At 33.9% G+C, this 72,089-nt stretch overlaps 3 protein-coding genes and 1 long non-coding RNA gene across 5 annotated transcripts; 3 read left to right on the forward strand and 1 right to left on the reverse strand.

The window, feature by feature from the left end:
* Positions 1-16,049: 16,049 nt before the first annotated feature.
* LOC134257371 (uncharacterized) lies at positions 16,050-19,654 on the reverse strand. 2 transcript variants are annotated; one of them, XM_062739997.1, is made up of 2 exons: positions 19,548-19,654; positions 16,050-18,214 (listed from the first exon to the last, which is right to left on the reverse strand). In XM_062739997.1, exon 2 carries the CDS (start codon positions 18,199-18,201, stop codon positions 16,168-16,170), a length of 2,034 nt encoding a protein of 677 aa, XP_062595981.1. In that variant the 5' UTR covers positions 18,202-18,214; positions 19,548-19,654; the 3' UTR covers positions 16,050-16,167. The 2 variants fall into 2 exon arrangements, with proteins under 2 accessions (XP_062595981.1, XP_062595982.1); XM_062739998.1 differs by lacking the exon at positions 19,548-19,654 and adding an exon at positions 18,356-19,523.
* Positions 19,655-21,022: 1,368 nt separating this feature from the next.
* On the forward strand, positions 21,023-23,931 carry LOC134257373 (uncharacterized). Its single transcript, XM_062739999.1, has 3 exons — positions 21,023-22,421; positions 22,704-22,919; positions 23,205-23,931. The coding sequence occupies exons 1-3, from the start codon at positions 22,005-22,007 to the stop codon at positions 23,463-23,465; spliced, it is 894 nt and encodes a 297-aa protein (XP_062595983.1). The 5' UTR covers positions 21,023-22,004; the 3' UTR covers positions 23,466-23,931.
* A 2,396-nt stretch (positions 23,932-26,327) lies between these two features.
* LOC134257372 (uncharacterized) lies at positions 26,328-36,409 on the forward strand. The gene is made up of 4 exons (XR_009989907.1): positions 26,328-26,457; positions 33,662-33,881; positions 34,143-34,341; positions 35,113-36,409. It is a non-coding gene; the product is annotated as an uncharacterized LOC134257372 (long non-coding RNA).
* A 1,032-nt stretch (positions 36,410-37,441) lies between these two features.
* Positions 37,442-52,586, forward strand: LOC134257374 (uncharacterized). Its single transcript, XM_062740000.1, has 5 exons — positions 37,442-37,957; positions 49,907-49,962; positions 50,560-50,649; positions 50,797-50,871; positions 52,150-52,586. Exons 1-5 carry the CDS (start codon positions 37,555-37,557, stop codon positions 52,342-52,344), a joined length of 819 nt encoding a protein of 272 aa, XP_062595984.1. The 5' UTR covers positions 37,442-37,554; the 3' UTR covers positions 52,345-52,586.
* Positions 52,587-72,089: the final 19,503 nt, after the last annotated feature.

Genomic DNA, 72,089 nt, shown 5'->3' on the forward strand with positions numbered 1-72,089 from the left:
TATAATCGATTATTGCCATGGAAACCAGGTGAAAGTTAAAATTCTTTAATTTCGATTTTCTCAATAACTACTCAGGCAATCGTTTTGAAACTTTCAATGTTTATTCCTTGCAATGTGTCAAAGTGATTTCTACTTTCAAAATAATTGTAATGAGTCGCTCACGGTTGCCATAGAAACGAAACAGAAAAAAAGATTCAGATGTACACATGTGTTCTCCAAGGTCTAGGTCAAAGGGTCAAAGTTCGTCGTATCCAATAAAAGTTCTTTTCACAAGGATTACATATTTGAAATACGAAAGCCCTAGTACTTACCGTTCAAACGTTATGGCTATTTACTATGTTCAAGACGCCCCCCCCCCCCCTCTTTTTATGAAGCACACAGCCAAGTAGAATACACAGATATAACATATACAACTTACAAGTAACTTTTTAAAATCTTCATTCATAAAATTCAGTTCCCGTCATGTGATATTTTGCCATCATTCATTCTCCTTCTGTTTTGTCTCTTGAATTTATAAATATTTTATTTTATCTATATAAAAAAAAATAACGATTGTCAGCTGCATTTATTATCATTTCGCGTTTTCTTGTATATCTATCACTTGTATATTATTCATTTCATTAGATAGTGCAAGTATAAATTAAAAAATTGGTACGTCATTTCCATAGTTTTTATTCATTCATAAATTCTTTGATCCGCTCCTGATGGTTCGCAAAGCCTTGATCACCACTGTATACAAAACATTCATCTCGCCGAAAATGTTCATGATTCCGCTAAACTGAGAAAGTTCACACATGATTTATTATCTCATAACACACATCAGCTCTCTGCAATGCAGAAATGCTCGAATTGATGGTGGCATGTCAGATTCGTTTTTCGGTAGAACCTCTAAAATGAAAGTGAAAGAGGGAAATTTCAGAGTTCTCACTGGCGTTAGAATACACAAAATAATTCGGCTGATCTTCTTCATAAATTACATTTCCCAAGCTTTTATCATAGGAAAGATACTGCCAATTAACAAGTATGAGGCTCAGTTCAGTACATCTGCCAGATTTCTTTTATGCAAGTCTGCAAATGGAGGAACTTGTAATTTTCCTGCACTACTTTCTTCTCCTACCGATTCTAAAAATAATGAGTGGGATGTACCAAATTAAGGTCTTCCGTTTCCAATGGAAAGGACTGATATAACTCAATGGTTGTTCAAACTTAGCTTATGGACTTTTGTTTTAGTGATGATAAAAATGAAAGTCTTGTCTAATACGGGGCGACATATGCTATTGCTTGCAATAGCAGACTTTCTAGTTATTATTATTTTTCTTCTTCTTCTTCTTCTTCCTGGGTACTTTTTTGTCCGGGAGTGATCTTGTAAACTGTTGATCCGATGTAGGTAAAACCTTTTTAGGGTTAGTAGACATGTTATGTAGATTTGCGGAATCAAGGTCATTTTGCGCGCACGTGCTTGCAAGAGCGTGCACGTGCAACACGTGAAATGACCAATATAATAGATATAGCCACAACTGTTCTATTTTTAAATGAAATGCTTTGAAACTCATAATGTGAGGATATATTAGTAGTATAGACATGACGACATGGTGAAAATAGCAAGATCTCACGCGCATGCACGTGCACTTCGCTCTGATTGGCTGCAACTAAAGTCTCAATATCTTTCTTGTTTTTTGACGAAATCCTTTGAAATTTTGAACATAGCCATGCATTAGGATATCCTACAACATAAAATAAAGCAATTATCATGAAAACACGTGCATGCACGTGCGCTGCAATCTGATTGGCTGAAACTTTAAACAGCTATAACTCCCTTGGTTTTCAACCAAACAGGATGGGATTTGGAACATAGATAGATATAATGGACTTCTACAAGTAGGTATGGTCATCATGCACATGCATACACATGCGTGTACATGTGCTGCAATCTGATTGGCTGAAACTTTAAACAGCTATAACTCCCTTAGTTTTCACCCAAACGGGGTGGAATTTAGAACATAGATAGATGTAATGGACCTTTACAAGAAGATATGGTCACCATGCTCATATATGCATGTGCGTGCACGTCAAATGAGTTGAATAAAAATACACTTGAATGAACGTATTTTTAATACTTTTCGATTAAATACTTTAATATTTATTAAAGACTCAAATGCATAGATTCTGTCCTATATAAGGAAGCTTACAGGGAATATGGCACCAAAAGGGAGTTGGGGAGCGTTTGGGGAACATCTGTAACGGTCCCCGTTACAATTAGCACTAGTTTCTTCTTATTTCTTCTCCGGTACTTTTTTGTCCGGAAGTGTTCTCAGAAACTGTTCACCAAACTAAGTTAAAACCTTTTTAGGGTTAATGGGTGTGTAGTGTAGGTGTGCGGAACGAAGGTCATTTTGCGCGCATACGCCTGCACGTGCGGGCGCGTGAAGTGAGTTAAATGACTGATATACTTATTATGGCCATAACTTTTACATTTTTTGATGAAATGCTTTGAAACTCATTACATAAAGATATATTGATAGTGTGAATATCATGACACTGTCAAATTAGCACGAACTCACGCGCGTGCACGTGAGCTTCGCTCTGATTGGCTGAAACAAAAATCTCAATATCTCTTGTTTTTTTGACGAAATGCTTTGAAATTTTAAACATAGTAATGAACTAGTATCTTTTACAGTATGATATCAAAAAAATTTCAAGAAATCACGCGCATGCACGTGTGCTGCAATCTGATTGGCTGAAACTTCAAAAGGCTATATCTCCTTTGTTTTTTGATGAAATGCTTTGAAATTTAAAACATAGCCATACTTCAGAATACCCTGCAATATGGTATACAGAAAAATTAAAGAAATCACGTGCATGCACGTGTGCTGCATTCTGATTGGCTGAAACTTTAAATGGCTACATCCCCTTTGTTTTTTGACGAAATGCTTTGAAATTTAAAACATAGTTTTACATTAAGATATTCTGCAATATGATATACAAAAAAAAAAATCATGAAATCACGAGCATGCACGTGTGCTGCAATCTGATTGGCTGAAACTTGAAATGGCTATAACTCTCTTGTTTTTCAACCAAACAGGATGGGATTCAGAACATAGATAAATATAAGGAACTCCTACAAGAAGGTATGGTCATCATGCACGTGCACGCACATGCGTGCATTTGGAACGATTGAAATTAAAAATACACTTAAATGAGTGATTTTTAATACTTTTAGACTGAATGCTTTGATATATAGTATATTTTAATATATGGATAGTGTAGACAAGATGATATGGTCATAACTCACATGCATTCACATGCAATGCTAAAATTTGAATATAATTGGTATCCTTCTGGGTAAATTTTGTTAAAGTCTAAATTACCAGAATTTGTCTTATTTAATGAAGCTTACAGGGAATATGGCACCAAAAGGGAGTTGGGGAGCGTTTGGGGAACATCTGTAACGGTTCCCGTTACAATTAGCACTAGTTAATTTCTGTAGTTAAAAATCTCTATCCTAACATCACAAATTTTCAATGTAGGATGGGAATTTGAAAAATAAGCAACAAAAAATATCAATGTATTCTGCAGCAGAGAGAAAAGATAAGGGCATGTTAAGGAAATAATATACTACATTTGTAAATGTGACATGCATCAAGCAGGGGCATAGTGAATCATGCACAAAAGTTTAAATTGCTGACCTTAGGTATCTTAAACACTGATATATTGAATAATATGAATATGTCAAAGTCTGCATCCCTTATCCTTGAAGTTTTTCATGCTTGGTATCTGAGATCCTGAATTAATAGTCCCAACATGTTGGAGATAATATGGTCTGACTGTATTTGAACTTGTTACAATTCGTACTTTCAGAGTGGACTTAAATTAAAAGAGTAAGAATTGACAAGTCTATAGTTTTACCTGAGGGTGAGTACTTGTAACCCTCCTCCAGTGTGTTGGGGTAGAAGAAAGTCTTAAGGATATGCTCTCAAGGCATCTCTGATCAATGGCATCTGTCACACGACCTCCATAGGTGATCTGAAGTAACAGAAAATGTCATGTACAGTATAGCTTCTTGTAGGGGGATTACTGTTCATGGAAAACTGTTTGATTATAAATAATTATAAATGAAGGGGATCTCAAACTAAAATAAAAGGACAAAATTTACTGTGTTTACAACAACCTTCCATGCAGCATGATTACTTTGACAATAAATCAATGTGGAATCCATGCATCACTACATTAAATTTTTTTAATGAAGTACCTGATTCAAAATGAATATTTATTAGCAAGGAATAAAAAATACAGTGTATAAAATCTTAGATAAAGACTTTTTATTACATTTTTACCCTTGAAATACTGTAATTTATTCATTGAATAAAAATGATATCCTGTCACAGTGTGAAAGGATATCAAAATGATATCCTGTCACAGTGTGACGAATATCAGAAATGCGGGAAAACTCTCGATTTCCCCTCCCATAACGAAGATTGCTGTAAAAAAAATCTTCCTCGACCTGATATAAGATAGATGGAAATAAATAAACCTTCCTGATAGCGAATAAAACAGTCAAAATAACCAAAAATATGTTGCTAAATCCATGTTTACACAGTGTTTTCATCTCACATAGCTATGACGTCTAAACCGCTCAACTATGACGTCACGAGCCTATGACTGCATGAATTACAAAAAGACAGAGGCAAAGGAAAAATCAATTTTTAAAAAAATGTAATAAACAGAAAATTCAATGTTTTGTAGTTAAATATGGAATTTATTTCACGAGTGGGACAGGATTTTTGATATTTTCACGAGTGCGAAGCACGAGTGAAAATATCAAAAAATCCTGTCTCACGAGTGAAATAAATTCCATATTCAACTACAAAACATTGAATATCCTCTATACCTATACCTGCCAATTTATTGCCAATAAATGTTCATCCTTCAAAACTGTAAGTTTAGATTTTTACCAATTTTGTAAATACATGCATTATTACCACTGAAACATACCATGCCTGTGATGTAGATAAGGGCGTCCCATGGAATGATTCTTTCTGTACAGAACATCTGACAGTTCAACTGAGCACACTTGAAATCCCTGTCACTGAACATTACTGAAATCGAAATAATTAGAGACTCATAACATCTGACAATCCAACTGAGCATACTCACAATAACTAAACTGATCATACTGATATTAAACAGGTTATCAAAAGATTTGCATTTGACAGTTAAATGATACCAAGTAATGAACCCAACCAAATTAAACTAGTGTTAAAATAAATATTATACAATTATGGACTCTTTTGGTGTTGAATATGGTTTGTTATTCATCAGAAAAATATTCATATTGACCGAGGCGAACCCCAGGTCAATATGGATATTTTTCTGGTGAATAACAAACCATATTCAACACCAAAAGAGTCCATAATTGTTTTATTATATAGTCGGGATTTGAATACATAAGACATTGAAGGCTGTATGGCGACACCATTTTCATTTGCGATCTTCCATTGTTGGAAATAAAAAAAAATCTCCAGATTACTGTTTGTAACCTCCGTGTTTTCCTTTCCAAGTTTCGCTATGTGCAAGACATCCAGATGTTAAAAAATAATCCTGAAACAGGTTCGAATAATTGTTTTCCTGCTCAGATACGTACATGTAGCTCGCTGCGGCCGTTGCAACCATTGTTTACAACGTTGTTTGATGTTTTGATTGTGACGTCACAATGCCGTTGCACGCGCATTGACCCTCCGGTGAATACGGCCTAAAATCCGGTGAATATGTAGTGTTATGAACTGTTTGCGTTTGTATAGATTATATAGGGACTATAAATAGACTATATAATAATATTAATTATGTATGTCACAAGCATACTTATTGTCGGTTTGTTTTTACTCCCATTTTGCTATTTTAAAAATATTTCTGGAAAAACTGCACATTTGTTGTGGCAAAAATATATAAAAATTACCTGGTCCATAAACCTTATTTACTGATTTCATAAATTAACTAAAAGCAAAAGTTCTTTATAGAGGAGACATCTTTTTGTAAAATATAAATATATGATGTTCCAGCCCAGTGGACCAAACTTCTTCCTCTCCAGAATGACAGCGTAGAAGAAACAGACACCAAAGATCATCCTCTTCCACTTGGACGCAAGCACTGAAAAAATCTAATGAATATGATAAAACCAGTTTTTATACCTTTGAAGAATCAGAGGCCAGTAGTAACACAGTATGTACATCAATTAAAGTTATCTTAAATCACTTTGTAGGATGGAAAGTACATGTATTCTGATTGTCGTATCAAGATAGCGTATCAACTTAAATGTTAATCAAATTACAGAAAAATTAATGTTTCTTGATACGTTTTAATCAGATTCTTTCTCAGATATCTTTTTCTATCTGTGTCAGATCTATTATATTCCACACTTATTATTACTAGCTGACATAACTTCTAAACATTATTACAAATGTAACCTTCAACATATGTTTTAATTGAAATATATGCCAACAATTAATAAAAGCACATTTAAGGATTTTGACCCAAACACATCCTTATCTAAGCTAATAAACAAAATGCATGCCAAGTAATCAAAAATTCATCCTACCATGCTCCTCAAAGAACTGGGGTGTAATTTCAGCAAAAGCTCTCCTCATGTTGGCACGGATGCCCTTGGGTGGTTCATTAGTGACCTTGACACTGTTCTGAAGGAAACTGACACGGAAATCCATAAGAAAGATATGGACCGGACACAAATTATGAATTTTACCTCCAGTGACCTTGAACTTCCCCAAATGACCTTAGATCAAGGTCAGGACACACCCTTAGGACATGGGCAATCTTTGTTTCAAATGAGAACCAACCAAGTTAATCCATAAGAAAGATATGGATCGGACATTAATTATGAAATTTTTATTTCAGTGACCTTTAACTGCCCCAAATGACCTTGGGTCAAGGTCATGACACACCCTTGGGTCATGGGCAATCTTTTTGTGAAATGAGAACCTACGAAGTTTATTCATAAGAAAGATATGGACCGGACACGAATTATGAAATTTTTCTTCCAGTGACCTTGAAGTTCTTCAAATGACATTGGGTCAAAGTCATGACACATCCCTAGGTCATGGGCAATCTTTGTGCGGAGTAGTAGATTCTAATGTTCCTCTTTAAGAAAGATATGGACCGGACACGATTACACTGACAGACAGACAGCTAGACGGACGGACGGACGGACGGACAGAAAGACGGACAAGTGATTCCTATATACCCCCCCCCCAAAAAAAAAACTTCGTTTGCGGGGGGGTATAAATATTGCTTGGATTTTATTCCGTTGTCTATGGATAAAATTCTCTCTCGTTACATATGCCAATTTCCGGGGATGAATGATGTGATGATATTAGCCCAAAAATACTCTGTAAAAAATTCATATTCCTCTGTATTTAATCAATTTCCCATGCTATGTTTTTTAAGCTTTAACTTTATTATCGTTTTCGATAAAATGTGCATAGGACCTAAGTGTCAATCGCCGTCTTATTTTTAGAGTTACTTCCCGTTGTTATGAGACGTCGCGTGGCGCTATTTTTAGCACTGGGGCACGTGGAGAAGTAAACAAAACTTGGTGAAAAACGCATTGTCTAGAAAAATAGAATGCTTAGAAAAAAAGGACACTTATCCAATTGTTCCTTTGTATGTTTACTTAAAACAATACTACCCATTCATCAGTTTTGGTCATATTTAAACAAAACATTTCATACAACAGGCTACAACAATTCTTACAATTATTAATATCTGAATAATATTGCCCTGGTTTATCAACAATTTTTTGTAATTCCTTCGAAAGATTATAAAGTTACTACAGTTTTGGGCAAATTCTGGTACATTTGTGAGGTAAAATACAGGATAAATCCTTTTCAATTTTAATTCTTATTTTTTTAAAACTTTAAACAGAGTATAGTTATTCCATTGTTTTGTGTTGCAATGGTAAAGTTTACAAATTGTAAAACCAGTCATTGATTAATGAAGATTAGGAAGTCTAACGCGCATTCGTGTTTTCGGTCACATTTTGTCTTCACGCAGTTTCCTCCATGGTTAAATTTTCAAATGTGGAGAACCCTGATGGTCATTTGCCCCCACCCTACCTCTGGGGGTCATGTTGTGAACTTGAATCAACACTACCTGGAGATGATTCCACAGGAATTTCATTTTTCCTGTCTCAATGATTCTTGAGAAGAAGATTTTTCCTATATATTCCTATGTAAAACTTTGATCGACCATTGTGGCCCCACCCAACCCCGGGGGTCATAATTTGAACAAACTTGAATCTACACTACCTGAGGATGATTCAACATGAGTTTCATCTTTCCTGGCACAGTGGTTATTGAGAAAAAGATTTTTAAAGATTTTTCCTATATTTTCCTATATAAAACTTTGATCGGCCATTTTGACCCCACCCTACCCCCGGGGGTCATGATTTGAACAAACTTAAATCTACACTACCTGAGGATGATTCCACATGAGTTTCATCTTTCCTGGCCCAGTGGTTCTTGAGAGGAAGATTTTTTCTTTTAAAATGCCATTAATTTTTCTATTATTCATAAGTATCTCCCCTTGGAAAAGGGCGTGGCCCTTCATTTGAACAAACTTGAATCCCCTTTACACAAGGATACTTTGTAGCAAGTTTGATTGAAATTGGCCCAGTGGTTCTTGAGAACCAAACTTTATGATAAAACTTAATCGTCAAATTCACTCACTTATGCAGCATATAATAGTACCTTCAACACCTGCATACGGGGTTTATATCTTTCAGTTGATTCGATACGCAAGAGCATGCTCGAAGTATGTATGTACACAGTTTCTAAAACGAGGTTAATTATTGACAAACAAGTTTATGAAAAAAGAATATCAGCAGTCTCGTTTAAAGTTATCATTATGTAAGTTCTGGGTTCGATACAATGCATGACCTTGTCAGCAAATACAATTTACCATTGAGTCAAATGCTGACTGACGCTGTTAGGCCATTATTTATAGACTGAATTTTCGAATGATTTTCCCGTTATTTCTCGATTATGATAAGGACACACGGGGGTGTGACAGGTTGACAGGGGATGTTTACTCCCCTCCATGGAACCTGATCCCACATCTGATGTTGACGAGTGTTTGCTCTGAGCCTAATTTTAACGGACTTTTGAGCTTGAAAACTGTTCGTTCTCCTTATATTCCAGTAAGCTCATCAAACTAAATCAATATACGAGGAGTTTAGGTAGCGAAATCAGTCAATAAAAAAAAATTGGACACCCTTGATGTTTTCATGTATATATGTTTGTTGTTTTGCGTCCCACTGAGCTTTTCTGATTACCCATTGCCCTTCGTCCCATTTTTGTGATAACTTGTGATATAATTTTTAAATACTGTTTGTTGTTTGTTACATATGATTGTTGTATTTTATGTAACATTATTATGTAGGCGGAAAATAGCACTTCAGAGTTAATGTTTTTTGTTGATGTACCCGACTTTAAATAAATAAAAATAACCTTATATTATCTTTGTTTCAATATTATTATTATTTTATGAAATTTGCAAAAACATTACTTGGTTAAAATTTACGCAAAAACAAACAGGAAACAGGAAACAGCATGACCCACGGGGTTAGGGTTGGGCCCCAAGAAACTCAATTGAGCTTTTAACTCGGGGTCTCAAGAAACTTAATTGAGCTTTTAACTCGGGAACCCAAGAAACTCAATTGAGCTTTTAGAAAAAATAAATTCAATAAATAAAGTAATATCTTTATCTGTGAATAAATACCGGTACATGAATTTTCAGAAACTGGGTAATCGCGGCAAATCTTGAAGTCTCAGTATTTCTTCTTTTTTGATTTTTTCAAGTCAAATACATAAACATTCATTTCCATGTTTATTATCCTCAGGCTGATAGTGTGTTTATTCTTAACATCGTGTCAACATTGTTTTTCCTGTCTGCTGCTACTGTACAACTATTCCCTCTCGTGTTTAGAATTCAAAAACGCATATTGTAGGACATGAATAGGGGTTTTGAAGCATTTATTAGATATAAACGACTGCTCTTTTCATTGATACAAGAGCATCTTAAAGATATCTTAAAAGGAGTATTTATACACAGGCAAACAAAATATAACAAAGTATATACAAAATATTACTTGAATGACTAAAAAAAATACTATTAGTCTTGTTGTAAAGATAAATAAAATCATGCATTGTAGTTTGATCGTTTGATGATGACAAAATCGAAATATATATATATATATATATATATATATATATATATATATATATATATATATATATATATATATATATATATATATATATATATATATATATATATATATTTATTTATTTATTTATTTATTTATTTATTTATGTATCAGTGTGTTCCACAGTTGCTCGTTTCAAGTAAAGCATGAAAAAAATATGCATAATCTTATTCTCCAGCTATATTTTCTCTCTTGCATTTCATTTCTTGTATTTTCAGCAAAGCAAACCACGTAATTACTGGTGTTTCTTTGACACTATAATCGTTATGGTCATCTCATGATTAATTAAAAGGAATTATAAAATTATTATTAAAATGAATATTATTGTGTTGTTTTGTAGGTTGAAATATTTTGGAAATAATGAACAGTATTCAAGCTCAAAGTCCACTTAATATTACAAAATAATACAGTATAGTAATAATACAGTATTATCTGCATACATTTAGACTTATATTCTACATAAATATTAAACTTTACCTGCCAAATACCTCAGCAGTATAATCTAACAACCAAGCTATATGATAAACGTGATAACCTTAACTTTTCTATCGTTAAATTCCCTTACTTATGCAGCAATATACCTCCATCACCTGCATATGGAGTATATCTATCTCAGTTGATTCGATACGCAAGAGCATGCTCTACGTATGACCAAGTTCTAAAACGAGGTGAATTATTGACAAGCAAGTTGACGAAACAAGAATATCAACAATCTCGTTTAAAGTCATCATTTCGTAAGTTCTATGGTCGATACAATGACCTTGTCAGCAAATACAATTTATAATTGAATCAAATGATTACTGACCTTTTTCATACTAATTGAGGGTCTATTTATACACTGAATTGACGACAGATTTTTCCGTTATTTCACGATCATGACAAGGAACACATGGCGGGTGGAACGGTCAGCAGGGGTACTCTAGGCTCCATGGCACCCGATCCCACCGTGGATGATTCGGAGGTCTGTGTTTGCCCTGCTTTTATTTTGTATTGTTTTATGGACTTTGAGTTTGAATACTGTTCGTTATCTCCATATCCTTCTCCATACAGCAACAGTAAAAAGATCGTATATCGAAGTGCAAGGTAGGGCGACTTTGCTTAGTTTTAAACATAATTCGTTATATGCGTTCAATTAGCAGTTTGTATAAACCCATTGAGAATAGAAATTTTTTATTATAAGCGTAATTCTTTGAAAGTGATTTTACTAAAACAAAGCTTTACTGTATGTTTTTTTTTTCTTCTCTCAGCAAAATGATATGAACAAATGAGAAGAACATTATTGACCAAGCCAAAAAGGCGATTAAATAATAATTTTCATTGATAAAAGCAACATTTATTTTATCATATGATGGCACTATTACGGGATTCGATTGCATGGAAAAGGAAGCCATGGGAAAAAATTGTATGCCAGTTAACTGTTCCAGACAACACATATACCGAAAAAAGACTTGACCCACATCTCTTCCGACTCCGAAGCGGTCAAAATCTACTCCCCCATATGATGAAAATGACTCCCCCATACTTTTTAGCGACTCCCCCGCGTTACCCGTTGCTTACTTTTAACAAATCAATATTTCCTCGTATAACTTCTATACTTCTTAACACAAGGAACTTTATTTTTTTATTTCTTTTAGTTAAATGGTATTTTGTTCATTATTTGGAATACTTCAGGGTACCTGTAGGTGTATATTACATATAATAATTAGCCTTGTTTAGCAATGTTTTGAACTAGAATTATTCAACAATTTTATTACACGCTCTCCGGAAATTCGAATCAGTTTTATGGTAAACAACTTTAGAATACGTGTTCCGGTACTTGACTATCACATAACTCAAAAATATACCGGTATATTGTCGACATTCATTGCTTCGTAAAATATAATTTTTAATAGATTTTTGATCCTTAGAAAATAGAAGGGACAATATTTTAGAAAAAAATCATATAATTAACATGATTGTTGCATGTATTCTCCCAAGGCACTATAGTTTATTTTGAATAAGGTTCTCCAAAACTCTATCCTTTTATATCAGTCCGAATGAAAACAGACAAAAACATAAGCTCTCTTTATTTCTCACAATGGAATCAAAATCAGATTTATGTACATATTGAGTCTGATTTGACGATAATACGCCATACGAATTAAATTTTAAATGTATAAGATGGATAATTATTTGTAGTATGTATTTAAAATATAAAGAACCCTACATGCAGGGTCCATCTTTATCTCAGTTTAATTAATCAATCAACTAATTTATGTTTCTTAAACTTTTTTGAGAAATTCCTCTCTCTAATCCTTGCCAAGGGATCACGAAACCGACTTAGACATGAGTCAAAATTCCAATAATAAAATGTGTTAAATGATTTTTTTTAATTTAATTTGTCGATTGCAGCTGATGCATAATACAAAATTCGAAAACATTTTCATTTAAAAGGCAAACCTTATTACTAATTTCAGCGCCATTTACATTATTTGATAAAGATGCTTCACGATCCCGGGGTCTTATATATATGCCCGAAAGAAAACAGAAAACGGCACAGATCTTTTTTTTTATTTCTTACAATGAGACTGTTATTTGAAGCAAAAAAAAAATGCAGGGATATTTTTAGTTTGTAAATTTGCCCATAAGCAAACAATGCTTTCGTCAAGGTATATAACAATTATAAACAAAGAAAATGATCGACAATGAGACAAATAGACACATTATACTTCCTTTTTGCCAACATTTCCAATCTTCGTTTAAAAAAGAAAATAAAAACAGAATTTCTTTATCCTTGAATATTGAAACGTCACTTTATAACACAGGGAATAATTATAACCGCGTAGTTTGGGTCTTAAAGATGTACCGTTGATCGGACAAGAGGGAATGTTGTGAGGGGAAGTGAGTGGTGACATTGACCGGAAGTAGAAAAGGACTCTTCCTGATGATACATATTTAAAGTCAAAAGTAACGAGGAATATGGTTTCCGAATTTATTAATAAAAAGTCCCAAATATGGAAAAAAAACTAACTTGGAACAACGATAAACAATAACCAGTTGGATATGACCATAGCCTCCGAACTATTAAAAGAACTGTTAAAAGAAGAAATGGTTAAAGCTGTCTGATCTGTCTGAATTCTTCACAGGTACTCCCACTTTTCATAATATCAAATCCACACATGATGTTCACAGGTCTATCCACAACCTCCACAATGTCCATAACTTCTCTCCTGATCCTCACTTCTGAAAGACTCCCTATTTTACGACACAGTCCTACATACATAGCATCTGACAGGTGAGGTATGTGATCCATTCCAGTGTATATTACAAATTTTTCAGAAAGAAATCTTAAGAATAAAAATTAACTTTAACTTATTACAATATCATTTCAGTTATATCCTGTTATTTGCGACGCGTTGCATTTAAGTTTATACCACAGAAAATAATAAAAGTAACATACCCGATCCTTTTGATATGAAATTCATTCAGGTATATTTGAGGAAAATAATGCAAATAATAAAGAAATATTTTAAGGCGTCTAAGACTAATTAAAAATACAAGTATGAAAGATATATCATATTAATTCTCTGATTCTGGAAAACGTTGCATGCAACGCTCCTTAGTAAAATGATCGATCTCTCCATAGAGCGTTTCCAATAACAGGAGTATATATAGGGCGACGATTTTTTTCCCTGTTATAAAACTATATATACGTGTACATACATAAAGGGGAAGTTTCCCCGGAAAGAGGGTTTTCTTGGGGGGTTAATATAAGAAAATTGGGGCTTGGCTTTTTTTGGGGGTGGGGGGGGGGTCAAGGAAAAAATAAAGACATTTGACGGAATAAAGCGCTATTTTATTTTGCATGCGTTGCACGCAGCGCTCCATAGCAAAATGACCGATTTCTCCATAGAGCGTTGCAAATAACAGGAGTATATATAGGGCGACAAATTTTATTTTCCTGTTATAGAAACTATATGAGTGTACATAAAGGGGAAGTTTCCCCGGGAAGAGGGTTTTCTTGGGGGGTTAATATCAGAAAAAATGGGGCTTGGCTTTTTTTTGGGGGGGATCAAGATAAACAAAAGACATTTGACAGAATTAGGCGTTGCAAATAACAGGAGTATATGTAGGGAGACGAATTTTATTATCATGTTATTGAAACTATATAAGTGTACATAAAGGGGAAGTTTCCCCAGGAAGAGTGTTTTCTTGGGGGGTTAAAATCAGAAAAAATGGGGTTTGGCTTTTGGGGGGGATCAAGATAGAGCTTTACAATAGAGATAGCGTCTACCAATTAGCCGCGCTTCACTGACCACATGCACCTGTGGCGGTACCCTAACAAAAAAATACTACAGTTAACTATAGTTACACTTTGAAAAACTTTATTGAAAACTTTGACACTTTGAAAAACTTTGGCGAAAACTTTGACACTTTGAAAAACTTTGGCAAAAACTTTAATACTTTGAAAAACTTTGGCAAAAACTTTGACACTTTGAAAAACTTTGGCGAAAACTTTGACAGTTTGAAAAACTTTGGCGAAAACTTTGACACTTTGAAAAAAATTATCGAAAACTTTGACACTTTGAAAAACTTTGGCGAAAACTTTGACACTTTGATTTACTATAGTTAACTAAAGTAAACTATAGTTAACTATAGTAAACTATAGTTAACTATAGTTAACTATAATTAACTATAGTTAACTATAGTTTTTTTTTGTTAGGGTATTATCGAGATAATTGACACTTAAAAATGGACGTTTGTTTTCAAAACAGGGTGGCGGATGGTGATATGCGAATTTGGCGTTATAAATAGAATTTTATATAGCAGGAAAAACGTTCTTGGGAAATCATGGCGGTATTGCGTAAATGGCGATGAATCGAATGGCGATAATTCGAGAATTGACTGTATATAGAGCGTCGATTTTTATTTTTTTTTCTGATATTGAAACTATATAAGTGTATATAAAGGGAAAGTTTCCCCGAGAAGAGGGTTTTCTTGGGGGGTTAACTATAAAAAAAATGGGGCTAGGTTATATGGGGGGGGGGATCAAGCTAAAATGAATACATTTGACGGAATAAAAATGAAAAGTAAATCGAAATTCAATCGTTTTCACATTAAAAGACAAGAAAACGCAAAGCCTTAGATCTATTGCCATTTAAATATTGTTGATAAGTTTTCTTAAATATCTCATTCAACATAAAGGGGGGGGGGGATAAAATGACACATTTAAGACTGATAACCTTCTGTTAGGAAAACTAATCTCGAGAAAAGACACATACAATACCAAAGACAGTTAAAAGACATTTTCCGATCTATACATCATTTGATACCTTTGTGTTTAAGAAATGTGAGGGGAACATATATATTTTTTTTTTATAATTAGAGTTTCTCTTTATTCGTAGCATCAATATAATTATTTATATTTGTGTAAAACTACTTAAACCTCTAAATAATCAATCAAAAATATCTTATTAAATGTTACTCAATTCTTAATACCTGTCTTTTATATATTTTACTTTTCACTACACATCCGTTCTTTAAATAAAATATATGTATATCAACACAAAAATAAAGAATTTGCTTTTATTTTCATTTCATGCATTGATACTGAAATCAAAGATTAACATTGCTTATCAAGTGAAGTTTTCACAACACATGTACGTAGATTCAAATTTATTATGTTCAACACATTAATAGTGAAAAATAATAGTAGAAAGTTACGAGCAATTAAAAATACAATTGAAAACTATGGGAGAACTATATAGAGATAACGAACATCATTCAATATAAAAAAAATAATAAGTAATTTGTTAAACATTAAAACAAATCTTTCAATTAATATTTATATGACTGTAAAAGCTGGCGCCACAAAAACCACTTCGATATAAGTTATATAGAGGTTTTTTAATGCATCAATCTTCATAAAGTGTGTTAATTCTATATAGTGTTGCTTCCTGAATCTTGTTAAAAGGATCTTCTTGTAACGAATGTTGATAAGATTCTAGAGCTCCCTGGAAATCTCCACAGATTTGTTGACAAATTCCTAGTATTTGCCACGATATATCTCTGACAAGAGGAAGTACATAAACCCCGTCTTCATAGAGCAGCAGATTCTGTAGATCCTGTAGAGATTGTTGTGACCTCATTCTGTCACCAAGTCTGTGATGATTCAATGTAAACATCATATGTAACATCACTAAGGGTGGGATATATAATGATAGTTCACCATTCTCGTTATTGGTCCTCTGCTCTAGAATAAGTTCATCAATGTATGTGTACTCACTGTGTAACACAATATCTGTCACTAAAGCAATCTTCATTTTACGAGACAGAGACATTTCAATCATGCAACGTCTATATATATCTAAATAAACATGACCGTGGTATATAATGTATGGCTTTGTCATTCTGTTCTGTGCTTTCTGTAAACAACTAAGTGACTCTTCATATCTACACGTTTTGTAGTAATACATAGCAAGATATAGAATATCTGAGGCACAACCTAATGTGCATGACAGTTTTAACAATCGGGATACGTTACTAGCTTTGTAATAAACCTTATTACGAGTTTTAAGTTGATATACATCACACAGTTTCAGCATTGCAGTGCTACGTAATATCTTTGATGTCATTAATTGTAATGTAGCCTCCTGGTATGACGTCAACCTTTTTCTTATCTCTATTTCAATTTTCTTTATGAGAGCTGCAAATTCTACAACACTTAAAACCATATGGTTATATACATAGAATTCCTTAAATAAATTAATTTCAAGTTCAGCGTTAGTAATAATACTGCTCTCGTCAGTACAGACTCTCAATGCTCTGTATAAAATGGCTTGACTGAGGAACGGTCTTAACGTTTCACTCAGTAGTAGACTTGATATACCCTTGCAATACAATTCATTCAACTTATTGAACAGTAATGTTTGTATGGATCCAGTTAATTTCAATCGGAACATGTTGTTTTGTGGAATAAAAAAGTTTGGACATTCTCCAGTAAATACCCAAAATATCAATAATTTAAAGCATTGCCAGAAACACAGCAATAAGTTTTCAGGAGTCCAATTTAAGGAATTGTTAGTCTGAATTAACCAAAATAAAGCAGTTTTTAAGAAATATGAACATAATACGGGTGAACTTCCATTAACATTAATTACTTCCTTAAGAAAGATTTTTAAAAGACCGTAAGATAAAAACTGAGTGTGATTCATTGAATAAACTAATTTTTGTTCCGCCAAGGAGAATGAAATTCTCCACTCTTGTATGCTGTCAGGTGTGCTGCCGATAGGAACAACATGGAATCCTGAGCTTAAAATATCTGATAAAACTAGCTCGGATGGCCAACCCTGTTGACGACATCTTTGTATCCAAGGTAGAGCAATTGCCGGCCAGTGATAGGATCGGAAACAGAATGCATAATCCGATTCCAATTCTAACAAAATTTGATGGTAAAATGTAGCACAGGGTCCGTGAGACCAGGGAGACGAAGGTAAATTATAGGTCTGTAAAAACTCTAAATAATTATTACGGAATAATGTACTAGATATATACACGTTATTATTGATCTCTACACAGGAGGATCTGACTTTTTCTCTATTTGATGGACTCATCAGATTAAGTCTGGTAAACCCCGGTGATAGATCATCACACTCCATCAGAATCACTGTGTGTTGTGGAATACGGTAGAGACTGATCTGGGAGAGATCACATATCACCTTGTGGTCTGGAGGCCAGAACATCCAGTCAGCATCTGAAGTACTCTGTCTATATCCCTCACGTGTACTCCCACTTCTCATTTTGTCAAATCCTTTCATGATGTTCACAGGTTTCTTCACCGCCTCCATAGTGTCCATCACTTCTCTCCTGATCCTCACTTCTGTAGGACTCCCTACTTCACGACACAGTCCAACATACACAGACTCTGACAGGCGAGGTAAATGATCCATTTCTATCTATATTCTAAAATTATAAGGTAATGTGTACATGAAAGTAGAAAAGACGTCTTCATGATCTTTGTATTGTCGTATTTCTCATTCATGTATGTACATTCATTTTACCAGTAACGAATCGGTTTCTAGTTACGTCTTAAACTCAACTCACATCTTTGAATTTCCAAATTTTCTTTGTTGTTGTTTTAAATTTGTATTTCCAAGCTTTTCAAATAGGTGGTACCAAAATTTCCAAAATATGAATGGTACAGGTACAGAGCTGTCAAAAATAACACCCCCTCCTCCATTTTTCTAGTTTCGAATCGATTTTTCAGTATCGAATCAAGTGCCCTCTATTGTTGCTGACTTAATAAATAAAACCGGTTGGTCGAAAATATTGTAGAAATATACCTCAAGGAAGATTCTACATAAAGTATATAAGCATTACTTGCTGATTTAAATGATTTTTTCTAAAACTAAACAATATGAAAAATGTATCATTTTATGAGAGACTTTAAGCGACATGAGTTGTAAAAATAAAATCAACTATTTCATGTATTTGTCACACGTAATTTTCATGTAATATATTTTTGCTTGTAAATTATTATAACGGTATATTCACTTTTGTCAGCTTTTCCTGTTCTTGCATCTCGTAAAACGGCGTTGTTGTTTTTTAAAAACCGTGATTCGTAACAAAAACAACACGTTGTTAGTTTGGATGTTAAAATTTCATTCAAAAGTCAATTGTTGTTTAACTTAATATTCTATCTTGTTATATATATACACTAAATATTGATTACATACTCAATCTGGATTGATAACATAACGGAAAAATTTATTTCGACAAAATTCTTTAATACGCACTTTCGTTTTCTTTGACATGTACTTCCGCGTGTTAAAATCTAGGTCATTGTTTCAAATTGTAAAAACTGTGGGACATAATGATGCAGATATTACAAAAACACAACAAGGGGTAGAATATTCATCCTTTTAATGTATTTACCTAGTAAGATTTTTAAAACCCGTCACTACGATTTTGTAGAAAATTTAACATGTTTAAATAAAAAAATATTCCGCGGCAATACTGGCAAATATTCGTTACCGGTAAAACGACTATATTAAAAAAAAAACAAAACTGTAAAACACAGTGATTCATGTATATATCTTTCTGTTGTTCAATATTCAAACAATGACCAGTTTACATATATTAATCTGTGTAAATATTGCTCTTTTGTATAAAACGGGTTCTTAATATCCTACCATATTTCAGTATACACGTTTAATAATATTTTCAAGTGTATAACAATAATAAAGTACGAACATTATGTCAATCAAATAAATTTAACTGTATAGAACATACATACGTTGAATGTCACCGGCCGGGAGAATCTTCAACTGCAGGAAATCACCAAGACCAGTCCCTACTTTCGGTTTGTAAAATAAATAGATAACCCCATTACTTGTAGTTTATTTTTAATATATTCGATCAGTGCTTATGTGGTAGTTGTACTTTTTAGACGGAGGCTTAGCCTCCGCTCTATTGGTACCGCACATCTGCGGCGGAAGGGAAAATGCGATCGCCATCTAGCGGCAAATCACGTTGACTTTGGTAAACTGGCTTGCCTGTGCGCTGTATACAGACAGGTGATCAGTAATGTTAAGAGTGCGCTGTTGGAGGCGCTCATTGGCTGATAAAAATTATCGCTGACGTAGATTTTCAATATGCGCATCATACAGAGTACAGACAGGTGATCAGTAATGTAAAGAACCCTACAGGCAGCGCTCATTCGCTGATAAAAACTCTCTCGCTGACGTAAATTTTCAATTAAAATGTAGAATTAAATGTGTCTCGGGGAAACCAAAACAGATTACTGAGTGCAGTTCTCGGTGCGATATCCAAGCTTGATAAGATCACGTCTAATTATAGAACAATGATAGAAGTCCTTACTGCATCCGATCGCCATGTGTGTATTGTTTACATAAATGAACTCTTGTACGTACATGTAGGCCAACCATTCGCATTGAAATTATGTGAATATTGCATTATTTTTATCTTATTGAATTGAAAGAATAAAAGAAAAAATTATGAAAGACATCAACAAATGAAGTGATATAGATAATATTGATTGTAAACTGTCAGTAAATGGGGCAATAAAAGAGCTGAGTAAATGTGGAACATTCTAAACAGAGGTCAAATTTACGACTGTTCTTGCGGGCGTACCTTGATTTTTGACGGTTTAATCATATAGAAGTCTCGACAGATTAATCTGATATCAAACATTGTGCTGCTAGGAGGAAGATCGTGTCTCAATTTGCTACCTTTTTTATGTTCAAACAATTTTTTTTTTTTTTTTAAAAAGGGTCGTTTGTATTTCTTTGTTCCATGTTATTTTGCAATTCTTGGTAATTAACATTTCAGCTTTAAAATAGTCAACAATACTATAATAGCTTTCTAAACAAAATATGTAATCTAATTGATGAACAGATATTAGTATATGAACACATTATTTTTTGAGTGTATTTTTTTTTTTTTTTTTTTTTTGTTATTAATAATCGGGAAAATTTGAAATTGAAGACTATTTCTCCTTTACCAGTCCATTGTATATTTTTCAGCTAAATAATATTTTATTAAATCTGTTAAGACTTTAAGTTTAAAGATTAGCATTGCAGAGTCGCTGATAAATCTGACCTTAGTTTGTTACTGAATTTCATTCATCATCTGTTTTCTAACAGATTTATCAAGCTATTCATTTGTTGACATCTTCGCAGTCATAAAATATTTCTGCCAATTAACCCCTCTCTCTCTCCAGCGCTTTCCGTTCTCTAGATTGTCGGAGGTCACAAGAGGTGGAGATTTTTATGTCAATTTTAACATGAAATATTTACAATCTGTCATTTTAATTTCCAGTTTCAAGACTCAGAATCTAAATTTGTTGTTAAAAGATTGGAAATGGCTAGCATAATTATTATACAGAACCCTCTCTATCTGTACCTCTGTCAGAATCAATTATCGATTGTTCTTTGAATAACAAACCTAGCCAATTTTGTCGGAAATTGAAATGACAGATTTAATAGACTAGTGTTGAAATTTATAAAAAGTTCCACAACTTGCATTCTCTGGCCTCAGAGTCTCCACCCTCTTGCAACTTTTGACACTTCGTTAATTGGCGTCTCCATTGTGATCATTTTACACCAAGCGTTGGAGAAGTAGAAAGCTAGCATGGTATGTATGTTTTTAATTCCAATCTAAATATTAAAGTAATTTTTATCACTTTACATACCGGTAATCTTGCCAACTTTGAATCATTAGACATATTAGGGTGTACATGTTTTGCACATAGGTGTAAATTGTTTTCGCAGTCATCCTCTAGAAATTCAATAGGCTTATTTTGAGCTTGTTGAAAAAAATTAATTGGTAAAGTATATGCATCTTTTCAGCATATTTATACCTGTTATCTGATGACAGTTTAAAAACAAGACTTATAAATAAGTGTAATAAGAGGCAGATTTTGTAAATTAAAAGAGTTTAAAAGCGGGTATGGTTTGCAAACTTTGAATAGACATATTAGGGTGTACATTGTTTTGCACATATACTAGTATAATTCTAGAAAGATTTGTTAAGTATACTTTTATTGGAAATTTGTTTTAAAAAATAATAATAAATTGGGAGATGGAATTGTGAATAATGACTTGGAGAATGTAGGATAATTGATCTTTAAAAAGTGATAAATAAGAAACACCAAATCTACCTTCAATTACATTATAAATAACACTTGAAAACAACTGTTTTTTAGGCAACCACAATTTCCTTAGAGGATCTGATGACTCAAAGTGGACAGGTTCCTTATACCAAAAGTTTAAAGATTCAAGTTGTTGCCATCACCGATGTAGTGAACTATAGAAACGACAAAAATGAAAGCAAAAGTCTAATGAATGCTGCTGTTGTGGATCACTCAAAAGCAGTAAAGTGCACGATCTATGACTCAACAAAGTTTCCTAGATTTAAAGAAGGACAGTACCTCATTTTACGAAATGTCATCAAGAAAACGGATGGAGTAGTTGTAACATCAAACACGAAAGTATTTACTTGTGCACCTTTTGCATTTGAAATCCCAGCAGCCATACAGCAACGTGGGAGAGAAATATTAAATCCTCCTCCAGCACCAGTGGTAAATGTGAAAGAGGCACTTGACTCTCCACCTAAAGCAAGGGTTACAGTCAGAGGCAAAGTGGTTCAGGTAAGGTGTGTTTTATATATGTTTGACATAATAATTCTTTTAGTTGCTTTAATTTATATTGAGAGTGCTTTGTAAGAATTAAAATAAAAAGAAGTATTTCTAAAAATACAAAGTGATGTCCGTTAAAAGAGGCGTACAAGTAATATATCAACTCAAGATCATTAATAATTTTTCCTTAAGATTTTACATACAAGTAGATGACATTGGAAAAAAGTTATTGTTTATTACCATATTGAAATTATTATTTTAAAATATTGTATATTTTGAATTTAACAATTACAGGAAGAAGCAACGAGAGAAGTGTTATTCAAAGAAGAGAAGACAAAAGTAAAGAACATCTACATTGAAGATACATCTTCCAGATGTAAAGTTGCTCTCTGGAGAGAAAATACAGAAGAAAATGTTCGACCTGGGGATTATGTTCAAATAACTGACGTAGTGACAAATTCTTATCGGAATGAAGTGTCACTTTCAACAACCTTCAGGACAAAGATTAGCGTATGTACATGTATTAATGCTGAATTGAAATTTGTGGAAAATTTATTTAATCAAAGTATAAGAAAGGAAATCCATTTTAAACTTATCATTATTTAACACTTTTCTACACACGGAAATCATTAAAAAGTATCACTTATTAATATTTTGCACCTCATATACATATTATTTTTAATTCTGATTTTGAATACAGTATAGTAAATTTTAACCTGAATGGCTATTAGATGTCTTTGTGTAAATATAAATATTGACAACAAATACATGTTTCGGATATTTCTTTTATTGCAGAAAATAGAGTGCCCCGCAGAAACCACCACACATGAGTGCATGTCAGCATGCATTGAAGACAATACAGCAACTTTCCTGCTATGTGACGACACAATCATAACATTGCCAAAACAACTTGTACAAGTGGCACTTCCAGATGTAAAAGTCAACGACTTGGAGTCTCATTTAATGGCTATGTTTACACCAACTCTAAAAATAAAATGCACATCACGTGGAGACAGAGTTTCCTCTTTGGAAATTATGCCCACAAAAGCCGAATAGTAGGCTACAGATACATGTGAATATATGTGCCTGTATTTCATTAACGATCAGTTTATGCATTTTATGCTTTTGGTTTTGATTTCCTGACTTCATGGTTTTTTAAGGGTGTCAATGAAATTCATCATTCTTCATTTTTTGAAACCTTTGCATTTGATAGAGATTAAAATATCTCAGGTATGGTTTGTGTGTCTTAGTGAAAATGTTCATTTTTAAAAATTCAACATATAATGTACATAAACTTTTTTTATAATCTTTTGTATGAATTAGACTATTCAGTTCATAGGCTAGTATTATATATTCTCCACCTCTTCTTAGTTCTTAATATTATATATTCTCCACCTTTTCTTAGTTCTTAGTATTATATATTCTCCACCTTTTCTTAGTTCTTAGTATTATATATTCTCCACCTTTTCTTAGTTCTTAGTATTATATATTCTCCACCTTTTCTTAGTTTCTTAAAGCTACCTTATTTTGTCATATGTCCAGCTGTTTAAGTTAAATTTAGGTTATGTACATGTAACATTTCCTATTTTTATGTAAATATGTCTTACAGTTCTCTAGTTCTATTTTTTAAAGCTTTAATAAAAATGTTAATATGTTTTCCTCTTGAAATTAAACATGTTAAAGTTAGTCAATTTTACTTCTTTATGCATTTCAGTTTTTGCAAAGGCAACATAAAAAGGTTATATTATCTTCCACCCTTTACTTCAATTTCCATCGCGGTATTTCAATGCTTATGAATTTTTTTTATTAATACATTGTATAATCTTAAATGTAACTTCTTGTTTACCCAAAGACCATGTACTGTGATCACTGAGCTGCTAAATGATACCCCACCTCCCATATGCAGTGTTTTCCTTTTTCTTCAAAGTAAAGGGTTAGAGATCACTTGTAAAAGTCTGGGGTATGAGGTTTATGAACAAAATGTCTGTGGACCTTACAACAAATTGTTATTTCAAAGCTGCATCTTTGTCCATTGATATGGTCGATTTGGCCGGTTGCCGGTTCTTGGGGAACTCAATGATATGATTATTATAACAAAGTCCATGTTTCCCTCTCCATGCTCTGAGAAACCTGAAATATGTGCCAAATTAGCTGCAGATCTGTAGCAAAATGGTTTTATATATTTGTCTTTGACCATAAAGCCACTGATCCTGTAATGCAGGAAAGGACTGGTGCAATTTGCGGCGCAATATTTTTTGTGCACTTTTGGGGAGAATTTCACCACTTTCCAGCATCGGTCAATTAACTACATTCACACCCTAATTCTAGGCACATTATTTAACTAATCTGTATATTTTATCCATCTCCCAATCCTTTATAGTCGTCTCTACAAGTGATAAACTCACTTGATTAAAATTATTTTTTAGATAGCTGAAAATTCACTTCAAGAGTTTATTGCCTGTAGAGACAACAATTTAAATGGCTGGGAAGTGAACTGTAGATCTTGACCAAAGATTGTGTTTAAACTTGGGGTAGTTGATTTACCAATGCTAGAAAGTGGAGAAATTCTTCCCAAAAGTGCGCAAAAAATATTTCGCCGTAAATTGCAACTTTTTTGCATTACGAGATCTGTAGCGTTATGGTCAAACACAAATACTATATATAAAACCATAACGCTACAGGTCTGCAGCTAGTGCCAGATGAAAAAGTAAAACAGGAGGTTGACAACTGTAATATCTATCTAAGATTTTGTGAAAGTCTCATTAAATTTCATAAGCAGTATGAAAGGAGCTGTGGATAAAGACATATATAGGTATACCGGTCCGAGGACGGGAGTAGTATACCCTACAGTGTACCCTGCCACTTTTCTAGCGGGGTATAATAATATGTAACTTCTTAAATTTGTAAATTGTTAAAATAATTGGTATTCTGTGTCCAAATCTGCGGAGAATTAATTTTGCGATCGCCATCTAGCAGTAAACATGGTAAATCATTTTCAGTATAGCCTGATTATCTGTCCTACATTCCAGCCGCTTGCGCACCAATTAATTACTCTCCATTCTTGACAGCATATAGGATGCGGTGTCTTACCTATAAGGATAGAAACAGGACGGTATAAGGGGGAGGCTTTATCAGACAGACTCTGTACTCTATGTTTATCAAATAGTGTAGAAGATGAAAGTCACTTTTTGCTTCATTGTACATCATATTCAAATCTAAGAGCAAGCTTTTTTACCAGTATCGAATTTAATCCAACTTCATTTGATAATAATATGTCAGATTTAGACAAAATTAAGTTTCTTTTATTAAATTTCCCAAGGCATATTGGAAAATTCATATATTCAGCATATACTTACAGACAATCTATTATTTATAGTAAACGCAATGCGTAATATCTTTATTATTGAATGTTATATTATTAAAGTGACATATAGGCCCGATGGGCCGGGTGTTTCAATTCTTAATATATGTATATTTGTTGACAACTGTTGTAATTGTACATAACACATGTCACTATAATAAACCATTTACTTACTTACTTACTTACTTACTTATAGGAAAATCAGCACGCCCTAAATTTTAATAAATCTGGTCAATACAGGAAGTTTACATGACATGCATTTCTTTGTCTTACCAAGTTTAAGAAGATGTAGCAGAACTATTTTGTTGGAAATCTTTATTAAATATTTTTTTAAATAAAGGTGTGTTCCAAAACTTAATTTACTTCAGAAAAATAATGATTCCAATTTTAAAATACCATGTAATAATTCATGTAACAGTAACATACGTTTATGTAAATTAGCATTTAAAAAACAATGTGTATGAATTGATTTCAGATTTGTGTGAGAGTGTACTTTTTGTGTACGAATCGCGGTATGTACGAATCGGTTTGTGTACGAGTTCACTTGACACCGACCCAGCTGAATGTAAACACAAAAGTGGTTGGAGATTAGCTTACGAAACAATATTGCCCCGGATACAAAGAGAAGTCTATTCTTGCATAAAGTGTACACATTATATCGAAGATCAAAGACGAATCCATGTCGAGGTAACTGTTTTACTGTTATTATTTACACACAAGTTGTCATTAACGATTAGTGGACATTGCACATGTAGAATAGACTCACGCTTTACAGCGGCCATGTTGGAATTCTGATATTGAATTTAAACAAAACAATGATCAATGTTTGTTGTGCTAAATTAAAGACACGCTCCTTTCTGCTTTAAGATAAGGTTATTTTATTGCTTTGATATGTCAGTTGTGACTCATTTTCAAAAAAAAATATCATGTTTGTGAGCAAACTTTGAGAATAGTTATCATGTTTATGACCATTATGACCATGAACAAACCTTGAGAATATTTTTGAAGAAATACAAGAATATTTTTGAAAACAGACATTGACAAAACTACGAGAAAGCATTGAGAATATATGAGAATTTGACAAATCTGAGAATATTTATAGGCATATACTTGGAGAACATGAGAAAACTTGGAGAATAAACTTGGAGAATATTTGTGAAAAAATAAACCTTGGAAAATTATTTATGAGAAGACTTGGAGAATACTTATGAGATATAAATGGCAAAAATTTTAAAAAGATTTTCATGAGAATTTGAATGAAATATTTTTGTAAAAGAAAACCCTGTAATAACGATGATACCTTGAGTATGAATTTTCATTGTTCAAGTTTTTGAAAAAAAAATTATATACATAGTTTATGATCTCTCTAATGATAAAAGCCCCTTTATTATAATATAGATCTGAGGAAAAATAAAATTTCTTTCCCCTCTTGATCTATGATTTTTTTTCACATATCTACTGGCAATATAATTAAAACATAATCATAAACAAAATTGTATAGATCTTTCAATACAAACTTAAAGTCAAGGTATTGATTTTTTCATTCTTTGTAAACCATGGATATTACAAGTTCAAGGCAATTTCTACCCCAGTTTGTTTTGCAAGCTGATTACAGTCAAAGTGCCCAGCATTTTTCAGTCATTTCAAGAGGGAGGCAATGTATGGCAAACAGTTTTGTGTTTCTTGTTTTCTGTCTTTTCAAAAGACTGCCATCCTTCATAAAGTATGATCTGCATGCAATTTTAGAGTATGGGGATGTTTTATACAACTTACTGGAGAAATCTAGCACATTTTTACTAGTTTCCGAACTGCCTAGATATATCGAAATTCAAAGGACATTTTTTTCTTCTGTTGTCAGGCAGACATATTTTGGAAACATGGATCAGAGTGAAAGTACTGAAATGGGGATGTCACTAGAATCTTCCTTTAATTTACTTTTTTCAAAATCTGATACTGGCATACTTATTTTCCACTCAGTCTCTATAGCTGTGAAACATATTAATGGGAGTTTTTATGTATTTGACTCACACAGTAGAGGTACAGATGGACTTTGTGATCCAGAGGGAAAATGCACTTTAACAAACCACAATTCTTTTCAAGCTATGTGTGATTTCTTAAGACGTCTTTGCTTGTCACTTTCTAGTATCCCCTTGTCAAATGTTCAATTTGAAGCAAATGCACTTCTTGTGAAAAAATTGTCAAACAGACCAAAAAAGGGATTACTAAAGCTTTATGACCCAGTTTTTGGGAACTCATCTAATATGAGCAAGAAAATCCACAATGCACGTAAAAGATGTCAAAGTTCAAGTGAAATTTTAGGAAACAATGAACATTCAATGCAGAAACATAGATGTGTGGACACAGATGTTGAACATGAAGAAAAAAATGCAAAGTCTATGCATTGCACACACAAACATAATGAACAAGAAAATAATTCATGTTCATCAGAAGACTTTAATCAGATTGCAATAAGCAATGAGGACCAGGTGAATGATATCTCAGACAGGTGTGATATTATATCAGAGTATAGAAATTCTATTAATTTTGCCATTGAAAACTTCAAAAAAATTGTTTGCACAGGTCCATCTTTCATTTGTTCTTGCTGCACACAAACATGGTTTAGGGATGGTGTCACAAGAATTGACTCCCTTAAGTCATCAGTAACAGCTCTGAAATGCCTACTTGGTATAAAAAGTGTACAACAAACTGAGTGGGTATGTCACACTTGTCATAAACACATTAAGATGGGGAAAGTGCCTGCTTTTGCTGTAGTGAATGGATTTGGATTTCCAAGAAAGCCACCTGAATTAGAAATAACTGAAATGGAGGAACGCCTTATCAGCCCCCGAATTCCTTTCATGCAGTTAATGGAAAAACCTAGAGGAGGACAGAAAAGTTTGCGTGGAAATGTTGTGAATGTTCCAACAGATGTTAACGATACTGTAAAGTCCTTACCACGTACAATGGCAGATACAGAAACAATTCAGGTGAAACTGAAAAGAAAATTGAATTTTAGTCACCATGTTTTATATGAAGCTATAAGACCAAACAAATGCTTGGGTGCATTAAGGTGGCTTTTGAAAAACAGTGAGTTATTTCAAAATGAGGGAATTACTATAAATGAGAACTGGGATATCATGGAAGAACAAAGAAGGTGGTATGATATAATTAATGAATCAGATGAGAATAATGCATCAAATTATGATAACAAAGAAGAGAATGAGGGAGTTAAGTACATGTATAATGACAAAGATGAATGGACAGAGGATCCCAACTTTGAGAATAGACTTACAGGAAACACAGATACTCTGCTTCACCCTACTGATGTGAGGTCTTTGAACAAGACATTTTCATTTGCTCCTGGTGAAAACCAAAAGCCACTTGGCTTGTACCAGGACCCTGATGCAGAATACCTAGCATTTCCTACTATTTATTGTGGACAAAGACGTGCTTCAAATAAAGATCGACAGGTATCAGTAACATACAGTTCCATATGCAAATGGGAGCTAAGATGTCATGACAGAAGAGCAGCATGTTCAATGCCAAACCTTTTTTTCAAATTAAAAAAATTACAGATAAAGCAAATTCAGGACAAAGTAGCACTTGCGATGAGAAAATGCAAAAACGATGGGAAAAAAATAACTGTTGGTCAGGTTTTGAACTCTAGTTCATTTGATAACATTGTCAGATTAAATGAAGGGTTTCGAGTTCTCAGGACATTAAGAGGGTCACCAGCATATTGGGAAAGTGCCAAAAGAGATGTCTTTGCTATGATTAGGCAGTTGGGTATACCAACATGGTTTTGTTCATTCTCTGCAGCAGAAACAAAATGGACAAGTTTAATTCAGATTTTGAGCAAAACATTAAATAATACAGATGTTAATGACAGAGACATTGAGGATCTTTCATGGATTGACAGATGTGAGCTCATTAAGAAAGATCCAGTCACTTGCTCTAGGTATTTCAACCACAGGTTTAAAATCTTCATGTCTAACATTCTGAAAGGCAATTGCCATCCCTTGGGTAAAATTGTGGACTTTTTCTATCGTGTTGAATTTCAACAGAGAGGATCACCCCACATACACATGCTTCTATGGATTGAACATGCGCCTGTTTATGGAAAAGCAACAAATGAGGAAATCCAACAGTTTGTAGACAACCACTCTACTTGTTGCAAAAACAAGAATATCCCTGAACTTGTCAACTATCAAACACATAGACATGCTCGAACTTGTAAAAAAGCAGGAAAGAATGTATGCCGTTTTAATTTCCCTTTGCCCCCAATGCCAGAAACTGTTATCCTAGAACCACTTGATGAAAAAGGTTTTGAAGAAAATCCCTCAGTGCAGCAGAACTTCATGAGAATTTGTGAAGTTTTAAGTAATATACCTTCAGATGCGAATGTCAGTTTTCAAGAGTTCCTAGATAGATTAAATTTGACAAAGGAAGACTATATAATGGCAGTGAGGTCTTCTATCAAGTCTCCCAAGGTTTTTCTTCGACGAGGTGTTTCTGAGGTGAGAATTAATGCATACAATGATATGTTACTGAGGTCATGGGAAGCTAATATTGATGTACAGTTTATCCTTGATGGATATGCTTGTGCAGCATACATTGTATCGTACATTTCAAAGTCGCAGAGAGGAATGTCTAATTTACTGTATGATGCCTGCGAGGAAGCAAAGAAAGGAAACTTATCCCTAAAACAGCAAGTAAGACAAATAGGAAACAAATTCCTTACACATGTGGAAATTTGTGCTCAAGAAGCAGCATATCTGGTCTTGCAAATGCCACTACGATCTAGCAGCAGAAGGGTTGTCTTCATAAACACTAGCGAACCACAAAATCGAACATTCTTGTTAAAATCAGTTGAAACCCTGCAAGAGCTCCCAGAAAACTCAACAAATATTGAATCGGACAACTGGATAAAGCGTTACCAGAGAAGACCAAAAATATTAAGGAATTACTGCTTAGCAGATTTTGTCGCAAAATTTGATGTTGTATTTCCTCCAAAAGCAAGACGACTTCTTGAAGAAGATGATGTTTTACCAGAAGATGACCTTGAAGAAATAAATGAAGATGACTTGGATATCTCAGATACAGATGAAATAAATCAAACTCCTGAAAATGAGTACCCCATGAAAGATGGTTCTGTATTGAGACTAAGAAAAACTCAAAAGATCATTAGGTTTGTTCGCTTTAGTAAAGATCAAGATTCAGAAAATTATTTTAGAGAACAACTTATGCTGTTTTACCCATGGAGAAAAGAAGAGGAAGACCTTAGAGGAGGTCATGAGAATTTTGAGGCCAACTTTTTACAGCATAAGGAAGTGATACAGAGGAACAAATTAGCATATGAGGCTGACAAAGGTATAATAAGTGATGTTGAAGACAACATGGAACATTTCTATGGAGCAGATTATGTTGTTACTTCAGAAATACAACACAACGAAGAAATAGACATTCAAGAAGAAGAAAACATAAGTACTGCTCATGGTTGTTTCAATCCAGAAGTGGTAGGATTAGATTATGATTTAGCTTTTGATCTAGGTATTACCAGAAAACAAGTTGAGAAAAATGATATCCCTGTAAACAGAATGGACGATTCAGAGTATAAGAGTCTTGCAAGGTCCCTGAATGAAAAACAGAAGACGTTTTTCTACCATGTTCTTCACAAAGTGAAAACAGGTGATTTGCCTCTACAATGTTTCTTAACAGGTGGTGCTGGTGTAGGGAAAAGTCTGTTGACCACATGCATTTTTCAAGCTGTTGTCCGTTTTTATGCAAAATGTTTAGCTGAAAACCCAGATGAAGTGAAAGCTGTATTATGTGCACCAACAGGAAAAGCAGCTTATAACATAGGAGGTCACACAATTCATTCACTGTTTTGCATACCAGCAAATCAAAATTTGAAATACAAACCTCTTGATGTTCAGCAGTTAGACTCTATGAGAGTTAAGTTCCGCAGTTTGAAATTAGTATTCATTGATGAGATTTCCATGGTAGGAAATAAAATGTTCAATTATATTAACCTTAGACTGCAGGAAATATTTGCAAAAAATTTGCCATTTGGCGGCATCAGCATTATAGCGATTGGGGATTTATTTCAGTTAAAACCTGTGTTTGACGGTTGGATATTTGAAGACCTGTGTGAAGGGTATGGACCGCTAGCAATGAATTTATGGACCAACTTCTTTGAACTTTTTGAGTTAACAGAAATTATGAGACAAAAGGATGATAGAGATTTTGCTGAGTTGCTAAATAGGCTCCGAGAAGGTTTACATACTGATTCAGATGTTGACAAATTAAAATCCCGAGTTTGCAGTCCTGAAGAAAAAAGCAAAATCATTGATATGCCACATTTATTTACTACAAACGCCAAAGTCAATTCCCACAACATGGAGGCCTTTGAAAAAGCAGCTTCTGACAGAAAATGTGTCATTTCAGCAATAGATACAGTAAGTGGAGACGTGTCTAAGGAAGTGAAAAGGACAGTTTTGCAGCAAGTTTCTGACGACCCATCCAGAACAATGGGATTGCATAAAGAATTGTACTTAGTGGAAGATCTTGCTTCAGAAATTTGCATCAACATCGATGTTCAAGATGGCTTAACAAATGGTAGCCCATGTGTAGTCAGAAAATTGGATTTCAGAGTTACTGGCTCAGAGAGATGCAGCATAGTGTGGGTAATGTTTCCTAATTCAACAATTGGATCTGTGGCTCGATCAAAATATTCTCATTTGTACTCTGAACACATACACAGGTCCTGGACACCAATTCTTGAAGTGTCAAAAAAATTTTCTGTAGGTAGACATAAATCTTGTCTTGTAACAAGAAGGCAGTTTCCTTTACGATTAGCATGTGCCAAAACTATTCATAAAGCACAAGGTTCCACATTAACTCAAACAGTGTTAGACTTGGGAACAAGGAAACACGAACACATGCATTATGTTGGGCTAAGCCGTGTACGTAAGTTGCAAGATCTTAATATATTGTCTTTAAATGAAAGAAAGATAGCTGTGTCTGCAAGTGTTGTTTTTGAAATGGATCGATTAAGAAATCAGGCATGTTTGCAGACATGTTTACCAAAACTTGAAAATATTGTGACAGATGTCAAAATCATATATCACAATAGCAGATCCTTACACTTGCATATGAATGATTTGTTGGCAGAAAAAAATGTTATCTCAGGGGACATTATAGCAATTACAGAGAGCAGACTTAATGCAAATGACAGCAATGAAGATTTCAAACTGCCAGGCTTTCAGATGTATCGCTTTGATGCAGAGTCCTCAACACACACCAAAAGGCCATTTTACGGAACAGTGGTTTACTCTAAAATTCAATTGTCAGATACGAAGAAGTTGTATTTATGTGGAATTGAGACTGTTCTTGCGAAAATGTCATACAAAGAAACAAATGTTCAATTGGTATTTGTATACTGTCCACCTAAACTGTCTAGCATAAACAATTTCTGTCTTTTTATGATTTCTTTGCTAGAACTACTGGATGTTAGCAAACCAATAGTTGTCATGGGAGATACTAATATTTTACTCAGAAAGAACTCATCCCATTTCTAGAGAAATTGAATCTTAGACAAATAATGCACAGTAGTACCACATATTATGGCAGTTGTTTGGACCATATATACACAAATTGCCTACCTGGTTCTCATATTTCATGTGCCACACTTGAATCTTATTATTCAGATCATAAACCCATTGTTGCTTATTTGCCACTGTAAAGAGATAAATTTGATTTTCTTTCTGATGTTTTTTGGATTCATTGCCATTTTTATCAAAATTTATGTATTTTTTTATTAAGAGCAGTCTGCAATTCAGCAAAAGTAATTTCTAGATACATAAGAACACTGTTTTGCACTACTTAACAGAAAACTAGAAGATGCCCATGAAGATGGGACTCTCTGTCCTCCACAAGGGGACCCCTCCACAAGTGGATATGGACAAAAGTGTTTCCTTTTGTGGAAACACCACAGAACCTGAGAGACAAGACTGACACTGATATTGACACCTTCATCAACCAAGAAGTAGAGGATGTACTACAAGATTTCAAGATCAGAAATGGACACTGTTCAGAAACCAGTTTTCTTTGTAAGCATCTTCTCTTGTGTTTGCAATTCTTATTTTTTTTTTATTTTCCTAAACCTGATATTAATGGCATAAATATTATATTGAAAATAATTTCAACCTCTATCACAATTTGTTAAAGGTTACAATAAATCATAGTATTGGTAATCAAATGAATGTTTGGAAAATATATACTGATGTATATTGTCAATTTCAAAGTGTTCTATTGTTGATGAAATCAATGGCCAAAGGTAAAGGCGATTAAAAACTTGGTATGATTTTTAGGATGAGGCTATCAAGACCATCCAAGCATCCAACAAGGCTTATCATTGAAGATAATGGACATTATATTGGAATAACATTGTTGAAGGATTTAGCTGACCATTCAACAAAGATAGGGAATAAAATAGAGGGTTTCCACTGCATAGTCTCAAAATAACTAAGAACAAAAAATCAAACATCAAGAAGGAACACAGGTATTGAGGTAATAATTCCTTTTAAAAAATCAGCAGGGAGCATGTAGTACACACACTTTTAAATGATTTATAACTTGCAATTCTTTTTTTATTAAATCTTGAATTTTGTTTTAATCTTGAGATATTAAGTAGACAAATGATAAAGTGAAGCTTAGCAATGACGTATGAGATAATGTATATACTAGTATACAAGGGTTGTCCAAAAAACTCATAGACAATGTATATAACATTTTAAACATGCAACCAATACAGACCAAATTTTGCATCAATAATTTCAGGGCAATTTATTTGAAGGTCGGTAAGGTAAGGTAAGAACAAAATTCAGAATAATTTACGCAACTAATTTAGCAATTAACTTTTATATTTGCTTTTATTTTTGTATTACTGTGTAAGGCATTGAACTAAAACTTAAATCAGTGGAATCAGAATCAAAATCTTTATAATATGTCAAAATATCAAATACATAGAAACTATTTTTCTTTTCAAAGTCTACGACTTTTTGGGACAACCCTCATATATGTATATGCATGTATCAAATAAAATCCTGACACTTTTAGTATAACCACCTTAAATACCATTCATATGTCAAAACACAACGAAAGTTCATAAAACTTTCTATACATTGTAAACTCAATGTTTGGACTCAGTATATATCTTAAAAGCCCCAGCATATCTCATATACCAAACACTGACTGTACTTTATTATATGTGTGCATTGTTTAAATGTTGTGGAGCTTTCTGAGAGAGTTGAACATTATTATGATAATCATATATTGCAGAAGGTTCAGCTGAGAGATATTGATGTAACAAGAGAGGTTGAGCCAATAACAGTTTCAGAAGTGTCATGTGAAATGTACTTTAGAGAAGAAAGCAAATATAAGGACTTCACACTTTATCTTTTACAACAGAAGAGGCCAGGCGCAAAACTTTCTCCAAGATGCTGCGACAATTGATAATTAATAAACTGCCCTTCCCTGCTCAACTTTTGACAATTGAAAGTTCTGTCACATCTTTCCATTTACTCTGAGCAAACTTTATAACATATTTATAAAAACATTTTTTAGAATCGTACTGATTTTAGGATGTAAATGTAACCATTTTATTTGCCATTCTGTTAAAGACTAGTTTATTTGGGGAATGAAATGATGCATTACAGTAGTGTAACAAATACCATTGAAAATTGTGAAGATAAAGTTTTGTACATGTACATAATTAATGAGTAGTACTATAAAACTATGCCATTGACTTGATTAATTCATTATCATGCATTTCATTTCAATCTTGTAAAAATGCAAACAAGTACCTACATATACTAATAGCTATTGTTCATTATGCTATTTCTGCCTTGGCCATTGCATTTTTTTTTCATGTATGTTAAAATCCATTGATTCCACCGTCAGTATAAACAATACACTTTTTATGGAATAGGATTTTAAATACTGCAGATTACTAAATTTTTCGCAACATCTTATTTTCGTGAGATAGTCATTGACTCTTTATAAGCGAGACATAATTTTCCAAATTCTTAGAGTTTTTCTATATTACCTTAAGGAATACTATTATACAATGAAATTTTGAAGTGTTTACCCTCTTGCATAATTACGTGAAAAAAAGTTCTCGCGAATAAAAAGTAATTTACAGTAGTTTTGTAGTTTTACACCAGGTGCCATTTGGTCTATGTGTTAACTATGGTACATTTTTTTTATAAGTTTTAAAATTACACATCATGTGCCTTTTGGTCTCTGTGTTCAATCATTAAAATGATTTCTTTTTCATAATTTCTTTTGAAAATAAATATTCTTTGATTTAATAAATTACACATAGGCCTAAAAGTGAAATTATAAAAGTTTCTTGTACCAGGGTACATATTATTTCATACTTTTTTGTTTGTAAGCTTTGGATTTCATTTATTTTATTTTTTTTCTTTACCATGCACTATTTCTAAATTTGTTACTCGTTTCTTTACCTGCAATACTATGCTTTTTCCCCATTTCTATATGTGCTGAATGCCTTTCACTTTTGGGGATTCATTGAATAGTTCTTCTGCATGTACTTAAATTAAATGATTTTTTTGAAATAAATATTTGATGCTTTATGATTGTAGTTATTACTCATTATTAAATGTTTGAATATATCCTATAAAGTTAATCATTATTTACTATGTACATGTATGAGAAGATTATTCCTTTGAATGATATTACATAAACCAAGGATTCATATCACAAAAGATGCTAGTAAAAACAAAAATCTCACTGCTTAAAGCTTGTAAATGCTGAAAATATCTTCACATTTGCAACAACCAATAGACAACTGTTGGGTTCACACTATGAATTAAGAATTCACAAAAAACAAACCAAGCCTCCGTCTATCAGTACTTTCAGTACTTTGATTATATTTTTAAGATATGTATTTTAAATTGTACACATTATTCTCATTTTTTTATTCATTCAGTCATTCACTCTTTCATTCAGCGCTGCGCAATGCGATTTACTAACACTCTATGTTGTCTTGTTCAGTGCCTGTTATAAACCTAAACACCCCTATTTAGTTAAGTGTTGTATTCCAGGTAGACTACCAGGTAATGTTGTGAATGGGTTATTCCATTATGTAGTGGGACATTGATTTCTATTGGTCAGTGTAGTTGATTGGTTCTAAGGTAGAATTGGCGGGAATTACTATAATAATTTCCCTTATTCTGAAAACTGGTTTTTGAAGGGTGTACATGTATATAGTGATTTCATAGTGTTGGAGACACCACCCTTATTCCTGTGAGTAATTTAATAAATAATTAAGTACTGTTCCGTGTAAGAGTCAGGCAGGGTCCCATGTAGGGGTTACACACTTTAATTTTGGAATCTGTTTATTTCTTCTCAATTTTCATTCAAATTAAACATATTTAAATATTTGAAGAAGAAAAAGTTCATTTCTTTTGTATATTTGTGTTATTTACACTCAAGTTATATTGATGGATTTGGTTAAATTCCTATATAAAATCATTAAAATTCATCCTTTTTGTATCAATAAAACACAGAAAAACATTATTACATATAGTTTTCCATGATAAAAATATTTTTACCTTAGTATATGCTTTTATATAGAATTCTTGATTTTATGTGTTTTCTTCATGCTAACAAGTATACAGCTTCCAAAGTTAAGCCCCTTCCTCACATTTAACTGTAAGAGTTATCTCCCATTTCCCATAATGCAACAGGGCATCAGTAATGGATGCCTCCATTGAAAAATGTTCTATCAGTGTTTATGCTTCAAATTGCTGTTCTTTTTCACCTTTGCATCCATCAGAAAAAAATTTGATTAGATTAAAAGACTGTAAGAGAGGTATTGTATCACATCTGTTGAAAAATGGGATTCGATCTGGCATGAAAGGAGAGGCTGATGTGTTCAGTGAAGCAGACCTAATATGTAAGCGTGTGGGACTTTTCACTGTTGAGGAAACATTTACGGTATGTCCCTATCACAGAGACTTTCTTGGTTTACATTGGCGCGCCAAGACCACTTGTCAGTATCCTAACCACCAGGGAAATGCCAAGCCGTATCGGAGTTTCAACTCTCTTATGTCTAAGCGGATGGTTTCCGAGTTTGGTACTTTAGTGCCTATAGGTTCTGGTAAGTTAATTTATATTACCTAAGATAATTTAATCTAAATAAAAAAATAATCAGAATACTACAGTTTAATATCTTAATTTTTGAAGCTGTTTCCGTGAGACAAGGGGGGGGGGGTCTGTATATTAGCTAGTATATGTATAATCACTATAATGCAGTGATTTTACTATAAAATCCTATTTTTTAGCTTCTGATTTAACATGTTTAATGATGCAGTGGTCATAAAAAATCCAAAGATGCGAAATGGAAATCGTTTATTGTTTGTTGAAGTAATCATGGTAATTAATAAATATGAAAATTTAATTATCAAAAATCAGGGTTCTCAAATCCCATACAATCATGTTTAATTGTATTTTAATTATATAATTTAAATGAATGTTTACAAGTTTTAAAAATACATTCTTTTAACATGACTAAAGTATACATGTATACTAATTATGCATGTTAACATACTAGACAAATTGATTGATTTGATCAGCTCATGTTTTGATGATTATATTTACTATTTAGATGTTAAATGCATTTCAGACCCAAATTAATACATGTAGTTCTTATGTGCTACATCTTCATAATGTATTTAACCACACACATATGTGCATGTATATATATGTAACCGGAAGTAGAACTCTTCAATGTATAAATTACCAAAGTTACTAGCCAACTCGGCTTAAAGGAGTAAACTATCTCCAGTTATCAATGATCAACCCAGGTAAGGGGATTTCTGAACTATGGTCAACGCTAAATGAAAACACAGTTGTAAGTTTTATCAATTTAATAAAGTGAGAATTAACCGTTGTAAATGATAACAAATAATAAATATTGATCAAAATTTAACAAACAGAAAAGTCTTTGAAAATGGCACAGGATAAATGAAGCTTTATCAAAAATGTAATTTAATCTGAAAAATGAATCTCAATAATCTCAATGAATAATCTCAATAAATAAATAATTGAAAAATATAATGAAAAATGGGAGGAATGTGGCAAAACTATGAAAAATAATCTATGTCCCTACTGGGCTACCATACTTATCAAAAAGGTGAAAAATTCTAAAGAGATGAAAAAAATGTAAAGGGAATGAGCTACATCACCCAATATGACTACTACCAACACTCTAGAGTTAAACTGAAAATATCAATACTAATTCTAGGCTCTAAATATAACTAACCCAGAAAATAAACAACACCCAAAAATAAATAATAAATAGTGGCTCTAGAAAATAAACCTGTTATCTACATATCCCTAGACCAGGCTGGACTTGGAAAGGGGAAACTAAATTTACTTTAAATACCCTACATCCTAACTGTTTCCTAACATGTGAAAAACGTGAAACTAAATCTAAGCCAAAACCTAGAGAACTTGTTAAACCATAAGGTTTTCTTAGTCCACTAAGTATCTAATCAAATAGTGCTCATAAACCATAAGGTTTTCTTAGCACAGAAAAGAGGAACTAACCATGAGGCTGTGTTCCCCAACCCAAGTGAAGAAAACTACACGAACACGGGTTTAAATACCCTGACAAGGCCCAAAATAAAAGCCAATGACTATCAAAGATCCTAAAGCTAAATTAACCAATCAGAACGCAGGTATCAAAAGTACTACGGAAAGACTGCCAACATGGATGACACTTCCTGTTTAAAAAAGTAAAACATGTGGAATGTCAACTCATGTCCTAACTTATAAAAGACAAATAATAAAGGACTTTTACGTAAGTAACAACTGAAAACAAATGGTAAATAGAATTATCAGACTGAAATACCAGCAAATACTTGTAAATAATGAATTACGAAACGATGGCTATGAAATAAAAATCTAAACCACTACATTCCTCCCCCCTTAAAAAAAACAAAATTTACACAGTAAATTTTCGTTTCAACACAAGACAAATGTTCATGTCATTGTCACTACACAAGGTCCTCTGGGAGTTCCGGGAATGGTAACACAGTGCGGATCCAGTGGTCACACAACTGTCATGGTCTAGTATCTCGTTTCATCGCGATCGTTCATCAGGCACAACACAAGGTCCTGGTGTATAAAGAGAGTATTGCGGCTCTTCAGTATCGTCTTCTTCTAAGAACATCAGCTGTAAACTTGTGCGAGAAATTGTATAACAAGGATTAGAAAAGTATTTAAGCAAATCAATCACCATCAATGCAAGTTTTGAAGTCAATTTACCTCTATGAAAAATAACTTTTAAAATTAAAATCTTAAATTCTAAGACTTTAAATAATATCAGAATAAATATGGAAAGTTAATCAATATAGTTATCTACCAAATTCAGAATCCACTGAATTTAAACCAAATATGTTATTAAGTAGCGCGCAAATACTTATAACATAACCTAACAAGGGATGACCATGCATCACCTCCCATAGATAAACTATAAGAAAAACTTAAGTGTTGATTTCAGCACAGTACAAGGGAGATAATTTAAAGATCATCTACGGTCAGTATTAAACTAGGAATACCAAGCTCTCAATGATTCATAACTATTATTACTGTTACTGAATAAGCCGAAAGAACTGAAATATACTGTTTTGACTTCTAGATAACTATAAATCATTGCCAACTACTGTGTCTTATCAGATAAATAAAACAACTATCATTGACCTTGTATCTACTAAAGACAAAATCAGTGCTAACTTGAATGCTATTCTCAAAAGAAAATAAATGACTACCAAAAACTACCTCATTAATAAAGTAATTAAAATCTACTCTTAAAACTAGACTGAGATATTTCAAAAATTAAATATCACTTGTTATCACTACAAAAGGTCAACTCAAACCTTTTATATATCAAGTTATATATAGAATTCAAAAATAAAAATAACTATTTACATAGGCATTTAAAAAAATAAAAAAAATAAAATGCCTAGATACATGCCTGGTCTCAAGGAGAGTAGATAACAGGGGGTTTGATTGTTCTACCCCACCTTGACTGTCTAAGGGGTTCAGGACTAGGTAAATTAAAAACAGGAGGAACAGTCTCCTCAACTTCCTCTTGATCATTAAAATCTACAGGAGTATGATCTACAGGGGGTTCTAATGACTCGTCAAGGGAAGTAACTACTGGTGTCCAGTTTCCATGAGGTAAAATGCCTTCATAGGGTTTTAACTGATCTACATGTACCACAATGAGAGGGCTCTTACTGTCTTTTTGAATTTGATAAGTTACATCTGTGATCTTCTTGATAACTTTATATGGCCCTGTCCATCCTAACCCTAACTTAACACCAGCTGAGGGTGGATACCACCTCCAGACAAAGTCATTTTCTGTAAACTCTCTAGGTTTTAATCCCCTATCATAGTACTTTTTCTGTTTTGATGCTGCCTGCCTAAGATTTTCTGACACAAAATTGTAAGAATCAGATAAAACTATTCTTAACCACTCTACATATTCTACAGGGCAAGTGGGGATAGGTGAAGAAGGAGGATTTCCTAACATAAGATCAACTGGGCTCATAATTTCATGGCCAAACATGACTAAATTTGGTGAGCAACCTGAACTTTCTTGAATGGTTGACCTATATGCCATAAGAACAAAGGGTATATTGTCATCCCAATTATCCCTATTTTTATTTGCATAAGCTGACAACATTTGCAAAAGTGTCCTATTCATCCTCTCAACTAAACCATCAGACTGTGGCCTATATGGAGTAGTACGTGTCTTTTCAATGCCTAACTTCTCACATAAGACAGAAAATAGTTCCGACTCGAACTCGCGACCTTGGTCTGAGTGAATCTGTTTAGGGACACCAAATCTACAGATGAATTCATTAACTATCTTATCTGCTACTGTCAAAGCTGTGTGATTAGGTACTGGATAAGCTTCAGCCCACTTAGAAAAATAATCACAGAGAACTATGATGTACTCATTACCATTACTTGTTCTGGGTAAAGGACCTAAAATATCAACTCCTAACCTATCTAAAGGAGCACCTATGACTGATTGATGAAGAGATGACCTCCCAAGACCTGGACCAGCTTTTGCTCGGGCACAAACATCACACTCTCTACACCAACGTTTAATGTCTGAAGACATACCAGGCCAATATACCCTACGCTTAATGGATCTAATGGTATGTTCCCTACCTAAGTGACCAGCAGTTTTATTCTCATGCAGCTCATGAAATATCTGAGATCTTATGTGTCTAGGAGCAATCAACAACAAAAACTCCTTATCATCTAATGACTTCCACTTGTAATACAACATGTTTTCTTTGACTTCAAGAGATTCCCATAATCCCCAATAAGTTTTTAAGTCAGGAGAAGCATCCAAAACAACATGCCTAGGGGGTTTAACAATGGAATTTTCTTTTAACCTAATTATTTGCCTAATTGCAGGTTCTTCTTGTTGCCAAGTTCTCAACTGATCAACTGACCAAGTATCCAACCAGTTAGGTACAACATCACAACTATCATCACCATTGTCATCAACAGAATTGTGGGACCCTGACTCCGCCGAGTTGAACCATTGGTCGGTTCTCACAGGAGCAACCTTAGCGGCCGAGGACAATAATATGCTGTCCAATTGCTTCGGTGCACCTGTTCGACCACCAGAATCCACACAATCCCCAAAATGACAATCAGGACAATCCTCACGCTTACAATAACTGGAAGGCCTTCTTGACAAACTATCAGCATTGCAATGAAATTTCCCTGGCCTATGTTGAATGGAAAAATCATAAGTCTCCAAAACTGAAAGCCACCTAGCCAAAATTCCTTCTGGATTCTTAAAGTTTTTCAACCACACAAGGGAAGCATGATCTGTTCTAACCGTGAAATGTCTACCCCAAAGGAAATGTCTATACAGGCGAATGAAAGTAACTACTGCCAATAACTCCTTATAAGTGGTACAATATCTGACTTGGGATTTATTCAAAGTCCTACTAGCATAAGCAATGACCTTCTCCTCGCCATTTTGCACTTGAGATAGAACAGCACCTAAACCTGTCAAACTAGCATCTGTATCTAAGATGAACTCTGAGGTACTATCAGGGTAAGCTAACACAGGAGCTGAACAAAGGAGTTCCTTAAGTTTCTCAAATGATTTCTGACAATCAGACGTCCAACAAAATTTCTTCCCTTTTCTAGTCAAATATGTTAAAGGGGCTGCAAAGGTGGAAAACTCAGGAATAAACCTCCTATAATATCCTGCTAACCCTAAGAAGCTTCTAACCTCTGTGACATTACTAGGTACAGGCCATTTCTTAACTTTGTCAATTTTACTAGGATCACACTGAATTCCTTTATCAGACACCACATGACCTAAAAATGACACTTCTTTCTGAAATAGTACACACTTTGAGGGTTTCAAAGTCAAATTTGCTGACCTGAGTCTATCAAACACTAGCTTAAGATTTTTCAAAGCTTGGTCAAAACTACTTCCAAACACAATGATGTCATCTAAATAACATAAACATTTCTCCCATCTGAGACCTCTAAGAACTAACTCAATTAACCTCTCATAACAACTAGGGGCATTGCACATGCCAAAGGGCATTACTTTAAACTGGAATAAGCCCATATGAGTTGAGAAAGCTGTTTTTGGTTTATCCTTATCTGACATTTCCATCTGCTAATACCCTGAAACTAAATCTAGTGTACTGAACCAGGAAGCTCCAGCTAAAGAATCAAGTGACTCATCTATGCGGGGCAATGGATAAGCATCTTTCTTAGTAACTGAGTTAAGTTGCCTATAGTCCACGCAAAATCTCCAAGAACCATCTTTCTTAGCAACTAACAACAAGGGAGCTGACCAAGGACTATCACTAGGTTCTATAACATCATTATCGAGCATCTTTGAAATCTCCTTCTCTACTATTTCTCTCTGAGCATAAGGTAGCCTACGAGGTGGGATTTTTATAGGCTTAGAATCACCAGTATCTATACTGTGTTTCACAAGATTTGTTCTCCCAAATCTACCATCAGGTCCAACAAAAATATCCTGATAATGTATCAGTAATTCTAACAACTGAGATTTCTCTTTTTCAGATAACCTCTCACAAGACCTATCGAACAATGATTGCAAATGTTCAGGAAGTTCTACAGAATCTAGATCACTCATAGACTTATCAGACCCTACAATGTCAACTTGCTGTACAGAAGCCACTGTTGTGTGTTTACTGATCCTAACAGCTTTGTCTGAAATATTTACAACAGAAAATAAAATCTTGTCAGGATTCACTAAAGTTCTAGCAACTAACAGACCCTTTTGATTTAAAAACTTGAACGGCTCAAACAAATTATTTACAGAAGCGTCCAAATCACCTACAGCATACCCTGGTACAAAAACTTCACAATCAGGGGGAATAACTATGTTCTTTGCCACCTTGACTCTAGCACAAATAGGAGTTGTCTCCCTCTCTAACTGAATATGCTGACCACCTATCAACATGAGACACCTAGAAACTTGAATTGTCACATCATTGTTCTCCAAGAAATCCATCCCAAGGATTCCACACAAGTCTCCTAACTCAGTAACAATAAACTCATGACAAAACAAATTATCTCCTATCCTAAACTCTAAGTCAACTTTCCCTAAAACTTTCATAGCACTACCATCTGCTGTGGTTAATGACAAAACACAAGGTTTCAAAGGGGGTCTATTCTCAAAAGTCATAAAAACATCTCTGTCTATCAAACAAGCCTGAGAACCAGTGTCGACTAAAAACTTATTTACATGTTCTCCTACAGTACAGCCTACACTTAAACATGACTTCTGAAGCAAACTAACTCTTAACTTCTGAGCAGCCCTACTATCAACAGAATTTTGGGTCACACTGTGGGCTTCAAATGCAACCCCGGGAAGTTTTCCTTATCCCTAACTGATGGTGTGTGAGAAGGGGGTGTCTTATCTTTCTCTACCCTATAATCACTATTGTTTTGTGTATGACAGTATCTAGCTGTGTGTCCTAACTGATGACATTTATAACACTCTATGACTTTCCCTGTTTGTTTTTTACCACCCCGATAACTATTGGCCATCTTGTTAACGCATTTCTCTAGAGTTTGAACTAAACTTGACAACTCATCAGGGGTCTTAACAGGTGTAGTTTCATTATCTGTCCTAACACTATTTACACTTGGCTTAGTGATGGAGAGTTGTGGCCCCTTAACTGCCTCAAATTCTGTTGCTAATGAAATGGCACTCTCTAAAGTCTTAGGATGATGTAAAATGACATGAGATCTAATTTCTGAATTCCCAATTCCACTCATAAACTGCTCTAAAACAACTATCTCCCTATCAGAATAAGCCATATCTGGAAAAGCTAAGTTTCCTAACCTCCTAAGTGCAAAACCATAATCTGAAGGGCTTTCATTCTGTTTTCTAAGACGTGATCTAAAATCTACTCTATGTGCAACTACAAGTTCTTTCGGACAAAACCTACTAGATAAGATAGATGTTAAGTTGTCATAATCTTTTCTCTGTTCTTGAGATAGGTCACCTAGAATTTTCTGTGCCTCCCCCCTTAATGACATAACTAGCTGCTGGGACTTTTCTTCATGAGACCAATTGTTCCAATTAGACACTTGCTCAAAATGAACTAAGTAATCCTGCCATGCTACATTTCTACCATCAAACTTGTCTGGTTCTTTTTCTCTACGTTTAGGTCTACCAAGATTTACAGGGGTACTGGGCAGTGTAGACATATTTGTCTGTGACCTACTGAGATTCTCACTTCTGTCTCTCTGTGCAAAGTTTATTTGTGCAGGTGAAGTACTCAAACTCTCTGTTTCTCTCACTCTATCTAAGGGTGTCACTGTCTCTCTTACAACTTCATTCTGTCTTGCATGTCTATCCCTATCATTACCTTCAGCAAATGACACACGACGTTTGCGTCGAAGAGTTTCTTCAATCTCATGCTTACATTTCTCAAAGTCTGTAGTGAGGTCCTGCAACAGTTGTTCTAAATCTGAAACCTGTAAACTCATGCTAGTATCTAGTTTACTCTCATGCATCTCAATCTCACTCACAGGAGAGGACAAAGAGGGCTGTTTGACTCTTGACATAAGCTTAGGTCTAGCACCTTGACTTGAACTTAACCTATCAACTCTAGGGGTTGATGTAGCTCTTTCTACTCTATCAGAATCTGGATTTAACGAAGCCATGGTTTCTATTCAGAAATCCTGGTCACGGCACCAAAAATTATGTAACCGGAAGTAGAACTCTTCAATGTATAAATTACCAAAGTTACTAGCCAACTCGGCTTAAAGGAGTAAACTATCTCCAGTTATCAATGATCAACCCAGGTAAGGGGATTTCTGAACTATGGTCAACGCTAAATGAAAACACAGTTGTAAGTTTTATCAATTTAATAAAGTGAGAATTAACCGTTGTAAATGATAACAAATAATAAATATTGATCAAAATTTAACAAACAGAAAAGTCTTTGAAAATGGCACAGGATAAATAAAGCTTTATCAAAAATGTAATTTAATCTGAAAAATGAATCTCAATAATCTCAATGAATAATCTCAATAAATAAATAATTGAAAAATATAATGAAAAATGGGAGGAATGTGGCAAAACTATGAAAAATAATCTATGTCCCTACTGGGCTTCCATACTTATCAAAAAGGTGAAAAATCCTATAAAAATCAATGAGATGGAAAAAATGAAAAGGGAATGAGCTACATCACCCAATATGACTACTATCAACACTCTAGAGTTAATCTGAAAATATCAATACTAATTCTAGGCTCTAAAAATAACTGACCCAGAAAATAAACAACACCCAAAAATAAATAATAAATAGTGGTTCTAGAAAATAAACCTGTTATCCACATATCCCTAGACCAGGCTGGACTTGGAAAGGGGAAACTAAATTTACTTTAAATACCCTACATCCTAACTGTTTCCTAACATGTGAAAAACGTGAAACTAAATCTAAGCCAAAACCTAGAGAACTTGTTAAACCATAAGGTTTTCTTAGTCCACTAAGTATCTAATCAAATAGTGCTCATAAACCATAAGGTTTTCTTAGCACAGAAAAGAGGAACTAACCATGAGGCTGTGTTCCCCAACCCAAGTGAAGAAAACTACACGAACACGGGTTTAAATACCCTGACAAGGCCCAAAATAAAAGCCAATGACTATCAAAGATCCTAAAGCTAAATTAACCAATCAGAACGCAGGTATCAAAAGTACTACGGAAAGACTGCCAACATGGATGACACTTCCTGTTTAAAAAAGTAAAACATGTGGAATGTCAACTCATGTCCTAACTTATAAAAGACAAATAATAAAGGACTTTTACGTAAGTAACAACTGAAAACAAATGGTAAATAGAATTATCAGACTGAAATACCAGCAAATACTTGTAAGTATTGAATTACGAAACGATGGCTATGAAACAAAAATCTAAACCACTACATATAATATGTTAGACGGTGTGACCGTTAGTGAGGGCGGAGCCATGAAGAGAAAATTGCTACCTTTTATTGTTTAATGACAAATCAGTTAACAGGTTAAATTCTGAAATTGTATGTCAGTGTCAGAGACTCAGTTCTAAAAAAAAAACTTTTCATTCAAATACATGTAATAAATCTAAGAACTAACTGAGATATTTCATCATGAGACAAAGGGTTGTCTAGCCAGAGCACTAAACATCGAAGAATGTAGTGGGGAAAGGGAGCGGCATGCACTGGACCAGTAAGGGATTCAACGTACCGAGGTCCAAGAAATGTGATACACCTCGGCCCAACGACACCTCAATCTTTAATGCATGTAACAGTAAACTTGTTCCCAAATATATCCTACAATAATCAACTCATAAACTTTTCTGAGCATCATTTCTTTGTCTTTCACTACTTTTGATTCATATGCTTAATTATTTAACAACACTGATCTGGAAACCTCAAGTCATTTCTCAACTAGTGTTATTACTCCCATTACATTATCACAGTTATGACGTCATCTAAAGTAAGAACAATATTGTCAAGACCAGATCATAAGACGAACTCAGATGACCTAAAATACAGACAGATGGTCTACTTCCTGGATGAATCTCATCATCAGACCAAATTTGACTGTGTTACTATCACGAAGGTTGAAAATATAACAGCATCACAACTTTTATGAGAAAAAAGATAAGGGACATTTACTGTAAACCAACTTTTATTTGCGACGACTTTATTTCGCGATTTACCTGGGATAAATTAGTTTATTTTCGCGATCAAGCATTTCTGGATCTGTTGTTAATAGACACATATACACTTAAAGGACCGGTTTGCGGCGAGAAATATTCGTGATGACGAGGCTCTCGAGAACTTCGGGAAAATTTCTCGCACGCGAATAAAAGTTGGTTTACAGAATTAGGTCCCTGTTGTGATATATCTTTTTAAAGTTTCTTCTTATTTATTTCTTTTTATTTTACATTAATTGGTAACCCATTAATTTAATCATAATGATTATTTTCTTTATTTTAACGAAAAATGTATATTTCACTTTTCAGTTTTTTTTTGTTTTTTGGGGGGCTGATGTTGTTAAAACAAATCTGATTTAAATAGTCTTTCGAATTTTCTAAATCTAACATTAACACAATCGTTTTGAAAACAGTTATACTTTTTAATTATCTGTAGAAAAAAAAAACCTCGAAATTAAAAGTAATTTTTCTGGTATCTTTGTCGTTTAAGACTTGGTTAATCATATAATTTCAAAACCAAAACTTGTGAATAGTAGGGTACACTTCTGAGAAGTTTGAATTGAATATTTAACTTTATTGATGTCAAACAAAAATTCTGAATATTTGCTTCATGTTTTCAAAAGTTTTAAAGCACATTTATTAGGATAGAAAACTATATTGATATGCTTGATGTGTATTACATTAACAGCATGCACTGCAACATTGAAGTCATATAACTTCGTGACTGTATATTTACATGCATTTACTGATACATGCAGATTGAACAACTACCTCTCCAGACTGTACATCATACATTGTCTAACTTAGTTTTTCCTAATTTTAGACTTTACAGTATATATGTAATTCCAATTGTCTAAAAAAATCTTTTCTATATTTTTAAAATTCATATATATCAATTAAGATTTTTGTTTTGATTATTATATTTAAGATACTGAAATTTTGTCATTTGAAAAACTTCATAAAATGAAATATTGAATTTTAAAAATCACAACAAAAATGAGACTCAGACTTCCATCTGCTAAGTATTTATATATCTATGTACAAGTAAATATTCATAAACAATTTGGATACCTAAAGATTTTTAAAAAAAATATTCCACACATTTATTGAGTCCCTAAATTTAGACTTTTCACAGGGTATTAAATTTTAAATATAACTTTTAAAACATTTAACTGTTCAAAAAAATTGTACAGTATGTCTAAAAAAAATACTATATTTCTAGCTTGGTATGTATTGACAATAATCCTGAAGACATTCGTTATTATTAAATTTTATTAACAAATAAATAAGGTTATAGATCCGCTCCTCAATAGTGCAGACGACAGCGCCGCCGTAGGGAATTTCTAACCAATCAAATGCCGTTATACTTGTGAAGCGCGAACTATAAATAAATCTAAACGTCTAAATCGAAAGTTGGAAGATGGATTTGATTTTAAGTAAAAAACCATTACTTCTAATTATCCTTGGATTAAATGGTTTTCACTTTGATGAAAGTCTCATCAACAACGAGAATTTGCGCGTGAATCAAACCGACGCCATTTTACAGGACGCCATATTGGCGACAAGAATCTCAGTTCCATGGCCTGGGTATTGTAATTGACATATAGTTTACAATAGATTTCTTTTATTTTTCATATACATACGTGTTACCTATAGGGAGAGCTTCGCTCTCACGGGCCCTTCGGGCCCGTGAGAGGGCTCCGCCCTCTATAAATAAACAATAAAATAATTATTGAAGTTGGTTGCAAGTTGAGCATTGTTAAGAAAAAAAGGAGCAATGATAAATCTTTTATAATTAATTTTAGGAATATGCAGAAAATGTCATGGAGATTATTTGAAGCTTCCTTCATCAACTGGAGAGGTAATGAGTCCTGAGTCTTATATTTCAAGAGCTCTTTCACATCTACGAATTACTTGTATTTTTCTGTGCCTTCTTGTACGTGCTTCCTTGTTGAATGAAATAAATTGCTACATTGTACTTCCATAGTTGCATATTTGTGATAGCAACCACACTACTTGAAACTACATTTAGAAATTATATCTAAAAAGAACCATTAAAAATTACGGTACTTGAAAATAAGAATTTTTAAAAGAATTACTGATCTGGTAATATTCTCAGTATTTAAAGCCCATGTAAGTAACATAGCATAACATTTTGGTAAAAGATGTTTTTAATGAAATGTTTGTAAAGCATAAAGTTCTGTTGGTGAAGTACAAGTTACCTTAATTCAGATTTTACTTATCTAAAGTCGATTAACTGATAATCTGTACACTACGTTGAAAGTTTTTATAAGTAGAGTAGTCTATGCCGAATTTAAGTTTTAGATCCCAAAATTTAGATATAGGTCTATTGCTTTTTTATTTTATAAAAGAGGGTTAAGATTTGATTCACTGTTAAAAATATTTAAATGAAATAACCAATTTTAATTATATTTTAATTAAGATGTATCATGAATAGGTTGAAGCTCCCATGGAAGACAAGCATGGCAAAGATGAGACAGATATTGCAACCTCTATCCAAAACCAGCAGTCTACATGTACTGATGGTGTATGTATACAATTTTGATGTTGAATATTAATTGATAGTGAAAATATTTAGACCTATTTTCAAAACAGTCATTCTGAGAATATGTTAATTCTTTAATATGATTTTATTACTATAATATCCATTATTTCTAAAACCTCTTTTGCTCAGACTGAAACAGAAGATAATGAAGAATGGAGTGGTCGACTCCGTGCAAGAAGGACAGAGATCATATATGAAGTAAGTGTTGAACAAATTGAATATCATGTGAATTCTAGATATCTGAAGAAATTTTGTAATTTTATATTGATCTGTAGAAAGTAAAAACATTAGTTTAAGGAAAATCAAGCCTGGAAGAAACAAAATATTGCAGTCTTGAAAAACAAGATGATCATAATTTGCTAATGCCCATTACTCAGTTTATTTATGGTTTTTAAAAATTATTTTTTAAGGTGAAGTGTGTATACTCTAAATTCATTGTTTTAAGGAATCACTGTCTAGTTTGTGTAGTATGCCAGGGCATCATCGATAGTGGGAAACTTTGATAATTTGCACAACGGGCAAAGCCCATTATGAATAAATTATCCCATGTTTCCCACTATCGTTGATGTCCCTGGCATACTATACTAACTAGACAGTGATTCCTTATATATCCATTTCATTGTGAAATAAAATTGTAGATTTAGACTTTAAAAATGTAGATTATCGATTTAAATTACACGAGGACTCCCATGCCAATTTCAATAGTCCTCGTCAACTGACGTCAAACACAAAGGCAGCTGCACAAGATTTACATGCATATTTGGCCTCCTTAGCGTCAGACACATAGTTAGATGCGCACAGGATTTGCATGTATATCAGGCCCTCTTAGCTCCTGACCTATCGACCTGCCTAATTTACATTCCGACAGAATTATCAAGAAATAAACTCCCCTAACCTTCAAAGAGTTATCACAGAGAAAAAAAAATTACAAATGGAAATATTGAGTGATACACTACCATGTAGGATTAAGCTACCATAATGCATAGGGGTATCAAGTTTTAGCTTACAATCTTTGTAGTGGAAAATATCTTTAAAGTTAAATTTTCTTCTTTGAAACAGTGCTCTAAACATAAAAGTAGAATTTGAATATGAAACTAGACATTTATGTTTGAAAGAGGTAGAGGCATCATTTAAAACTATAAATATCATGTCATTAAAACCCAGCCTTCTCCCTACAAAAGAGAACCATTTGAAAAGGTCAGATTTGGTATTCATGATATGAATCCATAATTTCTACATACTCACTCAAATGGGCTCTGTAGCTCACATGTCTAACAAATATCACAAAACTAAATCTTTGTCTTCAAAATACATGGATAACTTGCACAGATCTATAACAGGGATTGGGGGTTTCTCTCCATCCCACAAGTTTGATATGCTTAAAAGTCCTGGATCCATACCTGCATCATTTGTTCATATACATATATTTTGTTATTGTAGTAAGGAAAGATTATATGAAATATTTGTTTAATTTTGTAACAGAGTGATAGTCAGAGCAGTGCAGTTTGTAGTCAAGGTTCTAATTGGAGTCAGGAAGAGGAAGCCCTACCCCTTCATGAAATTCAGTTGACTGATGTGAACACAGCTATTAACATCCTAAGCCAGGGTCAAATTAGTCCATTGCGATCAAGACTCAATACAGAATTGATGAATACTAAAGAACGAACTCTAAGGTAAACAAGATATGTTTGTAAAACACTTATAAAACACTTATGCCCCCCACCCCACAAATTGGAATTTTTCTAAGTCCAAGGGGCATAAATCCATCAAAAATGGTGCTATTGTACCCAAAAAGAACTTGACCTAGATATTCATCTGATATACCTGTATACCAAATTTCATTTCAGTATGTGCAACGGTTGTGAAGAAAATGAACGGAAACTAAATGGGCCGACCGACAGACAGCAGCAAAGCAATATGCCCTCCCTTCTTCGAAGGAGGGGATAATTAATCACGTCAAGTAATAAAATTCTAATTACTTTTTTCATGCACAAGCAGTGAGTTTCTTTTGAAAATAATTTGCATGAGTAAGGATCCTTGTATATGATAATTGTCTTGCATAAAGCCCATTCACCATTAGAACTATATGCATCTTGACATTATCAGAAAATTAGCTCTAAAATTGACGTCATAAATGTTTGCCTTATTTTGCAAATCAATTGCAGTGTGACAAGTCATTATTTATTAAGTTCTTTTTTTTATAGAGTAGATGCCTAGAATAGGAACATACTGAAAAGTTTAGAGTGTAACAACTAAAGCATACTGTGTAGTATTTTTATACTAAGTTATATATTTTACACCCCCCTTGAAAGAAAAAGGGCATATTGGTTTGCTGCTGTCTGTCTGCCGGTCAGTCTGTAGGTCCACCAAGTTTCTGTTCATTTTCTTCACAGCTATTGCATATACTGAAATGAAATTTGGTATAAACAATAAAGCTTTATCATAAGAACATCTAAGTCAATTTTTATACCCCAGGCAACTAGTTGCGTGAGGTATAATGTTTTTGACCAGTCCGTCAATCAGTCCGTCAGTCAGTCAGTTTTTTTTTTGTCAGCACAACTCCTCATAAACTGCTGCACAGAATTTCGTCAAACTTTGCAGGTATTAAGGACACAATGTGTAGATGTGCATATTACCAGGAAATTCTGATTCCATTATTTTATCTGGGAATTTCGCACTAAACTTAGGCATTTGGCCATACCTTGAATATAGAAATGAACAGTTTGTCAGCGCAACCCCTCATAAACCGCTTCACAGAATTTCGTCAATCTTTGCAGGTATTTAGAACACAATGTGTACATGTGCATATAACCAGGAAATTTTGATTCCATTATTTTTCCCGGGAATTTCTGCACTTTTTATTTTAGGCATTTGGCCATACCTTGAAGATAGAGATGAACATTTTGTCAGCGCAACTCCTCATAAACCTCTGCACAGAATTTCATCAAACTTTGCAGATATTTAGGACACAATGTGTAGATGTGCATATTACCAGGAAATTCCGATTCCTTTATTTTTTCCGGGAATTCCCCACTTTTTAACTAAGATTTTTTGCCATGCCTTAAATAGAGAGATGAACATTTTGTCAGCGCAACTCCTCATAAACCGCTGCACAGAATTTCGTCAAACTTTGAAGATATTTTAATAGGACACAGTGTGTAGATGTGCATATTACCAGGAAATTCCGATTCCTTTATTTTTCTGGGAATTTCGGCACTTTACAACTTAGATTTTTGGGGATATCTTGAATATAGAGATGAACAGTTTGTCAGCGCAACTCCTCATAAACCGCTGCACAGAATTTCATCGAACTTTGCAGATATTTAGGACACAATTTGTAGATGTGCATATTACTGGGAAATTCCGATTCTTTCTTTTTTTTCCCGGATTTTCAGCACTTTGAGATTTGGGGGAGCGTGGGGTATGTGAGCTTGCTCACTTTTTCTTTCATTGTTTTGGGTACAATCGAGCCATTTTTGACAGCCTTATGCCCGTTAGACAGAAAGATTCCTTCTGTTTCCTGTTTACGTTTATGTTCTTTGCAGTGGTTGCAGAAATGAAATTTCGTATATAGATATATCATAATAGGTAGATCAAGTTCTGTTTTGGCTACTATCAAGCAATTTTTGACAGAGTTGTGCCCCTTGGAGTTAGAGAAGTTCTCTCATTATTTGCAGTTTCTGTTCATTTTATTCACAGAGGTTGCACATACTGAAATAAAATTTGGTAAACATATTTATACCCCCCGCAAACGAACTTTGGAGGGGGGGGGGTATATAGGAGTCGGCTTGTCTGTCTGTCTGTGCAAACATGTCCGGTCCATATCTTTCTTACAGAGGAAGATTAGAATCTACTACTCCACTTAAAGATTGCCCATGTCCTAAGGGTGTGTCATGACCTTGACCCAAGGTCATTTGGGGAAGTTCAAGGTCACTGGAAGAAAAATTTCATAATTTGTGTCTGATCCATATCTTTCTTATGGATAAACTTGGTAGGTTCTCATTTCACACAAAGAATGCCCATGACCTAAGGGTGTGTCATGACCTTTGGGGAAGTTCAAGGTCACTGGAAGACAATTTTTATAATTCGTATCCAGTCCATATCTTTTTTATCGATAAGCTTGGTAGGTTCTCATTTCACACAAACATTCCTCATGATCTAAGGGTGTGTCATGAACTTGACCCAAGGTCATTTGTACATATTCAAGGTCACTAAAATAAAATTGTATAATTCATGTTTGGTACATATCTTTATAATGGAAAAAATTGAATCTAATACTTCAGAAAAACATAGCTTATAACCTGAGGTTGTTCCATGACTTTGTACCAAAGTTATTTATGCAAGTTCAAGGTCACTTACAGAAAAAGTTCATAATTTGTGTCTGGTCTGTATATTTACTCAATTATTTAGTCTATTTTTTTATTAGTCTGTGCCTTCATTTCATTTATAAAAAATATATTGAGCAGCTACATTTGCACTAAAAATGTTTTAGCATTTTTCTCCTCTCTTAGAACCATGAAATATTCATGATTTAGCACCTCTGAAAAACCCAGCATTCTAACAATTTGCCATTTTGCAATATTAAGTACTTCAGAGAAATAAGTAATCTTCAATCTGCAGTTTTGCATACAGGGAGCATAAGTTTTAGAAAGCAACTCAGACCTCTAGTTTCATATTTATTCAAAATTATGCTCAGGTGATACAGTGACCCATGGGCCTCATGCTTAAATTGGACTGTAATATAATTTCGGTCTTCTTCATGTCATATTCAATAGGTGTTTACTTTTCTAACAGCAGAAGAAAGAGTATTTTAAACAAAATGTTAAATATATCTTTCTAATTTTTAGATACTACAAAAGGAAAGCACAGGAGACTTGTTCAGCTCTTCTAGATGCCATTGCTCCTCATCAAGGAGAGAGACTTAAGAAGATGACATTACCAAATTCGGAAGCTAATGATGATGACCTTTTTCGTGTTGTCGGTGAGCTGTACCACAATATCAAGGATGCAGATGTGAAATGTCAACTTTTGTCTCTAATAGTAAATAGATGTTCAAAGGCTGAACTGTTGACAAAGTTTCCAGAAGTTACAAAACATCAGATAGATAAAGCCAGGAGACACGCTTTCATAAATGGTCCTGGATCAGGTGTTCAGCAAACAGTATCTTCTCAACACAGACAAAGAATCAATTTTGCAAAGTTACAGCATGCAGTGGAATTTTTCAGTGATCCATCATTCAACCAGATTTCATCGTACACTACAAGGAACCTCAAGCTAGATTCTGGAGACACCTTAGTAATTCCTGATGTAGTTAGGACTATGATCCATTCAAATTTGATCAAACTTTACAACACATACTGCGCCAGTAATAACTTTGAGCCTCTCAGTGAGTCCACTCTATATGAAGTCCTAAATGCATGCAGTGCATCAAAACGGAAGTGCCTGAAAGGACTTGATAACATTGCTGTTGATGGATCTTCTGCATTTGACAGTCTGACTAGCTTAGTTGATAAGCTTGATGAGCCTCAGCAATGGAAAAAAGAACTGAAGGAAAAGCTGTTCAATGCTCGACTGTACTTAAAGACTGACTACAAGCTCCACATCAAGCGGGAAGATGAATGCGCTTTCCACTGCTTACAGTATGCACTTAGTGACCCCAAATCAAGCCATCTTAGTGTTTCATGTGACCATGAGCATAATAACAACTGCAGCAGGTGTAACTTATTTGATGAATCTGTCACGGAGATCCGCAAGGTCATCATAAAGTCTCCATCAGAAGAGCAAGAGGTACTACTGCAAGATTTGGAAATGTCCATAACACAAGTAGAGGACTGGAGATCACACATCATAAGAACTGTGAATCAGGATGACGGAAGGGTAGATGTGCTGCATAATCTGAACAACAACCAGGTTTTAGTGATTTTAGACTGGGCGATGAAATATTTGCCGCAGATGTACCGTGAGAAAATGAAAGACTTCTTTGGACAGAAAGGCGTACACTGGCATGTGTGTGTTGCAGTTTTCAAGGAACAAAATGGAAGTCTAGTGGTAAGCTAATATAAATATATATACATGGATAATATGCAGTTCACCTACACTTTCTTGGAACTTATTTCTTGAATATCATGGATATCTCAAAATTCATTCATTCGAACATCTAAGAATTAAATATCATTCAAGTTTTAAACTTGATACATGCATCCTCTCAAGTGTTTTGCATTCCCATGGAGTTTAAGATTAGAACACTTGACTGTGCACATGTAAAAATTATCGGGTATATATCTACATGTATCAATAGTTAATTAAAGTTTAGTTGTCCGGCATGTGAAAGATTTGGTTTTGTAAATGAGAAATGAAGTTACTTTACAGTTTGTGAACATATGCCTCATACAATTTTACTCCTTTGCAGCACAGGACTTTTACTCACATCATGGATTATGTGAAGCAGGACTTCTTTGCTGTTCTTTCTTTACTAGAACATGCATTAGTAACTATTAAACAACAGCTTCCACACATTACAGAAGCTTACCTCAGATCAGACAATGCCGGATGCTATCATTGTGGGCAGTTATGGCTCTCCATACCATCATTGTCAGAAAGAACAGGTAACCTTTTTTTTCAGTTATGCACAATGCATACCTTGTAAGCATCTGAAAATGTTGATGCTTTCATTGCATTGGAATTTGTTCTTTCTTCAATAAATGGATATCTTTGTCTAGAAAATCATGATTCTTTACATTATCATAAATTATACTTCTTACAGGAATGATTTTCTCATTCTCCTCATGTACAATATTGTTTTTATGGGATTCTTAATACATGCATAAAAATGTTTTCTCTGAATTTATTTATTTTTTTCAATGAGAATAGTTTGAATTTCTTTTTGGTGGGAAGTCAATCTAGTCATGTTTTGTCTCTTTGAACACTAGTGCAAGCAAAAGTAAAAATGTTCTTAAAAAGAGCTTCCTTGAAAATAAATGTATGCTGTAGTGAATTTTTTTTCATCAAATAAAAATACTATTGCATGTATTCTCAATTTTTCAGGAATAACTGTGAAGCGTTTTGACTACAGCGAAGCACAAAGTGGTAAAAGCTACTGTGATGCAAAAATCGCCCACATGAGATCAAAGATGAGGATTTTTTCTTCGGAGGGCCATAATATTTGTACAGCTATGCAGATGAAAGAGGCAATTGAGAGTGGTGCAGGAGTCAAGGGAACCTGCATTGCTGTTGTTGATGTTGATATCACTAAGCAAACACTCACAAAGCATTCTTGGAAGGGAGTAAGCTTTATATCCAATATAGAATTCACCACAGCAGGGTTAAACTAGGTCATGCGCAATCTACAACCAGTTTAAAGATCCTAAGTGATTTCAACCACACTGAAGAACATGGCCAAATTCATCTTAGGGCACCAGAGAATCAACCAGAACCACGTGATGATCAATCTGATACCTCAGCAAATGATGATGATGGTGTTGAACCTTCAGGAACAGATTCTAAGTTATTCTTTTGTCCAGAATATGGGTGTTTGAAGTCATATCAGACTTTTGAGAAGCTGAATGAGCATCTACTCATTGGAAATCATGTGTTTAAAAAAGTGTCAGAATCTTCTAGTGACAAAGCAAAGAAACTATGGGCCGAAAAATGTGATACTGTCTTGGCAGCTACCCGCCCTAGATTTGAACATGAGTCCGAGGCTTCAGACAGTGTAGATGTGCCAGTTCTAGGATGGGCTTTGAAGAAAGAAAAGAGATACTGCAGATTTTCTCAAAAAGTGAAGAACTTCTTGACCGAGTTATTCAAGAAAGGAGAAGAAAGTGGTAGAAAGGAGAATCCCACAGCTGTTGCTCTAGAAATGCGAACTATGATGGAAGATGGAAGAAGGAAGTTCTCTCCATGTGAATGGTTACAGCCAAGTCAGATTTCTTCATTTTTTTCTCGACTTGCAATAAATTCCAACCAATCAAATGTACTTTGTGTGGACAAAAGTGAGTTAGTTTCAAGTGACAGTGATTTGTTAGCTGTTTTAGGTGAACTTCAAAATGAGGAAGTTTTCCAAAGCATAAGTGATTGACAGGAACAACAGGTTACAGGAACCCAACTCCAATATTTCTGCATTTTGAATCCTAGTATTACTGAGACGCATACTTACTTAGACAAGCAGATATGTATTCTGGTAATTTCATAGCAATGCAGTGTATTTTATTTTATGTTTGCAGTTTTATTGTTATTTGAGCATTTGTAATGATATTTTGATGCTGCACTATGACTATTGCCAATTTTTAAACCTGAAGAATTGTTTCTCCAGACCACTTTCTGTATACTGTTTTTCTGTCCTTCAGTCTGCCTATCAAATGCATATTTTGTTTAGCTCATTTTTAAAGAAACTAAGTATTTTTATCAAACTTCATCTAATGATACATATTGGTGAGTGTTAACAACTGCTCTAAACATTCTATTTTGAATTTATCTCATTTTCAAAGAAACTATTCTAGGTATTTGTTTGTTGACATATATACAGATGCAAACTGTTAAGAAATACTCAACTTTATACGAAAAGTATTACCTGAACTTAATTTTTAAATTTTGCATTTAAATCAGTTTAAACAAAAGTGTTGAAGGTATTTTTATCTTAACACATGGATTAATGTACATTTAAGACAACGCATATCAATGTGTCAACTTTTTATGCGCCTGGATCGATAGATCCAAGGTGTATATTGTTTTTGTCCTGTCTGTAATCTGTTTGTTTGTCTGTCTGTTGTCAACTTTAACCTTTGCCATAACTTTTGAACCATTTAATAAAGAGACTTCATATTTGGTATGCATACGCCACTAATAAAGTTCTTTCAAATTACACCAAGGTAAATGACCTTGTGACCTTGACTGTGACCTACATGCTAAAAAAAGCTTTTTCGACTTTTGCCATAACTTTCGAATCATAGGAGATAGAGACTTCATATTTGGTATGCATACTGCACGAATTAAGCATATATAAATGACACCAAAGTCATCGACCTTTTGACGTTGACTGTGACCTACATGCTAAAAATAGCTATTTTCAAACTTTCGCCATAACTTTTGAACCATAGGAGATACAGAGTATGCATACTCCACTTATATAGTTCTTTCAAATAACATTAAGATCATTGACCTTATGACCTTGACTTTGACCAATATGCTAAAAATAGTTTTTTGTAACTTTGTATAGTATTTCACAAACACATCTTGTTCATCTTGACTTTATTTATACTGTTTAAAAATCTCAATTTTAAAGAAGCTTCCAATATATGATATAAAATTTAATACACTAATACATTTCAAGTGTGTCATAATTTTCTAATATTAACTTCCTCTTTACCTTGACCTCACTGTCCTAATTTTTTTTCCTAATCCCTGATCTTTAACTCAGAAGCAAGGTAGATTAATTCCTTTTTATTTTATCTTATGAGTGAGTCATGGATGTTTTGTGGACATATTTCTAGTTATCTGCAATGATAACTCCTCCTGAGTTAAGAAAAAATTTGTTGCTGTAAGCTTGAGCTCATCTGATTTGAAACCTCAGCACAGCCTTTCTGTTAATTTTTTGGCCATGTGATCTCTATATCATGTAAATATGCAAAGATTCTTTAGTCCTGTTGATTCACTTTTTAAATTCAAATTGTATATCCTGCAGTTAGGTATTAGGGGCTAAAATAAAAATATTTAAAGAAAATGTATATTTTACATCTGACACAATGTTACAAATGCACTGGATTTTGGTTTGTCAGAATGTTTGTTTAAATCTTCAACAATTGTTACCATGACAACCAATGCCTACCATAATTTTTCTATGATTTATTATTTCATTTTTTTTATGATTTGTATAATTTCTTTTTACATTAAATGGAATCATTTTTCAAAAAAACATTTTAATGGAAATTGTACATCATATGCATAGTGTTTGATTTCAGGAATTATTTAAATATGTTAAAAACGCCTTTTTCGAATTGTAAAGTTTTTATTTGAAAAACGAAAAACGCAGAATTTTTATTTGATAATTATACTTCCTATAGCATGCAGTATCTGAATTCATGAATGAATTTATGCATTCTTTATGTTTTTTTCTGAAATTTCACTTTGAAACGACCAAAATTTAGGGTTTTTTGCCAAATTTCTCCACTGTGCTATTTATAGATTTCAAGATTCAGTATAACTGAGAAATATTTGAAAAAAATAAAACTTTTTTTTTGAGAATAAGTAGACTTTTTATTGTTGTTTTAGATAATAACAAGACTTTTTGAATAGAAATTCCTGTTTTTGATGTATGAATACATCAAAATACACAAAAATTGTAATATTTATGCATAATTACTCATCGTTTCATGCAACAATGATATTCAGTTTGTTGCCATAGCAACAATGACCAATGAAAAAAAATGTTATGCTGAAAGCTCAAGTCTGTGAACATACTTTTTATTTAAATCATCAAAAAGATCTTTCATCATGCTCATGTGCCACCCTTTGCCTGAATGTTACATGGAACAGTACTTAAACTACTAAATAAGTATCTAAATAATTTCTTAATGAATGAGAAATCTAAATAATTCATTTTAATTCATTTTAATCTAAACTTGCTAAATAAAGTGTGAGTGTGTGTAAGGAATATATATAAAGATTGGTAAAAAGCAAGTTAACTATTTTAATCTATTCTTGCATCCTTAATAAGGGATTTGAGAGTTTGTTATAATTTTTACGTATTGTTAATTAGGTCAGATATTTGAAGTACGTCAGATTGGTTAATAGGAGTAGGAATTCACCTTATTCCATAAATGGGTATGTGTCTGTGTATTGATCAGATTGATTAATGTAAATATTGTTTATAAGTTATTTCTATGAACTAGAAGTAAAGTATAATGGTCCAAAGAGATAATTAAACTGAGTGAAGTATGACCTAATTATTTTAAAAGGTATAAATGTAAATGAACTATAAATGAATGTGTTAAAGATGTGATTATCTGTTTGTATTGTCTTGTATTGTTTTGTGTGTGTGTGCTTATATGTTACTGTTATTGTAGGGTTGATTTGATCCTATTCTGATTCTATCCTGTACCAAAATAAATCGGATCCACACCCTGAACCATCTTGTTGTTTCATACTAAACAAGAACCGGTTACAAAAAATGGCGCCCAACAGCATTAGACAACCGATTGGTGGCCGATGACTACTACCGACTACTACTCACTATTCCCGGAAGTAACATTCCTGGAGTGCGGCGGACAGGTGGATGTGTTTATGTGTATCGTGCACGTGTTCTGTGTATTCCTTCCATGTGATGTGAACTGTGACGCATGTGCTGTGTTTAAATGTACGTACAGTCCGTATGATTACAGAATCATGGATCACAAAATCGCCAGCTGGTAAGACTGTTTGTATTTGATACTTTATGAGCTCAAACTTTCGTGCGTGAAACTGCAGTGACAGTATTACCCAATCACGTGATTGACATCAGCTGATTCTATATTTAGAGTAACGAGGTCATTTTGCTTTAGCTGTTTATTTTGCATTTGTGTTTATTATTATTTGTGTGTCTTGGTCATAATTATTTTTTTGTGGTTGTTTATTATTTGAAAGAAAGTTGAGAGCGGGTTGAGAAAGTGTAAATATTACTCTAAACGTAAAGGTTTAAAATTTCCAATTCTATCCGGAATTAAACTTTCGCCTTAAACTACATTTTATTATCTGCCCTTGACATTCCTTAGCCATATCCGGTGTAAACAAAACCACGTTGTCTTGAAAGAAAAGAGTATTTCATTCATTGATCCCTCACTGCAGTGGTATTATTTGAAGGTTTGTTCGTCTAGTTCTTAGTCAAAGGTTGACATTTGATTATTTGTTGCATTAAACTAGATTCAAATCCAAACTTTGCAGTTTTTATAAAAATGTAGGTCAAATACCAAAGTAATTTTCCTCAGTCAACAACATTGAAATATTTTTGTCTTGTCTTGTGTGTTTACTAAACTTGCGCTTGCTTGCTGCGTTCATTCATCAGTCACTCATCATCAATATTAAGTAGGAAATTACATACATAGAATCATGTTTTAATAATGATGGTTTAAAGTAGTTATTTTTTTTTTCTGTCAAGTGTAATACTTTAGCAAAAGTGCAGTAGAATTATATTAGCAGAGACACTTCAAGTGATGGACCTTAGAAAAATTATTTGTAAGAAATACTGAGAGAAGTTTGTCTGTGGTCATTGATATCACTGTCATTTGGTTATTTATTTCCCAAGAGTTTGTAATACTGGAGGGAAGTTTTCTATTGTGTGTATGTATATTCATTCTTTGCTGTTACAAATACCTGTTACAGTAATTGGAATCTTTTCTCATTATTCAGTTCATAATTTAATTTTTGACTTTAAAAAATCTGTTTCATGATTTCTATTTAAATGGCTGATTTTTCGTGTCGGTTTGTAAAGAAATACAGGATTTAATTACAATAGTACGTGTCGGTTTCTTGTATTTTTACCTTTAGAATTCTCATGATCAAAGGATGTCGATTACTTATTTCATGTTAAATTATTTACTGTTAGTTATAATTCATTTAGGCTCTGAAATATAGTCTTACTTAAGGTTGTTTAGTCTTAGCTAAAGCATGAATAGTTTATATTACAGTATATTAGTTAATCTTACTTTGTTTATTTAAAAAGCAATCTTAGTGTTAATTAGTCAAATATTTTTAGTTATAAAGGGAAATTAATTATTTAACTAAAACCTAGTTAATTATATTTTTTTGTTGTTGGATGAAGCTTTTATTATGAATTTTGCTGACATTTATTTTTAAATTTTGTTCATTGATAAAATAATTAATTACTGAAATTATTTATTGAAATTTGCATTTCAGGAACTTCTATTTCATTGCATAATTTATTTTGATAATTTTTCAATTTCAGCTATTTTTTTTTCAGATTACATAGTAACTTTATTTAGTAGATTTTGATAGTATTTATTTAATTTATTCTTAAAATTCTTTTGCAGGAATTTCACAAACTGACATTATTTTATTTTTTTTCATTTGTTCATGTAAAATAATTAATAGATGCTAGAAATTATTTATTGACATTAGATTTCAGTGTAGTTATTTTGAAATTTTTTTTTTATTAGGATACTTTGATTAGAGTTTGATAGTTACTAATTGATCAAAACAACAGGAATAGATTTAGTTTATTAGTTATTTATTAGTTATTAGTTACTTATTTAAGGTAGAAATATATTTTTTTTTTTTCTTAGAATAGATTAGCATATACTATTTAGGTTATAAACTCGCAGTGTAATCATGTTAAACCCGGAAGGTCAGGATACTATGACGGATGAGGAACTGAAGGAAATAGGAAATGCGTTCAAGGAGCTAGGTGTTAAACCCAAAGCCAAAACTGCAAAGGATCTCAAAGCATGGATGGTGAGCTATGCCCATTGGACGACACCGAAGATGTCTCAAGGAGAATATTCGCATTCTCAATTCGAGGAAACAAGTGAAAAGCACCACATTATTAACAATCCACCTAAACTACCAGTGTTTTCAGGTGATAAGAAGGGTGACACTACCTACGACCTGTGGCGCTACGAGGTTGAGTGTTTGAGGAAAGATGATGTAAAGGACTCAACTCTACTACAGAGTATAAGACGCTCACTGAGAGGAGGTGCAGCTCGAGTTCTGATGAGGCTGGGAACAGATGCACACATTGTAGATATTCTACACAGATTTGATAGTGTATATGGTACTGTGGATGATGATGAAAATCTACTTTCCCAGTTTTATAGTGCAACACAAAAGGAAAATGAGGATGTTTCTGAATGGAGTTGCCGTCTGGAAGACTTATTGAACAAAGTGATACAGAATGGAGAAATTTCACCAACAAAAACAGACCAGATGTTAAGAAACATGTTTTGGAATGGGCTCACAGAAAACTTGAAAGACATTACAGGGCATATTTTTAAACAATGTACAGATTTTAACGAGCTTAGAAAGGCGATAAGGAAAGTCGAACAGGATAAGTTGAGAAGAAAAGAGGGAAAGAAAGCTACAATACAACAAACAACTGCAAGTAACACACAAATGGATGAGCTGAAAGCCATGATTCAGAAGATGGACACAAAGATGAACCAAATGAAGGATGATATAAATGACGTTAGAAGTAAGTATCAGATGCAGCCTTCTGTGACAAGGCAATATGGTCAAGGATATGTATCTAGAGGAGGAGGTCAGTATTCAGGCTTTCCATCTAGAGGAAGAGGTCAGTATTCAGGCTTTGCATCTAGAGGAAGAGGTCAGTATTCAGGATTTGCGTCAAGAGGAAGAGGATATTACGAAGAAAGAAACATTGACAGATACGGAGTCAATAGTAATGATTCAGAGTCTGAACAAGTACCTGTAGACCCACGGAATAGAAGCAATGATGAAGGAGATATAGTGTGCTACAGATGTGGTCAGTTAGGACATTTAAGTTATGGATGTAGAGTCAAACTGGACCACCGACGTTTAAACTATACCAGGCCTGCTTCGAGACGCGGACGGTAGGCCAGAGTAATAAAGAGCGTCACAAGAGAGGAATCATTGGAGATCCGACTGAAGTTGAACTGACTGTAAATGGTATTAAAACACATGCTTTGTTGGACACTGGATCAACAGTTTCAACAATTTGCCAGTCCTTTTATGATGAATTTTTACAAGATGTCAATATTCAGGGTATCCAAGAAACATTTCAACTCCAGTGTGCAGATGGAAGTCATTTACCGTACAAAGGAGTCGTAGATTTACAGATATCATCACCAGGATTGGAAAACAATACAGTGCATTCTGGATGTTTTCTTCTCGTAGATGATACCAATTACCATAGGAATGTTCCAGTACTCTTAGGGACCAATATTCTTAACATGATAATGGATGGTTGTAAGGAGACTCATGGTGAGCGGTTCCTACAGAAAACAGATCTTCACACTACTTGGTACTCAACATTTAGATGTTTGACAGTCCGAGAGAAAGAGTTACTCAAAAATGGCTACAGGATAGGAGTCATCAAATCTGCTGAGAGGGAGCCAGTAACTATCCCACCAAACTGTGAAGTGACCATTGAGGGATTTACTGATAAGATAGTTCCCTACCATCAGACAGTTGCTCTTATACAGGCCACTCAGAGATCAGCCATACCAAAGGACTTGGATATAATTCCAAAGATTATAGACTTTGATTATCAGACGCGAGAACCAGTTACAGTAGCAGTCAGCAATGTGACAACAAGAACAGTCAGGATTCAGCCAAATTCTATTATAGCTGAAATTCAGCCAGTAACTATTCAAGAATTATCAGAGCAATCAACACCTGAGAGTACATTAGAGAAAGAAGCATTCAATATTGCTGAAGACAACTTAAGCAGAGACCAATACTTAGAAGCACAAGAAATGATCAACAGAAACAAGGACATGTTCTCGAAGGGAGATACAGATATTGGGCACGTTACAACAGTGAAACACAAAATAGAATTAACAGATGAAACGCCATTCAAGCAACGACACAGACGTATTCCACCAAACATGTATAAAGAAGTTAGGGACCACCTACAACAACTTATGGAAGCAGGAGTGATACGACGATCCAAATCACCATTCTCCGGCAACGTTGTTCTAGTAAGGAAGAAGAACGGAGAATTAAGGATGTGCGTTGATTATAGACAACTAAACAACAAGACAAAGAAAGATGCTTATGCCCTTCCCCGAATAGAAGATATTTTGAACAGCTTATCTGGAAATTCTTACTTTACTGTATTGGACGCTAAATCGGGTTACCACCAAATAGAAATCGAGGAAAGTCAAAAAGAGAGAACAGCATTTACGGTAGGCCCACTAGGTTTTTATGAATACAACCGAATGCCATTTGGATTATCGAACAGCCCGGCAACATACCAACGCCTAATGGAAGACTGCCTCGGTGATTTGCATCTGAACATCTGTTTTATATTTCTAGACGACATCATCATTTTTCTCTAGGACATTCGAAGAACATCTGAATCGACTACAACAAGTTTTTGACAAGCTGAGAGATGCAGGGCTGAAATTATCACAGAAAAAATGTACATTCTTCCAGAAACGAGTAAAGTATGTAGGACATATCGTATCCAACAACGGCATCGAGACAGACCCAGAGAAAACAAGTAAAGTTATCAACTGGCCAACCCCAACAACACCAGAGGAAGTTAGGAAGTTCTTAGGATTTGTTGGCTATTATCGTAAATTTATTAAGAACTTCAGTAAGATCGCTAAGCCATTATGCCAGTTAATGCCAAACCCAACAGAGACCAAGAAGACGGTTAAGAAAAGTTCAACCAAGAGGAAGTGGAGATGGGGCACAGAAGAACAAGACGCTTTTGACCATCTGAAAGAAGCATTGATATCACCCCCGATCCTAGGCTATGCTGATTACAACATCCCGTTTGAACTCCACACTGATGCGAGCCATCACGGACTAGGGGCAGTACTTTATCAAGAACAGAATGGACAGAAGAGAGTAATCAGTTATGCAAGCAGAGGGCTTACCAAGGCAGAGAAGAATTACCCTGCCCACAAATTAGAATTTTTAGCGTTAAAATGGGCGGTGTGTGACAAGTTCAAGGATTATTTGTTAGGTAGTAAGACAAAAGTACTAACAGATAACAATCCACTCACTTACATTCTAACTTCTGCTAAATTAGATTCTACAGGGCACAGATGGTTAGCCGCCTTAGCAAACTTTGATCTAGAGATCCAGTATAGACCAGGCAGAAACAACTCTGATGCAGATGGACTCTCCCGACTTACTAATTCTGAAATTCAAAATTCTTCTATTTCTTCAGATTCTTTCAAAGCCTTATGTCATTCCATAGAAGTCCAGGTTCCATATGTAGAGAATTTTTCTTTAGATTTAGGTATTTTAAATCAAATTGATTCTTCTACAGGTAATTTTCAGGCAATCAACTGGGAGACATCTCAACACAAAGATCCTTTACTGAGGAATTGGATACAGCATGTAAGATCAGGAAGGAAGCCAAGAATGGATGAATTACCACCTACTCATCATTCTTTAGCGTTAATCAGAAACTTTAATTCTTTTATTATAGAAGATGGAGTACTGAAGAGGAAAGTAGAAATAGATGGAATCACCAGGAAGCAGCTTGTTGTACCCGTCGACTTGATTCCAGCCATCCTTAGGAGTCTACACAACGACTTTGGTCATCCAGGTAGAGATCGGCTTATCTCCCTTGTCAAAGACCGCTTTTACTGGAATGGGCAGAATCAAGACATCGACCTGTGGATTAAGAGATGCCAGAGATGTCTTAGAAGAAAAGTCCCTACCAACCAGCGAGCACCTCTTATTCCAATCCGGACATCATATCCACTGGAATTGGTCTGTATGGACTTTCTAACATTAGAGCCATCCAAAGGAGGTTTCCATCACATTCTAATCATTACAGACCACTTTACAAGGTTTGCCCAGGCCATTCCAACCAAAAACCAGATGGCGAAAACAACAGCTGAGGCCTTGTACCAAAACTTCATCACCAAATATGGTTTTCCAACCAGGGTACACAGTGATCAAGGAGCAAACTTCGATGGAAATATAATTAAAGAACTATGTCAGATAAGTGGAATGAAGAAGTCCCGAACAACACCATACCATCCCATGGGGAACGGGATGTGTGAACGATTTAATCGTACACTCTTAGATATGCTTGGTACACTACAGCCATCCCAGAAATCCAACTGGAAGATGTATTTGTCACCATTAGTGCAGGCATACAATAGCACCAGGCATGAAAGTACCGGACAGTCCCCACATTTCCTGATGTTCGGAAGAGAGCCCCGATTGCCAGTAGACTTAGCTTTTGGGCTGAACAACAGTGAAGGCAAGTCATTAACAAAGTATGTAGCTGATTTAAGAGCCAGAATGAGTACAGCATACAAGTTGGCTATGGATTCAGCAGAGAAAGCTAGGAGGAAACAAGGTAAGTACTATGATTTAAAGGTACGGGGTGCAAATTTACAGGTTGGCGACAGAGTTTTAGTGAAAGTTTTGACTTTCGATGGAAAGCACAAGATAGCGGACAGATGGGAAGAAGAGCCCTATTTGATTCACAACCAGCCAAATCCTGATATCCCAGTCTTTGTGGTGAAGAGGGAAGATGGCATTGGAAGAACTAAGACTCTTCATAGGAATCTATTACTGCCAATTGGATGCATCGACCCAGATGAGCAGGAAAAGATTACCAATAGACCAAAACCAAAACCCAGGAAAAAGAAGCCGCAAAACACATCAAGAGTAGAAACAGATCAAGCTAGAGAGGAACATGTAGTAGAAGAAAGTTCCAGTGACTCGGAAGTTGACTATTATTTTAAGGTACCGGTACCACCAGCTAGAAAAGCTCCAGCTGATGACCCACATGTCATCACTACTGAGGGAGCTGAGGAAGCTGAAGCAGCTGAAGAAGCTGAGAGAGTAGAGGAGCAGAGGCCTGAGCCAGAGAGGGTAGCCCGGGAAGACCCTGTACCCCAGGTGGAAGAGGGTAATGGCTCTGAGCCAAGTGAGAATACAGAGAGAGTATTAAGGAGATCAAGGAGAGAGAAAAGACCACCAAAACGGTTAAAGGAGTATCAAGTTTACCAAGTAAGTACTGATGACAGGAGTAAGAGTAAAGTAGATATCCTTAGACAAATGTTGGAGGATACTGATGTTCCAGAGGAACGGTTGATCTTATTGAGAGGTCTGATGGACCTGATTACCAAACTTTAGTACAACTATGTTTTTATGACTTTATTGTATATAGCAGATTATGGCGTTACGCTGAGATTAATTAAATGACAGGGACGTCATTTCTCAAGCGGGGGGAGTTTGTGGTAGTTGTACTTTTTATATTTTTAGGATATGTATTTTAAATTGTATACATTATTCTCATTCTTTATTTTATTCATTCAGTCATTCACTCATTCATTCAGCGCTGCGCAATGCGATTTACTAACACTCTATGTTGTCTTGTTCAGTGTCTGTTATAAACCTAAACACCCCTATTTAGTTAATGTTGCATTCCAGGTAGATTACCAGGTAATGTTGTGAATGGGTTATTCCATTATGTAGTGTGACATTGATTTCTATTGGTCAGTGTGGTTGATTGGTTTTAAGGTAGAATTGGCGGGAATTACTATAATGATTTCCCTTTTTCTGAAAACTGGTTTCTGAAGGGTGTACATGTATATAGTGATAATACCTATTTCATAGTGTTGGAGATACCACCCTTATTCCTGTAAGTAATTTAATAAATATTAAACTACTAAATAGGTATCTAAATAATTTCTTAATGAATGAGAAATCTAATAATTCATTTTAATTCATTTTAATCTAAACTTGCTAAATAAAGTGTGACATGTGTGAGTGTGTGTAAGAAATGTATATAAAGATTTGATAAAGAACTATAAAAGCAAGTTAACTATTTTAATCTATTCTTGCATCCTTAATAAGGGATTTGAGAGTTTGTTATAATTTTTACGTATTGTTAATTAGGTCAGATATTTGAAGTACGTCAGATTGGTTAATAGGAGTAGGAATTCACCTTATTCCATAAATGGGTATGTGTCTGTGTATTGATCAGATTGATTAATGTAAATATTGTTTATAAGTTATTTCTATGAATTAGAAGTAAAGTATAATGGTTTAAAGAGCTAGTTAAACTGAGTGAAGTGTGACCTAATTATTTTAAACGGTATAAATGTAAATGAACTATAAATGATTGTGTTAAAGATGTGATTATCTGTTTGTATTGTCTTTGTATTGTTTTGTGTGTGTGTGTGCTTATATGTTACTGTTATTGTAGGGTTGATCTTATCTGATCTTATCTGATTTGAACCTACACCAAAATAAATTGGATCCACACCCGAGAGAACCATCTTGTTGTTTTATCAAACCAAGAACCGGTTACATTTATTACTTATATTTGCATTCTTTGATTTTTTTTTTCAGAGGAAATCCGGACTTACAATAAGAACGCAGCTTCTTGTCTTCAGTAAAGAAAAAAATCCGGCTTTAAAATCAGTAATCCTGATTAGTGCTCCTTTTCTCTAATAAATCACAAACAATTTATAAAGTACTTCCCTCTCAAACACAGTAACCTGGATACAAGCAGCGCTGTCATCACATTTTTGTTTTGATGCAGTTGTGACGTCATCGATCAACTTTATTAAAACCCTCTGACAAAAATCAATAATTTAACACTATAATGATAATTGAGAATGCTTATATAATGATTAGGCCTACTACTGCAGAGTGCATTTCTATAATTTTTTTTAGTTTTTTCTATTTATTTTTAATAGCTGAAATCATTCTTGAAATAGATATACTAAAATTTTTGATTCATCTCACTTAACATTGTTAATGGTGATATCCAGGAGTCATGCAGAACTGCAAATTTGTAAATTCCTCATTTATCTTGTTTTATCTAATTTTATGTTGCTGCGGAAATCTAAGTTTTTCTTCAATTCAACATGGATACAGATTACTTAATATATTAATTAAATCCTACACAGAATACAGTAATTTAGACTGTGTTATGGAATGTCTAAGGACTACAATGTGCAGATCATTGAATCATTTTAAAGGAGCAAAATTTTGTGAAATTAATTTTCCAATTCTGATTCCAAACTGGATGTTTTAGTGGACAAGCATAGTATTTAATATACTTTTTGTTTAACCTTCCTCGTGAGAATTTTGTCTCTAGGATTGACGCATATTTATGACATATATTAAGCATACAAGTCAAAACATCCTTTCAGATACAATGCAAAAATCATCAAGTCGGTTAAAAATTTTAAATGACAAATTTATTCTTTTTTAAAGTTATCGTTCTTGTACTTACACTCATCAGCTTGTCTGTAGGAAAAAAAAACAACAGGAAATTATACTTTATTTTCACTCACAATGAAAAGCAGTTCTATCTTTCGGGTGTTTAAAAGATGTCATATATATTTACATTATTTTCATATGGAAGAAAAGTCCTATAAATTCATGCTAAAAATGAATTGCTATAAATCTAAAGCGTATTCTTGCAATTTTGTCAGACTTAGATATTCATCTCATCTGTTAAGTACTACTTTGAAAGTTTTGAAAATAACGAACTTTCTTAACACCCTTTACAAATTCTTTCAATAAAATATATGTACATAACGAACAGTATTCAAGCTTAAAATCTATTAAACAATACAAATTCTGAAGCAGAGTTAAAACGGACCTCTTTATCATCAGAATACGTAACATTGAAGTACTTAAAGAGGCCCAATCTAGTTGGAAATTACGAAAACGGAATGATAACAAATTTTGATTCTTGGAAATAAATTTGTATGTATTATGCTAAAAAAAAATTAGAA

Source organism: Saccostrea cucullata, unplaced genomic scaffold, assembly GCF_032062105.1.
Source record: "Saccostrea cucullata isolate Sc308-1 unplaced genomic scaffold, CSIRO_AGI_Scuc_v1 ctg874, whole genome shotgun sequence".
Classification (NCBI taxonomy): Eukaryota; Metazoa; Mollusca; class Bivalvia; order Ostreida; family Ostreidae; genus Saccostrea; species Saccostrea cuccullata.

Bases quoted from the DNA above. Each gene is read 5' to 3' on its own strand.
- LOC134257374 (XM_062740000.1), top strand. From the start codon at position 37,555: ATGGATGCCTCCATTGAAAAATGTTCTATCAGTGTTTATGCTTCAAAT. The intron at 50,650-50,796 runs GTATGTATACAA...TCTTTTGCTCAG, and splicing joins AGTCTACATGTACTGATGGT to ACTGAAACAGAAGATAATGA. The intron at 50,872-52,149 runs GTTGAACAAATT...ATTTTGTAACAG, and splicing joins AGATCATATATGAAGTAAGT to AGTGATAGTCAGAGCAGTGC.
- LOC134257371 (XM_062739997.1), bottom strand. From the start codon at position 18,201: ATGGATCATTTACCTCGCCTGTCAGAGTCTGTGTATGTTGGACTGTGT.
- LOC134257373 (XM_062739999.1), top strand. From the start codon at position 22,005: ATGACTCAAAGTGGACAGGTTCCTTATACCAAAAGTTTAAAGATTCAA. The intron at 22,422-22,703 runs GTAAGGTGTGTT...TAACAATTACAG, and splicing joins TCAGAGGCAAAGTGGTTCAG to GAAGAAGCAACGAGAGAAGT. The intron at 22,920-23,204 runs GTATGTACATGT...CTTTTATTGCAG, and splicing joins CCTTCAGGACAAAGATTAGC to AAAATAGAGTGCCCCGCAGA.